The sequence below is a fragment of the Pan paniscus genome, chromosome 2, assembly GCF_029289425.2.
Source record: "Pan paniscus chromosome 2, NHGRI_mPanPan1-v2.0_pri, whole genome shotgun sequence".
NCBI lineage: Eukaryota > Metazoa > Chordata > Mammalia > Primates > Hominidae > Pan > Pan paniscus.
Genome location: NC_085926.1, coordinates 136842885 through 136914573, shown reverse-complemented (window position 1 = coordinate 136914573; position 71689 = coordinate 136842885). Strand labels below are relative to the sequence as shown.

The window sequence follows — 71689 nt, the reverse complement described above, 5'->3', positions numbered from 1 at the left end:
TGTAATCCCAGCACTTTGGGAGGCCGAGGCGGGTGGATCACCTGCAGTCAGGAGTTCGAGACTAGCCTGGCCAACATGGCGAAACTCCGTCTCTACTAAAAATACGAAAATTAGCCGGGCATGGTGGCGTGTGCCTGTAATCCCAGCTACTAGCAGGGATGAGGCAGGAGGAGTACTTGAACCTGAGAGGCAGAGGTTGCAATGAGCCGAGATCGTGCCATTGCACTCCAGCCTGGGCAACAGAGTGAGACTCCATCTCAAAAAAAAAAAGAAAGAAAACGAAAAAACAATTTAAAAATTAGTGAAAGCAATATTTAATGAGGGAAAGTAGGAAGTTGTGACACTTTCATTCCAGCAGCAGCTTGTACAATGACATATTCTATGTACTTTAACCAATGGGTATTCCTGAATTTCAGGGCAGTGTGGGCTTCATCTTGATTTCCTCTCAGGGGTACTCACTCACCTTCACCGCATGGACATTTGGTCTAATTTATTTTTGAGAGTTTTTTTCATGCTCTTGAGTCCATCACCCTGAATTGGCAGTCGTTATTTCTTAGCATTATTTCCTTAATGTCTTTTTAACTATAAAGGAAAGAAAATATTACAGATAATGTTGTCATATCCTTTGATCCCCACTCTTCTCCCCCATTCCCAGGGGATTCACATCATGACACAAAGTTGATGGATATCATTCTAGTCAATATATGAAAGCTACATATACATATATATATGTATAGATATAAATAAGCAATGTTTATGTTGTTTTCTGGACAATTAAATTTACATAACTACCTCATATTCTCCAGTTTTTTTCTCAACTTTATTTTCGAGATGACATAAATATGTGTAGTAAATTTCTTCTAAAGATTCCAGTATCCATCATATGATTGTGATATTTTATTTGTTCTTTATTTATTTCTTTGTTTATTTATTGGAGACAGGGTCTCATTCTCTCACCCTGGATGGAGTGCAGTGGCACGATCGAGTGGACTTAAACTCCTGGGCTCAAGAGATCCTTTGCCTCAGCCTCCCAAGTAACTGGGACTACAGGTGCGCACTCCCACACCCACCTAAATTTAAAAAAAAATTTTTTTTAGAGATGGAGTCTCACTATGTTGCCCAGGCTGGTTTCAAACTCCTGGCCTCAAGCAGTCCTCCTGACACAGCCTCCAAAAGTGCTGGAATTACAGGAGTGAGCTACCGCACCTGGCCTCAGATTTATTTTATTTCTTTTTTGTTTTGGGGTTTTTTTTTTAGACACCAGGTCTCTCTCTATCACCCAGGTTGGAGTGTAATGGCACAATCATAGCTCACAACAGCTTTGAACTCCTAGGCTTAAGCAGTCCTCTCACCTAAGCCTCCCAAGTGGCAGGGACTACAGGCACAAACCACGATACCCAAATAATTTTTTTAATTTTTTGTGGAGAAGGAGTCTTGCTCGGTTGCCCAGGCTTGTCTTGAACTCCTGGGCTCAAGTGATCCTCCTGCCTTCCAAAATGCTGGGATTACAGGCATGAGCCACAGCACCTAGCCTCAGATTTCTTAAATATGACACCGAAAGCACAATCCTTAAAGAAATAATGTGATGACAGGCCTCATCCAAATGAAGAACTTTTGTTCTCCAAAGACACTGTTAAAATGAAAAGATAAGCCACAGATGGAAAAAAACATATATTCACAAGGCAAATATCTAATAAAGGACTTGTGTGTCCAGAATAACACTTTCAAAATTGAGTAAGAAAACACTTTAAAAGAAGGCAATAAAATCAAGACACTCAAAAATACAACCTTCACAATGACTAGCATCAAATTAAAGATTATTAAATATATAAATGTGCAGCAAAATGTGACCCATAAACAGGAGTAAAAATAGTTGATAAAGTTCTTTATTTTTTTATATTAGCCCTTTATCAGATGTGTGGTTTGCACATCTTTTCTCCTAATCTGTGGGTTGTCTCCTCATTCTCTTGTTTCCTTTGCTGTGCAGAAGCTTTTTAGTTTGATTCAATCCCATTTGTTTATTTTTGCTTTTCTTGCCTGTGCTTTGGCGGTCATATCCAAGAAATCTTTGCCTACACCAATGTCATGGAGCTTCCCCCCCTGTTTTCTTCTAGCCGTTTTACAATCTGGGGTCTTATATTTAAGTCTTTAACCTATTTTGAGTTGATTTTTTTCTTTTATTAAAAAATCTAATCATATTTTCTATGCCAAATTTACTTCCCAATCTTTTTTTTTTTTTTTTTTGAGATGGAGTCTCACTCTGTCACCCAGGCTGGGGTGCAGTGATGCAATCTCAGCTCACTGCAACCTCTGCCTCCTGGGGTCAAGCAATCCTACCACCTCAGCCTCCCAAGTAGCTGAGATTACAGATGCAAGCCACCATGCCCAGCTAATTTTCATATTTTTTGTAGAGACAAGGTTTCACTCTGTTGCCCAGGCTGGTCTTGAACTCCTGAGCTCAAGCAATCCACTCACCTCAGCCTCCCAAAGTGCTGGGATTACAGACATGAGACACCATGCCCAGCCAAGTTAATTTTTTTATGTGGTGTGAAATAAGGATCCAATTTCATTCCTCTGCTTGTGTATAAACAGTTTTGTATCTGCACTCCCATGTTCACTGTAGCATTATTATGAGTAGCTAAGATATGGAGCCAACCTATGTGTTTATCATCATATAAATGGATAAAGAAAATGTGGTATATATACACAATGGAATACTATTCAGCCTTAAAGAAGAAGGAGATTCTGTCATTTGTGACATTAAGAACCTGAAGGACATTGTGATAAGTGAAATAAGCCAGGCCCAGAAGGACAAATACCATAAGATTCCACTTATGTGCAGAATCTAGAACAGTTGAACTCATAGAAGTAGAGTAGAACAATGATTACCAGAGGCTGGAGGAGGAGGGTGGATGGCAAAAAGAAAGATGTTGATCAAAGGGTACAAAGTTTCAGTTAGACAAGAGGAATAAGCTTTAGTGATCAATTGCACAGAAAGGTGACTATAATAAATAAAAATGCAATGTATTTTTCAAAATTGCTGAAAGAGTAGGTTTTTAATGTTTTCACCACAAAAAAAATAAGTATGTGAGGTGATAAATTTGTTAATTAGCTTGATTTAATCCTACAGTGTAAACATATATTAAAACATCACGTTGTACCCCATAAATATATACAATTATTATTTGTCAAAAATAAAACAAAAAATAGTTGATAGAAAGTGGTGTAGATTAACAGAAATGATAAAACTAGCAGGCAAGAACACTAACAGCTATTATAAAGATGCTCAGTATGTCCCAGGATTTTAAAGACAACCTAAGCATAATAAGGACAGAATTAAAGATATAAAAAAAGAACCTAATGGAACTTCTAGAGATAAAAAATATAATATATGAAATGAAAACTTTATTGGATGGTATTAAATACTGCAGAAGAAAAAAACTAAGAGAATGTAAGACTTCAAATCAAATCTATCAAAACTAAAGCACACAGGTGAATAAATAAGTAGCTTTTTCAATAATATCAAGCAATCTACCATACATGTAATTATAATCTCAGGAGGGAAAGAATGGGAGGCAGGGGCGATTTTGAAGTTCAGTGAAAGCTATAAACCTCCAGATATAAGAAGTTCAGTAAACCTCAAGAGGGTAATCATGCATAGACACAAACACAGACAGACAGACACACACACACACACACACAGACACACACACACATATCAAAGCAGATAGCCAATTTACTGAAAACCAGTGATAAAGATGAAATCTTTAAAAGTACCCAGAGGAGATGGCCAGGCGCGGTGGCTCAAGCCTGTAATCCCAGCACTTGGGAGGCTGAGGCGGGTGGATCACGAGGTCAGGAGATCGAGACCATCCTGGCTAACACGGTGAAACCACGTCTCTACTAAAAATACAAAAAAATTAGCCGGGCGTGGTGGCGGACGCCTGTAGTCCCAGCCACTCAGGAGGCTGAGGCAGGAGAATGGCGTGAACCTGGGAGGCGGAGCTTGCAGTGAGCCGAGATCGAGCCACTGCACTCCAGCCTGGGCAACAGAGCAAGACTCCGTCTCAAAAAAAATTAAATAAATAAATAAATAAATAAAAGTACCCAAAGGAGGCCAGGCACGGTGGCTCACGCCTGTAATCCCAGCACTTTGGGAGGCCCAGGCAGGCGGATCACCTGAGGTCGGGAGTTTGAGACCAGCCTGACCAACAGCCTGACCAACATGGAGAAACTTTGTCTCTACTAAAAATACAAAATAAGCCGAGTGTGGCAGTGCATGCCTGTAATCCCAGCTACTTGGGAGGCTGAGTCAGGAGAATCGCTTGAACCCGGGAGGCGGAGGTTGCAGTGAGCCGAGATCGTGCCATTGCACTCCAGCCTGGGCAATAAGAGTGAAATTCCATCTCAAAAAAAAAAAAAAAGTACCCAGAGGAAAAGAAAGACACATTAAATAGAAAGAAAGAAAGAGATAAGAAATATAACAGTTTAAATGTAACAGTTTTCTTATCAGTAACAATACAAACAATGTAATGACATATTTCAAGTGCTGAAAGAAATAAAAACTGTCAAACTGTATTTCTAAATACAGTAAAAATATCCTACATGAAGGCAAAATAAACTTTTCCAAGAAAAGAAAAGGCAAGAGTATTTTTCGTAAGTCAATGTGCACTATAAAGAATATTAATACAAATTATTCAGTTGAAAGGAAAATGATACCATATGGAAACCTAGATCTACACAAAGAATTGAAGACCAGAAAAGGTAAATTATGGATAAGCATAAAAAGATATTTTTCTCACTTTTAATTTCTTTAAAAGATAAATGACTTTATATAGCAAAAATAGCCAGAGCATATTCTAAAGACTGTAACATACATAGAAGTAAACTATGACAACTATAACTGGAAGAACATGAGGTAAAATGGAAGTGTGCTGGTGTAAGCTAGTACAATACTATTTGAGGGAAGACTGATAAGTTAAAGGTGCATATTGTAACGTCTAAAGCAATCACCAAAAACTAAAGCAGAGCTGTAGCTAATAAGTCAACAGAAGATAAAAATGAAATTCTAAAAATTACACAACTATTCAAATAAAGGCAGAAAAAGAGGAGAAAAGGAACAAAGAACTGATGGGAAAAAATAAAATAAATACCAATATGATAGGTTTAAAATCAAATCAACAATTATATTAAGTGTAGATTGTTCACAAAGTCCAAGTAAGAGGCAAAATCTGAAAAAGTTACATACTATATAATTCCATTTGTATAACATTTTTGAAATGACAAAATTGTAGCGAGAAGGATAGAGTAGTGGTTTTCTACTTCCACTCTTGGGCACAATGGAGAGGAGAGAGCTGGGTATCACAAACGGTACTTGTGATGGAGCTGTCCTGTATCTTTACTGCAATGGCGATCAGACGATTCTACACATAAAAGAACTACACAGAACTAAATGTGTGCACACACATACACACACACGAGTGCATGAAAAACTAGTGAAATTTAAATAAAACAGGTAAGTTATCAATGTCAACTCCCGAGTTAGTATATTGTGCTAGAGTTATGCAAAATTTTACTATTGATGAAAATTGGATGAAAAGCTTACAAGAGCTCTTTGTATTGTTTCTTACAGCTGCATGTAAATCTACAGTTGTCTCAAAAAATTGGAAAAAAGAAACTATATAAATTACAAACATATATTCAGCCTCTTTAATCATCAGGAAAATGCTAGCAATGTTTTATATTGATCTGGGTGTTCACCAGACGTGTGTGTTCACTTTGTGATAATTTATCATGATATACACTTATGATTCACGCACTCATAATTCATAGTTTAATTTGAAACTTTATTTTTTAAGTAGTTATAGTAACATCAGACAAAATAGACTTTAGAACAAGAACTATTACCAAGATTAAAGAGGAAGCTTTCATATGACTTAATTCATTAAGAAGACATAATCCTAAATTGAGTATGCAACTAATAACACAGCTTGAAGTAGATGAGTCACAAAAACTGATACAACTGAAAGAAGTAGAAAAATCCATGGAGCTGACGATTTCAACATTCCTCTCTCAGTTATGGATTAAACAAGTAGAAAAACAGTAAGAATTTAGAAAAGTAGAAAAACATTATCAATCAACATGACCTGTTTGACATTTATAGATAACTGCACCCAGGGGCAGAGAACACTATATTTTCAAATGCACCTGCAACATTCATGAAGATAGACCATATTCCAGGCATAAGACAAGTCTCAATAACTTTAAAGAAATTAAAACCAATCAAAGTATGTTCTCTGACAAAATTAAACTTGAAATTAATAACAGATCAATTACTATTAAATTTAAAAGAAAAAAGATAATTTTTCACAACCAATTGGCATTTATCTGAGCAATGCAGGCATGGCTTATCATTTAAAACTTAATACATAGAATTTACTATATCAATAGACAAACAGACCATATGATTTCCACAACAGATTCAGAAAAAAAAATTAACAAAATTCAATATCCATTTGTGATTTTTAAAACTCTAAGGAAACTAGGAATACAGGGGAACTTCCTCAGCCTGATAAAGGTCATCTGTGAAAAACCTACAGATAGGCTCATAATGAATGATAGACTGGGTGTTTTCCCCCTAAGATTGGGAACAAGGCAAACGAAGTTCTCAACAATTTTATTCAGCATTATACTAGAGGTCCTAGCAAGGGCAATAAAGCAAGAAAAAGAAATACATGTAAAAGCCATACAGATTGGAAGGGAGGAAGAAAACTGTCTTCTTCACAGATGACATGATCAAATATGTAGGAAATCCTAATGAATCAACAGAAAAAATTCTAGATATAATAAGTAAGTTTAGCAAGATTTCAGGTTAGAAGGTCAGTATTCAAAAATCAACTGTACTTTTATACACTAGCAATGAACAATTGGATACCAAAATTGAAAACTAACATCCAAATAGTATCAAAAATATTAAATACTTAGAAATAAATTTAACACAACATATGCAAACCTGTTCATTGAAAACTACAAAACACTGCTGAGACAAATTTTTAAAGTCTTAAATAAATTGAGAGATTTATTATGCCTGTGGATTGAAAAACAATATCCTTAAGATGTCAATTCTCTATCATGTCAGACTGATCTACACACTCAGCACAGTACAAGTCAAAATCCCAGTAAGTTTTAATATACATTACCCAGATGATTCTAAAATTTATATAAATTGCAGGGTACCTAGTATATCCAAAAATAATTTGAAAAAGAACATAGCTGGAGTACTTACAGTATCCAATTTCAAGATTTATTATAGAGCTATAGTAAGCAAACATAGTTATTGGTGTAGAGGCAGACATAGAAAATCAGTGGAACAGAACAAAAGAGTCAAGAAATAGACGCAGATATATACACAATCAGAGGATTTTTTTTTTAAGGGTACTAAGGTAATTTTTAGGGGAAAAGATAGTCTTCTCAACAAATGGTGCTAGAACAGTGAATATCTACACGGGAAAAAAATTAACCATGATCCTCACTTTACACCATACAAAAAAAATTTACTAAAAATAAATCATAGCCCTAAACATAAAATCTAAGACTATGAAACTTCTAGAATAAAATTTCTAAATAAAATCTTCATGACCTCAGAATAGGCATAAACATCTTAGATTAATACACAAAAAGCAAGGACTATCAAAAATGAATAGAAGGAAAAAAACTGATGAATTAGACAATCAAAATTTAAAATTTCTGCTGTTAGACACCATTAAAAAATTAAAAGGCAATACACAGACTAGGAGGAAAATATTTGCAATACATGTATCTGACAAACGACATGTATATAGAATATATATATTTAAAACTCTTGCAACTTATTAATGAAAAGACAAACTGATAAAAAATAAGAAGCAGAAAAGGTGAACAAAGAAGATATTCAAATGGTCAGTAAGCACATGAAAGGATGCTAAACATCATCAGTCATCAAAGAAATGCAAAATTAAGAACACAATAACAGACTGTTGCACCTCCAGCAGCTCCTGACTAGGTATTTACCCAACAGAATGAAACACACCTCCACAGTATGTGAGCATAAATATTCATCGCAGCATTATCCATAATAACCTAAAACTGGCATCAACCCAAAGGCCCATCAAGAGGTAAATGGGTAAACAAATTGTGATACGCTTATAGAATGGGATGCTGCTGTGCAATAAAAAGAAATGAACTACTGATACATGCAATAGCATGGATGAACCTCACAAACATTATTCTGAGTGAAAGAAGCCAGGCACAAAAGAATACACGTTTATATTATTCCATTTATATGAAATTCTAGGACAGGTAAAAGTCATCTATCATGACAGAATGTAAATCAGTAGTTGCCTATATTCAGCAGGTGGGAGGGATTAATTGGAATTACTTTTTGGGGCAATAGAAATAGTCTATGTCCTGCTTGGAATGGGATATCCGTGTGTGTGTACATTTGTCAAAATTTATCAAACTGTATAATTAAAATACACATTTTGTTTTATGTAAATTATATCCCAAAATTGATTTAAAAAGAAGAAAAAGTATTGCCAAGGTACTTTTGAGTAAGAATAAAGCTGAAGAGGAAGGAGGGGACAAAATAAAAAGAATAAAGCTGAAAGATTTACCTTACTGGATTTCAAGTTTCATTATAATGCTTCAGAAATTAAGGAATTATTTGATTTACCTAAGAACTGACAAACAGATCAATGGAATAGAATAAGAAGTCCATAATGAGACATACATATGTGCAATCACCTGATTTATGATGAAAACACTACTGCAATTCAGTGGGAGAAAGGAGGGTCTAGTCAATAAACTGTGCTGAGTCGGTGTTATCCAAATGGGAAATGAAAAAATCTATCCTGACCCTATACTTAAGCCACACAAAAATTCATTTCAGATGAATTGTAGATCTAAATGTGAAAGGTATAAAAATAAAGCCTCTAGAAAACAACACAGGAAACTATCATCATGACTCTAGGATAGGAAAATTTTTATTACACAAGACACATCCAAAAAGAGCACTAAAATAAAGGAAAATGTTAATATATTGGACTACATTAAAACTAAGATTTCTTTTCATCAGAGGACACTTAATAAGAGAGTGAAGCCGGGCATTGTGGCTCACACCTGTAATCCCAGCACTTTGGGAGGCCAAGGCGGGAGGATCACTTGAGCCCAGGAGTTTGAGACCAGTGGGGCAACTGAGTAAGACTCCATCTCTACAAAAAAAAAAAAAAAAAAAAAAAAAAAAAAAAAAAACTTTAAACATTAGCTGGGCATGGTGGCACACACCTGTAGTCCCAGCTACTCAGGAGGTAGAAGGATCGTTTGAACCTGGGAGGTTGAGACTGCAGTGAACTGTGATTGCACCACTGCACTCCACCCTAGGGGACAGAGGGAGACTCTCTCACAGAGAGAGAGGGGGAGAGAGACAAGTGCAAGAAGATATTTGCAACTTACACTGACAAAGGGCTAGTCTCAAGAATATATTAAGAACCACAAAACAATAAGAAAAAGATAGAAACCCGATAGAAAAAATGGTCAAGTGACTTGACAACAGCAACTTAACAAAGAAATTTATCTAAATGGCCAATAACTATATGAAAAGATGCTCAATGTCATTATTCACCAGGAAAATGCAAATTATAACACAAGGTGATATTACTACATACCTCCAAAGTGACTAAAATTATAAAGACTGGAAACATCAAGTATTGGCAAGGAAGTGGAGCAACAGGCAAACAGAAAAGCATGCCTTGCAGCCATTCATCAAGGGGAGAAAGGAGAAGGAATGTATCTGTCACCTCCTTCCTGTCTCCCATTTGTCTGAGTTTACCCCATGAAGAATTAATTTCCTCACACTTTTCAACTGCATCATCTGGCCCATTAGGCAGCCTCTTGGGAAGACAGACTCCACTTTAATGTGGTGTCTCATCTGAGTCTGGAAGTGACAGGAGGATCCAAACAGCCCACATGTGAGTCTGGTTGGCCTCAGTTCAAGGAACAATGCAGGATGGAATGACTTTGGTCACCCATAGCCATAGTGACAGCAAGGTAGAGAAAGAGTTTAAGCATCTAGGGGCAGATGAGCCTGAGGGAGTCTGAGGAGATCCATAAGACGAAATAATACAGTTATGATCTGTGTACTTTCTACCTGCACTTTCACAGAAGTTATATTTCTGTGAATACATTGTTTTAAAATGCAATAAATGTAGATACTGTGAAGTGATGCTAGTCAGAATATTTTAAAGGTAAAATAATTGTGGTTGAGTAGTCTTTACTCCTTCAGCAAGGTAAGGGTGATACGACCCAGCATCTCCTTCCCTATAACAATAAAATGGAGTTCATGAATCTTCTGCAAAGTACCCAACAATAGTTGTGTGCACCTTTATTTTCCTTTCTAATTGTGACAAATGTGACCTACTCATTACAAATTGTTATCAGATCTAATTTTTCCCAGCCTTAGACATCCAAGTCCTTCTCATAACTTTTGATCTCACTCATCCAGCAACACTGGAAGGGATAAAAAATTGCTGCATATCAGTTTCACCATGAGGTTCTTTAATGAGGAAACATTAAAGAACTGGATTGCTGCAGAGCTGAGAAATCTGCAGCTCTCCAGCAATCTAGCCATGAAACATCTGGCACATCACATTCAGAAAACAGCTGGATCCTATGGGACTACATTAAACTAAAAAGCTTCTGCACAGCAAAGGGAACAATCAACAAACTGAAGAGACAACCCATAGAATAGGAGAAAAATTTGCAAACTATTTATCCAATAAGGAACTAATACCCAGAATATAAAAGGAATTCAAACAACTCAACAGTAAGAATAAAACAATCTCATTAAAAAGTGGGCAAAGGACATGAATAGTCATTTCTCAAAAGAAGGCACATGCCACCACTCCTGGCTAATTTTTATGTTTTTATTTTCATTTTTGTAGAGATGGAATCTCACTATATTGCCCAAGCTAGTCTTGAACTCCTGGCCCCAAGTGATCCTCCTGCATCAGCCTCCCAAAGTGCTGGGATTACAGGTGTGCACCATCACACCCAGGAGGCTATAAACTTAATAGAAAGGCATGAAGTGGCAAAAGAATAATGCTGCAGCAGTGCTTTCCAACGTGTGGAACTGATGCCACTGGTGGCAATGGCAAAGATGATTTTAGGTTTTTAGAAGAACAAACCTAATGCTTTTGTATTGTAATGTCTATCAGAAAACGGATCACATCAAATCCCTTTTTGCACTACATATTATTGCTTTGGATAAGGTTGAAAAAGGCAGCATGTGAAAAAAGTCAATGGAACAAAATGTATCAAGTAAACATTTTAAAAACACAAATACAGTAAGTACAAATAATGCCTGGATATGAAAAATTGGTGAAGGTAGCACTGGCTGGGAAGACTAGAATCTGGGGAACATTGTGCTATAGAATAGAACCAGGTGTATATGCATGTGTGTGCTTTTGTGTCTGTGTGTGTGTGTGTCTATGTTTGTGTGTGTGTGAATGCATACATGCACATGCATTTGTCCACGCATACAGTGGAAGCTCAGGAAGATGATGAAAAGGTCACTGTCTTAGTCGTCCAATACCATACTGGATGTCTTAAACCACAGAAATTTATTTTCTCACAGTTCAGGAGGCTAAAATCATTCGTAAAAAGTTCGAGATCAAGGTGCCAACATGGTTGGTTTCTGATGAGGGTACTCTTTCTGGCTTGTAGACAGCTGCCCTTTCACTATGTCCTCACGTAGCTGGGAGAGACAGCATGCAAGCTCTCTACTATCTCTTCTTATGAGGGCACGAATCCTATCATAATGGCCCTACACTCATGACCTCATCTAAACCTGATTATTTCGCAAAGTCCCTCTCTCTAAATACCATCACATTGGGGGTTAGGGGCTCAACATACAAACTTAGGAGGTGGAAACAATTCAGCCATAGATGTCACAGTGGTCTGCAGAGGTCAGGAAATGCCAGGGAGGGGAACTGAGTTGGACTTATGAGGATGGGCTAGAAAGAAGGAGAGAAAGGGAGGAACATCCCCGGCCAGGGGGAACAGCCTGAAGGAAAAAGCACCTGTGCATGGTTCATGATGAAAAGCAGGAGCCTGTTCTGGCTAGGATTAGGTGTCTGCTCCCTCCCGAGGGCCCTCTACTAAGAAGGCAAGGGTAGGTCACTGGGGAAGGTCAGTAAGCAGAAGGTCAGAGGTGGGAAATCCTCATGAGCTGAGCAGTCAGAGGGGACAACAAAGAGGATCTTAACTCTCAAGTTTGGCCAGGATCTCACCAGAGGATGGAAAGTCCTGGCGGCAGAATGCCAGCTGAGGCAGAGTGGTAGGGTAGAAGAAAGCTGTCCTATGCAAGGGCAGGTGAGAAGCCTGAGCAAAGGTGATGTGGCTCCATCTGGGCCCAACCTGGCTGTCCAAAGGGCCTTGGATCCCAGGCCTGGATTGAGATATCATCCTGGACGTACCTTCTAACTTTCCCGTCACCCAGAGTTCCAAGGCTTGCCTCTGTCCTGGTTATTACACAGCCTCTGTACCTGAATCAGTAACTGGATTTCAACTCATAGAGGTCATGGAACAAGTCTAATAGCTCCTGGCTTTTAGCCAGGGCCTCAGTCAATGCCTTCCACATTGGTTTTCCCTGGACCACTCCCAGGGTTTCTGAAACTGATCTGGGGTTAGAGAATCCCCGAGGACAATACCTAACTGGTAAGCTGGTTCCTGTCCCTGTGGTGATCCCTGGACTACAAACAGGCACGGAATGCCCTGTGCCCCACAAGATCAGATAATTACCCACTAACACACTTCAGAAAAGAGGAGACCAGCAAACAGCCCACATCAAAATGGGCAAAGAATTTGAATAGACGTTGCTCCAAAGAAGATCTACAAATGACTGATAAGCTCATGAAAAGATGTTCAACATCCTTAGTTATTAGAGAAATGCAAACCATAACGAGATACCAGTTCACACCCATTAGAATGGCTAAAACTAAGAAGATAATGAATAAAAAGTGTTGGTTAGGATATAGAGAAATTGTAACTCTCACACATTGCTGGTTGAGTTGTAAAATGGTACAGCCACGTTAGAAAACAATTTGGAAGTTCCTCAAAATGTTAAACAGAGTTATCATACGACCCAAAAATTTCATTCCTAGGTATATACCCAAAAGAAGTCAAAATGTAAGTCCACATAAAAACCAGTACACAAATATTTATAACAGCCAAAAAGTGGAAACAACCCAAATGCCCATCAACTGATGAATGGATAAACAAAATGTGATATAGCCAGACAATAGAATATTATTAAGCAGTAAAAAGGAGTGAAGCAGTGATACATGCTGCAGCATGAACAAACCTTAAAAATGTTATGCTGTGTGAAAGAAGCCAGACAAAAGGCCACATATAATGGATTACATTTATATGAAATGTCCAGAATACACAAATCCAGAGAGACAGAAGGTAGATTCTGATTGCCAGGAGCTGGGGGAAAGGAGGAATGGGGAGTGGCTGCTAATGTTTATGGGTTTCCTTTTGAGGTGATAAAAATATTCTGGAATTAGATGGTGGTAATGGTTACACAACTCTGTGAATAAACTAAAAAATCACTGAATTATATACTTTTAAAAGGTAAATTTGTGGTATATAAATTATATCTCAATAAATCTAATTTTTTAAATATACATCAGATCATCTCAGCCAGGCGCAGTGGCTAACGCTTGGCAATCCCAGCACTTTGGGAGGCCGAGCTGTAGTCCCAGCTACTCGGGAGGCTGCAGCAGGAGAATGGCGTGAACCCAGGGGGCGGAGCTTGCAGTGAGCCAAGATCGCGCCACTGCACTCCAGCCTGGGCAACAGAGCAAGACTCCATCTGAAAAAAAAAAAATCAGATCATCTCACTTTCCTACTTACAATCATGCCTTCTCAGTGGTTTTAGAATAAAAATCAAATTATTTACCATAATCAAAAAGAGAGGGAGAAAAAGTAGGAAGAAAGGAGCTAAGGAATAGGTTATAGACACGGAATCACAAGATCTGGTCCTGGAAGAAGAAAGGTATGAACACTAAAAGACAAAACATAACACAGTTCAAAATGTGTTCTGAAATAGGAAAAATTTCTCAGGGTAAAACTACTATGAGAAAATATTACTTCACTTAAAACAGATTACAAATTTAAGTGAAACCTTCAAGATTAGGGCAGGAAAGCACTATTGTCTAGTTTAAAATGCAAATGTGGGTCTATATCAATGTACAATTTTGAATGCAAATAAAAATAATTTTTACTTCAAAAAAAAAAAAAGAAAGGGAGAAAACATTAGTTCACAAACTCAGATTCTTGTCCAAGATGCTCTGCTAAGAGACTGGGTGTCAATCAAGGTCTCTGTGCTTTAGTTTTCCCTGCTGTAGTGGGATAGTATATGGGAGCATGCTTCTCTGAGCAGGTTCATTAGCTGGTATGTGTGCCCAGAAACATCCAGCCAGAGAATCATTTTTCTCCTTGTTCATACAGAGTCCTGGCTCTAACAGGAACTCTCTTCTGAGCTGGATTCCTTTTAAATCCATTCATCAGACTGAGGCCTAGACTCTGCTGCCATCACAGGCTCAAAGCCCTGCAAGCTAAGCCTTCATGGACACAGATGTCCTGTCCACAAACAGACAGGACTGAATAACAAAACCATCTGTACATGTCATGCTTATTAGAAGGGGTCTTCAGGCCGGGAGCGGTAGCTCCTGCCTGTAATCCCAGCACTTTGGGAGGCCGAGGAGGGTGGATCATCTGAGGTCAGGAGTTTGAGACCGCCTGGCCAACATGGTGAAACCCTGTCCCTACTAAAAATACAAAAATTAGCCGAGCGTGGTGGTGCACACCTGTAACCCCACCTACTTGGGAGGCTGAGACAGGAGAATTGCTTGAACCTGGGAGGCAGAGGTTGCAGTGAGCCGAGATCACGCCACCGCACTCCAGCCTGGGTGACAGAGCGAGACTCTGTCTCAGAAAAAAAAAAAAAAAAGTGGGGGGAGGGAAGGGTCTTCAGACATTTACTGGCGTTTTTCTTCCTTTTCCTGTCAAATTGGCAAAGATTCCAGAAGATTATCGTTTATTAACCTGTGGCACTCCGCTCTATCCTCTACCAACCTATCCATCAAACTCTACTTCCCTAGAGGCCTGGCCCATCAGCATATTATGCCCCCTACCCTAGGCCTCTTGATGCAGCATTCCAGAAATTTTCATACCTCCCCAACCTCTGGCCATGACTATATGGGCAAGGGCTGAACAGAGAACTGCAATAACAGCATTTAATGATGGGCACCTGCTATGCAGCAGGCACTTCTCAAACATGATTTCATTCAAGCTGCTGCTAGCCCTATTCTTATCCTCATTGTGCAGATGATAAAACTGAGGTTCACAGGATATTAAAATGGGGTGCATGTCTCACAGCTCTTAACAGCGAAGCTACACTGTCTGCTATGGTCTGAATATTTGTGTGTCCCCCAAAATTCATATATTAAAATCCCAAGGACAACTCTCTTGAATAGGATTACTGCCCTCATAAATGAGGCTCCCAGACTGGGCACCTGTAATCCCAGCAATTTGGGAGGCCAAGGTGGGTGGATCACAAGGTCAGGAGATCGAGACCATCCTGGCTAACACAAAACGCCGTCTCTACTAAAAATACAAAAAATTAGCTGGACATGGTGGCAGGTGCCTGTAGTCCTAGCTACTCGGGAGGCTGAGGCAGGAGAATGGCGTGAACCTGGGAGGCAGAGCTTGCAGTGAGCCGAGATTGTGCCACTGCACTCCAGCCTGGGCGACAGTGCAAGACTCCATCTCAAATAAATTAATTTAATTTAATTTAATAAATGAGGCTCCAGAGAGCTTCCCTGACCCCTTCCACCCTGTGAGGACACAGCAAGAATGCATCAGCTATGAAGCAGGAAACACACTCAGACTTCCCAGCATTCAAAACTGTGAGAAATATATTTCTGTTGTTTATAAGCCACCTGGTCTCAGGTGTTAGGTTATAGCAGCCTGAATGGACTAAGACACTGTCTCTAGTGAGGCCCTAAGAGACAGAGCCCAAAGGGACTCTCCCTAGAGAGAGTCCCCTGAGTATCCTAATATATGTCCCTTCCAGGCTCCCTTGCCCAAGGGCAGGAAGGCATTATGACTCCCTGCAAAACCCTCCCTGGAGACCATGAGGCAATGCCAAGTGAAAGGGCAGGGAGAGGAAGAGTGGTCAGGAGGGTGCCAGGGGCCACACAGAGGAGAGAACTGATGTCAGGACTTTCTGGCTTTCTGGCTGGAGAAGAAGTAAGTCTTAGGCACACAGACTCTGGAACAATAGAAGTAACTAGCCATCGTGCTTCCTTTAGCTGCTTCACTCTGGGCAAATCCCTTCTCCTCCTGGGACCTCATTATCCCCATCTGTCAGATGGGCAGGTCAGACTGGAAGACTTCCAAGGGCCCTCTCAGCGCTATCTCTTGAAGCTGAAGCCCAGAAATGGGACAGGCTGGCATAGAGGGTAGAGAGGCATGGGAAAGGGTATGAGAAGTAGAAGTGAACAGAAGGGCAATGCACCTGGCTAACTCATCCTCAGCCTGAGGACTCTCCCAGGAGTCACCCCTTCCAGGAAGCCTTCCCTGACCCCGCTGTCTTGGTCCTCTTTCAGGCTCACCTTTACCACTCCGCCAGTGTCCAGAGCAGTGCCTGGCCCAGATTGAGGGAACATTAATGAAGGAGCTAACGTTTGAGGGAGAGCATGTATGAACAAAGCGAGCTGCAGCCCCTGTGAGGCCGGCAGGTGCCAGGAAAGCTCCATAGAATTGGGCTGACATGGTGTGTGAATCAATGATGTATGGGTACACATGGGAGTGAGTTGGTGAAAGAAGGACAGAGACAGGGAAGCCACCTCCCCAGGAGGGGGTTTGGGAGGGCCAGACCAGCTGGCTGGTTCTGGAAGTGGTGCCAGGGGCTGGGGCCCAGAGACAGGTTCTAGAAGTCGAGTCCTGAATGCATGCCAAGTGCCCTGAGGCCTGAGTCAGAAGCTAAGGATTGGAGGGAAACATGGAGAAGCCAAAAAGCCAAACAGAGTGAAGGAGTCTGGGAAGACTCCCTGCCCTGCAACTCTGCACCCTGCTAATGCCTACTTATCCTTCTAAGGTCAGCTTGCTTGCCTCTGACTGCTGGCACAAGGTTTGTTCCCCTATTCCAAAATCCCAAAACTCTGATGTGGCTCCTCCCCTCCTTCCATCTAATTTTAGTTGAATGACTTTATTTGGCATCTGATTTCTTTCCCCATAGGTTCTATGAGCTCTGTGATAGCCTGCTCGGCACTGAATAGCCCTTTCCCAGCCCTGGTCCCTGGGCCTAGTAGACACTCAGGAAATACTAGTTGAATACAAGAATGAATGAATGAAAGAGAGCAGAGATGGTGGTCTGGAAGACCTCCAGAGGCAAGGTGCTCCTTTCAGGGCCCAAGTGGAAGTCAGTCCGCTGAGGATGGGCACATGGGGAGAGGTGGCCAGGGTGCATTTGGCTAGCACATGCCTGCCACATTGGCCATGATCCACAGTGGTGGGAGGGCAAAACCGGCAGAAGGATGGCCATCTGAAGCTGCTCAGCACACTCCAAGCAGCAATGATTCTTTGTCAACGATCCTTTGCCCTGGCTTGAGGGCCAAGCTAGCATTCAAGGGAGCCTGGGAAATTGTTTCAACCAGCTTGCCTTGCCTAACATCATGCCAGCCCCATTTTCCTGCCCTCTCCTGTGGTTTTGTGATTAGGGAGCTTGCCTGTGGCTCGTTCCCCATCACACAAGCCCAAATGAGCTGCATTCTTCTCCAATTCACACATGGAACCAAAACATCCTGGGCCTGGTTTTACTTTCTCTTGTAAGCCCTTATGCTTTCCTGACTGAGGGTCCTTCTGAAATCCTAGAGGTTTGTTCCCAAGTGGTGTATTCCACACACAGCCTGAAGTGGGATTACAGCAGAGATAAATAAAAGATTAGTTTCCGAGTTTCAGGACTAAATAAAGGATCGAATTCTTGGTGATTGGGAGATAAAAGGAATTCTAGGGTTTGTTCATGGATGAACCGATTCAGAAGCACTTTGGGGCAGTGAGTGGGACCAGGAGCTCAGTTTTCTTTGGATCTTTTTTTTGGGTCTCCCTCACTGCCCACCCTGGCCATCTGGTTTCACTTGTGAGACATGCTGCACAAGCTAGGGCAGCAGGGACTCCAAGAAAGGAGGCCAGCTAGAGTGTCCCACCCAGCTGGGTACTGAACCAGGGATGGCTGAGCATAGGAGAGGCTTCCATGTCCCACTAGAATGCAATGTCCAGGTAACAGTTCATTTCTCTGAAAGGTATTTGCATGGCAATCTTCACTTTCCAGAACATCATTAACAGCCTAGGATTAAGGAAAAGCAGCCCTCTGCCCAGGATATACTGACTGTTGTTTTTCCTACAAGTTTAACAGTGTCTTGCTTGTCCCTAGGGCGTGATGGATTTGGTACAGCGACTTAGAAGGAAGAGTACAGAAGATTCTCTGAAGTGGAAATGATTGAGTCTCTGAATGGGAAGGGTGCACCATAAATAACACGGAGAAAAAGAACTCAAGAAGCACTGGCTCTGGGCCATGTAGTGGTCTGACAACCACCAGCTGGTGTTCTAAATTCTGACCCCAACAAAACCAAAGAAAAATTAGGCTGTGCCCGTCAAGCCCTGTTTCTGAAGACAGCAGAGTCCAGCATGGCCTCCATCCCACGTGGCTAAAGTGCACAAGTCTCCTCTCTTAAAGTAAAAGAGTTCAGTTGGCTGAGAATTTAATATCTGTAGGACAGATAATTCCCCCATTAGTTTGGGATAATTCAGGGGCTTGCTACAGTTGGATTTATGTTAACAGGTTTGTGCATGTAGTACTAGTAACAAAGAAGGATGGACTCATTATGGCACTATTGTAAGCAGAGTTCACATATTAACTCATTTAATCACATAAGAAGCCCATGAGGTTAACAGAACTTGGCTGTGGAAGAAAGGTCCTGGGAAAAAAGAAAAAGAAAAGAAGGAAAAATTTTTTAAATTTGGATTTATTTTGAATATTTAATGGGAATTCAAAAATCCAAATCTCTCTCAGTAATTCATGAAATTAAGTTGAGTAATGAGGATGACAATGACAATAATGATTATGAATGTAAAGCAAAATAACATCATTAAGAGTGTTTTTTTTTGAGACAGAGTCTCGCACTGTCAAAGAGTGTTTTTTTTTTTTTACCAATTGTCTACATATGCAAGATGCATTATCACATACTGAAACATAAAGATGAAACATTTCCATTTCCATCTATTACATGGGTGTTTGCGAAGATCTCCATGTTTATCAACATGCAGGAGAAAAATCCCAAACATTACATTTGTTTTTTGCTTTCTACTCAGTCGTTTTGTGAACCATGTAGACAGCCAAAATCACCAGAAAGCACTCTCTGTCTCTCTCCGTCTCTCTCTCTGTGTGTCTCTCTCTCACACACACACACTCTCCACCTGAGCTGGAGTACCCTGGCTGAGCCCAGGCCAGTGACCTCCTAGCTGCCCTTCCTAAAAAATCTCTGTCTCCAGCTTGTGGATGGAGTTGGGGAGAGCTGCACATGAGCCACACAGGATAGTTAAGGATGAACAGCATTGGCAGCCTACACCCCAACACTCCTATTTTACTTGGGATGAAAGGGGAAGTGCCACTAACCTGGTTGCTTGCTGTGTGGGCCACAAGGGTCAGAGCGCAGAAACCTAAGAGCATCAGTCACTGAGGACCGAAATCTCAGAGAAGCAGCCAATGAGGAGTAGAGGGGCAGGCACAGTCATCCTTCCTGGTGACTCCCTCACTGGTCCAGAGGCTCTGGGAACTCCAAAATGCCACTCTATACAACTCCTGGTGGAAAACTAGCAACAAATTGAGGCCTCTCCATTTATTTTAACTTCCATCCTGGGCCTCCCAACTCTGCAGCCCTGTTTGCCACACCGTGGTTTCTGGATTACCTTCAACAGAATTCCCAGGAAAGCCTGCTGAAATTGGGGATATCTGGGTCCCACCCCAGGCATCCTGGATCAGCTCCCTGAAGCGGAGCCCACGAATCTGCATGTTCAAAGGATTCTCAGAGCAGCACTGTGCTCTATAAAGACTGAAAACCACATCTCTAGAGACGTAATTGATTGGGTTATAGTTCCTTCCATTTTTACAGCTTTAATATTCTACCACACTTCAACTGAACAAAAATTCATGAAGGATCAGCTTCAGGCCAGGCCCTGTTCTAAGCACAGTGTGACAATGACAGGGACTCAGGTCTTGCCTTCAGGGAGGCTACAATGTTTTTGATCTCACAACAATGCAAATGGTCAGAGTCTATGTAAGGACTCCCCTTTTACAAATTAGAAAACAGGGCTCAGAGAGTGTAAACAACTTGCCCAAGGTCACAGAACTGCTAGATGTGGCTAGAGCTATAATCAACTCCCCTCATTTCAGACCCATGCTCTTTGCACTGTCCCACAAAGCAGTAAAGACCCAGATGGTAGAGTCAGAATAACAGAGATGGAAGGGTCCTTAGACCACAAATGGTTTCAGGAATACCCAAGAGGTTCTAATAGTCATTTCAACTCTAACCAGTTGGCAGTGATTGCCTCCATGTGTTGGGGAGGGCTCTGCAGCTACATCCAGTATCACCAACAAAGATGGTGCAATTGATTAATCACATCTTTAGTGGGTGCAGAGCCAGGGAGTGGCTGCACCTGTACCGCATATGCACATTGGTCCTGTATATGGACACATCCTCCATTTTATTGATGGGAAAGCTGAGACCCAGAGAAACAGAAGTTGTCCAAGCCTCAGAATTGGAATTGGACTAAAACCAAGGTTAGCCTCAATTCTGGTCAAGAGCTCTTTACACTAGCCAGTGCTGCCTTTCCCATGCAGCCAAGATGATTAAACTGAGAAATGGGTCATATTCTCAGGAACCAAGGACCTCCTGACACTGGTGCAAAGGATTCTGTAAAGCCCAGGGGAGGGAGACAATGCTGAAATAGTAGGAGGACCAACTAGAGAGATAGACCCTCCCATTTCTTCCCTCCCAAACTAAGAGGTGGGGCCAGGGAAAGAAACCTGTATTACTGAGCCCTCACCTGTGCCAGGCGCTGTGCTGAATATAATACATTGGTGATCTCATTTAATTTCCCTGTGTAGAAGCTCCATTTCACAGATAAGGAAACAGGGTGGGAGAGGTTAAGTGGCTGGGCCAAACTCTCATAATCCAAGTGGTTGACTCAGGACAGGTTCCCAGGTATTTGTGGCTCTGTGTCCCACCCAGGGCTGCACAAGGGTGTTTAGAGCATAAGCTTTGGGTCCCAACTGTATTACATACTAGCTCCATGACTTTGGAAAGTGCCTTAACCTCTCCTCTCCTCTTGGTTTCTTCATCTATATAACTGGGAAATAACAGCACTTAGCTCAGAAGGCTATTGTTACAATTAGATGAAATAATATACAGGAAGTATTTGGCCACATCTGGCACGTAGTAATTGCTCAATACATGGCTGCTTTTACTATTGTCCTGACACTACACTGCTCCAGACATATCACCTGGACCCCTGCGACCCAGTGCTGGCCTGAATGTCCCACCTGGAGAAGGCCCCATCCTGAGATCCTCTTAATTTGTTTCACTTTTCCTACAACTGGATTTTAGGACCCAGAGTCCCATATGCAAATGCAGGCAGGTACATGGACACAAAGAGGAACATACACATAATCAAGCAAGTGCACATAATCACAGCGGAGTGTATCTTTGGAGATATTGGGAGCCCCATCACCCACAGACAGACTCATCTCAGAACAACTGCCACAAGACGGCAGCCTAAGAAGTAACCATAAATCGACAGAGCTCTTCTGAGCCCGGCCACGCCCTGGGCTTCTCCATCACTGGGGTCTTTCCCAGTCTTGTGGCAGGGGGCCTGGCTGTGCACAAGAAGCTCTTGAGAACACATGCTGCTTTCGTGACCTCATTAGGGAATGTTGGCACATCAAAGCAGGGTGGCTGGGGTTTTAGCCTAGGAAAGTGAGGCATCTGTGCTTTTGTTTACTCTTTGGTGGCCAAGAACAATTGATGAGTTCCTTTTAAATGCCTCTTTGACAGATTCAGAGTCCCAAAAAATATACTTAGACAGGATGGGTTAGTAAAAGGGACAACAAATAAAACTACTTTATCTGTAAGATATATGCAATAAGGGGCTGCTGGCTGGGGACACTGCAATCTGTTTTATGTCTTCTGCTGGCATTTAACCTGTAAAATATGTGGGTTCTAAATCTGTGCCTTGCTTAACAAGATGGCAGTAAAGGGCAATGGTGTCTATTTTCCATTTTTGGAATTCAGATCCAAAGGAGTGGTGAACTTAGAAGAGCTGAGAATTCACCTCCAATGGGTTCCAGTGTATGCCAGCATCTCTCCTGACCCCCAATCCAGGAAGGAGGGCACTTCCACCCTCCATTCATTCCATAAACTGGCATTTATTATGTATTTCCTGTTTCCAGGCACTAAACTAAAAGCTTTATATGCATTATTTCATTGACTCCACCTCACAAAACCTTATGCAAGTAACATATAATAACTACTATTATGATCCCTGTTTTATAGATGAGGAAACTGAGGCTCAGCAATATTAAGTAATTTGCCCAAAGTTCTTAGCCAATAAGTGGCAGGTACAGAAAGTAGATTTATTCTCTCTGACTCCATTACTTAATTTCTAACTACTTCACAGCCATACCTCTGCCCCCTACCAGGGAAATCCTAAGAACCCATGAAGACCCAGATAGGTGTTGGTGGAGAATGGAAAGTTCCTGGTTTCTGCCCTCAAGGGCCTTTCCATCTACTTGAGGGCAGGAACAACAAGTCAGAGTCACCACTATGACACTGGGGTAGTTTTCTTGGAGAAGTGTCTAAGAAGAGAAGGTTCAAGAAAGGGCATGAAAAGCCCAGGGCCTGGGGCTTCTTCCCATGGCCCACTTTTGCCAGAATCCCACAGACACACCATTTTGGCCAGTATTTCACTGGAACACGTGATAGGGGAGAACTGAGCCATGTTCTGATGACATGGTGGCATGATATAATCTTGACTTGACCTTGCTGGCTACCCACGGATGCCCTGTTTCAGAGGTAACACAATATGTTACCTCAAGCAGGAGCTAATATCAAGAATGGCATCAGAATCATCGTGTGTCTCCCTGTGAACTGCTGTGACCAAGAGAAGCACTTTCAAAGGGCAGCTGATAAAATTGCTATTTTGGCCCACCTTTTAGCTGAAAACCAGACACCATCAAAATAGCTTTTCTTTTTATTAGCTGCATTATTGGAGAAATAGTGAGGGATTGATTTCACAATTGATTCTCCAAATAAAGATAATGTCTGTTGAGCAAGGAAGTAAGAGAAGGGCTGACCAAGGACGGTTGTGAGTGTGTGTGTGCACTCACCTGCCATGTCGTGTGTCCATGTCTCAGCTCACATCATGTGGTTCCCTCAGACCCCCCTTGATCAACCTCCATAGACAAAACCTCTATGCTCCCCGACTTCATGGAATGCAAAGTCATCTAAGCACGTTGTTCCGATTTCAGCTTCGTGATTTCATCGTCCTGAAAGCAGCAAGCCATAATGAAGCAGTGATTATATCAACAGCCCTCAAAATGAATAAAAAGTTTAAAACAGATTATTCACTCAACAACTATTTACTGAGGGGCCAAGTAAGATGTTGAGGATACAAAAAAAAGCTAGTCCCTGCCCTTACACAGTGTATAAGCTAGTGGGAGAGGCAGACATAATCAAATAATCATGTAAGCAAAAATAAACTACCAAAAAGTAAAAAATTAAAAGAATTAATTACCAAAGATGATGGTAGCTTGGCTAATGAGGCGGCAATGAAGATGAAGACAAGAGGCCAAGATGAACAGGTCCTTAAAAGGTACTAAAAGCTAAGAAGACAGGTAGAGGAAGAGGTGTTGGAGTCAAGTATGATTCCTGGTCCCCAGGCCTGGGAATCTGCAGAAGGACCAGGTTGGGGGTAAAGGCAGTACATGAGTTTAGTCTTGGCCATGTGAAGCCCTAGATGCCTTGGCATGATCCAAGTGGAAATGTCAAGTGAGTCACTGCATATATGGGTTTGAGGGTCCAAGGACCAGCCATGACTGGAAACAAAAATTTGAGAGTCAGGTGGTGATGAAAGCCCTGGGTGTGAACAAAGTTCAAAACTTCATTGAGTGAGAAGATGGGTTGGGAAGAGAATCAGGTGCAGAACTGGGTCTTGGAAAACTCCACCACTGAGCTTGGGGTCTCCCCAGTAACAAAGATCCCAGTCATTTTGGCACCACTTCAATGTGATGACTCCCAGTTCTGCCACTGACCCTGTGTGCACTCCGAATCCGGTACTTAATCTGTCTGAGCTTCCATGTCGCACACCCCACACATTCTTTGTCAGTCTTTAATCTCTCCCCTTTTACTAACCCATGCACAATTCCTGCCTCGAAACTCCTCCTTCACTCCCAGCCCCCACCCCAGCCCGTCGGTGAAAGGGAATGAGAGCTCCAGAACCAGCTGTTTCCTTTCTGAGAGGTCCTCAGGCCTGAATGCTCTTTGGAATCACCAGGGAATTTAACAAGATACTAATGTTCTGGCCCCACCAGGAGATGCTGATGTCATTGGTCTGGGTGGCCTGGGTGGCCTGGGTGGCCTGGGTGGTGTGAGTTTTTCAAAGCTCCCCAGGTGGCGCTAGTGTGCAGCCAGAGTTTAGAATCCGGGCTTAGAACCAGAAAAGCTGGGATCACCCAAACTGGCCAAATCATTCCCTGGCTTTGTACACAACACTGTGACAGGAAGGATTTCTCCAGCACTGCAACTGGCAGCTGTAGCAGGCTCCCCCCAGCACAAGATGTGGATCTCCAGATCGAGGCCATCTTTGACTCAGAAGGAGGGCACTCTTCACCTCAGATTTGGGGACATGTGACCCTTAGGGGCTGAGAGCCTAGACTTTGACATCAGACAGCTGAGTCCTAGGTCCTCTTACAGGCCTGGAGATTTGGACAATCGCCAAGGCTTTCTGAGCTTCAGTTTTCACCCTGTAAGAAAAGGAACACAGGGCCAGGCGCCGTGGCTCATGTCTTTAATCCCAGCACTTTGGGAGGCCAAGGCGGGCGGATCACAAGGTCAGGAGATCGAGACCATCCTGGTTAACATGGTGAAACCCCATCTCTGCTAAAAATACAAAAAATTAGCCGGGCATGGTGGCACGCACCTGTAGTCCCAGCTACTCAGGAGGCTGAGGTAGGAGAATCTCTTGAACCCGGGAGGCGGAGGTTTCAATGAGCCGAAACTGCACCACTGCACTATAGCCTGGGCAACAAAGCAAGACTCCATCTCAAAAAAAAAAAAAAGAAAAAAGAAAAGGAACACAGTAGCCAGCAGTGTGGGAGTGTTGCAAGAGGGACTTGCTATAATCTCCATACACAGTACCAGCTCATAGACACTCTCAATAAATTGTTATGGGTGTGATTTTTATCAACAGCAAAGTTCCTCCTTCCTCCCAAGAGTACCCTCTCTTCTCCCTCCTCTCCTTTATTCTCTAGTCACCCCTTTGACTCCCCAAAATGTTGAACAGGCTAATGTCATAGGGCATATCCAACAATAAAAATATAATAATTATTACTTTTTTTAACTTTTATTTTAGGTTCAAGGGTACATGTGCAAGTCTGTTATATAGGTAAACTTATGTCACGGGGGTTTGTTGTACATATTATTTCATCACCCAGGTACTAAGTGTCATACCCAACAGCTATTTTTTTCTTCTCCCTCCTTCTACCCTCCACCCTCAAGTGGGCCCCAATGTCTGTTGTTCCCCTCTTTGTGTCCATGAGTTCTCATCATTTTTCTCCCACTTATAAGTGAGAGCCTGCAGTATTTGGTTTTCTGTTCCTGCGTTAGTTTGCTAAAGATGATGGCCTCCAGCTTCATTCATGTTCCTGCAAAGGACATGATCTCATTCTTTCTTAAGGCTGTGTAGTATTCCATGGTGTATATGTATCACATTTTCTTTATCCAGTCAGCCACTGATGGGCATTTAGGTTGATTCTATGTCTTTGCTATTGTGAATGGTGCTGCAATGAACATATGCGTGTATGTGCCTTTATGGTAGAACAATTTATGTTCTTTTGGATATATACCCAGCAATGGGATTGCTGAATCAAATGAGCTACCACTTATTAAGTATTGACTCTGTGTCAGTCTTTACTGATGATTTAGACTTTAGCACAGATGCTCACACCAATGGCATGAGGCAGTAATGACCCCATCTTCATGAGGTTCTGGAAGTTTAAGCATGAAGTTGTGACACAGTAGGCAGTAGCAACTTAGGCCTGTCTGACTCTAAAGACAGAGCTATTCCTACCCCTTGTAGTAATTCTGGTTCACAACTTGCTTATTGGTCCACTTGTCATACTTAGATTATTTTAAAATTATAGAATCTTAGTTTAAACTCTGGAATGGGTAGTATTAAACTGTGCTCCACAGGGCCCTAGGGATCCACAAGGATAAGGATAAGGAGTTTGCTGTCCCCTCAAGAAACCACTGGAAAAGAGCATCAGGTTGGCATATTCCTACATGCTTTGGGAAACATGTGAAGCCAGGCTTTGATGCCTGCAACCTCCACTCCAACCAGAGCAACTCTACTTCCATCTATTGGGAAAACCACCAATTTTACAGATGAGGAAATTTTCAGTTAGCTCGAGGCAGGGCCCTTTCCTCCTCCCAGAATGCAGAAGACGCATGACTTTCCCACTCCAGAGCTTGCTCCATGGTACCAACCCGCCATTTTTGCAACCACAGGGGCCCTTCCTCTGCCTGGTGGGCTGCCATTAGGACACAAAGAGGGGCACCCCCCCAAAAGGGCCAGAGGCTTCACTGCCCTGTTTGTACTCGATTCCCAGGTCATTCCTATCAACCCCACTGGCTGTGGTGTCAGAAAGTGCAGACTTGTACTAAGCGCTGGGTCACCCTGAGCCCCCTGTTTATTTTCCTTCCTGGATACATTGGTGACTCGGTGTTTGAAAAGCTCCAACAAGGCTGAAACAAGAGTTCGCAGGAGAATGGACATTCACCTCGAGGAAGCCTGCTGGTGATTTGGAATGTCCCTTTGGAAGGCTTTTTAATAAACTTTGTTTGTATCTGCCTTGATGAGGAACACATTTGCCGGGGACTTTGCAGGGATGTTTGGTTTCGAGGCTTCCCTTTCTTGGCCTTAGAAGTTCTTGGTGGCAGTGGCTGCCTGCAGGCCCTTGGGACTCCCCTGTGGAGCGCTGACCTGCCTCCAGCTTTGTCCCAGTAACTTTAGTCGTGCTACACTCCTGGCCCCTGGTGTCCCTGATAAACTCCAGGGCAGAAATTACAGGGTCAGAAGGTTTGAAAGTTCAACAGGAAAAAAGGTCCCATTACCTTTTTAAGAAGCTTCCAGGCCTAGCACTGACATTTGTTTTCTCAATGCATCCAGCAATGTCTTTGACTCCTGCCTCTCCTAGTTCTCCACTTTTCCACCCTACAACAATTATGAGAATTAATTTTAGTCTTTTGTGCATGCGCGCGCATGCACACACACACACACACGCACACACACACAGCAGCAGCAGCAGCAGCAGCTCCTGACCGAACAGCAGCTCCTGGCCCATTATAAAGAGGAAAACATTTTTGCTCTTCACAACAATATCCTATTTGGCCAAGAAGAGATGAACGTTCAGCCCCAAATGCTCAGTGGCTTGGGGTATGTGCACGTTGACCAGTCACAATCTAGGGGAGTGGTGGCAATGCCACCCTTGCTGGCAGTTGTTTGCATTTGGCTCTGGATGCAGAAAGCAGAAAGTGGTCTAACTAAAGCTGTTAGGTTGGCTGTGATTCCAGGTCAGGGAGAAGGGCAGAGGCAGCAGAGCAGAGGATGACTTCCATGTGGCCCAACTGTATTGAGTGCCCACCCTGACTGACCGATTTGGCAAAAATCGTAACAACATGGAGAGGTGGCAAGAAGGAGACACAAGTAAGAAATGCACTACAATTCATTAAGACCAGTAAAAAAAATTAGCCAGCCATGGTGTTGCATACCTGTAGTCCCAGGACTTGAGAGGTTGAGATGATAGGATCGCTTGAGCCTGGGAGATAAAGGCTGCAGTGAGCTATGCTCACACCACTGCACTCCATCCTGGGTGACAGAGTGAGATCCTGTCTCAAAAAAAAAATGCCAAACTCTGGAACCTGCTGTGGTCAAGGTAGTGCCAGAGGGACAAGGCTTGCCCAGCAGTCTCTGTAGTCACTCAGGCCTGATTTCAACCCAGCTCTCCTCCTTGCTGGCTATGAGACCTTGGACAAGTTACTTAGCCTTTCTTTGCCTCAGTTTTCTCATCTGCAAAATGGGAATATTAATATCTTCCTTGAATAACTGCTTTTAGGATTAGAAATAATATATGATATACATGAATATAAATGCACAGAAAATAATCTGAACAAACATATACCAATGTTGAGAGGGGCTGGAGAGAGTAAGGAGGGGATTGAATGGGGGGACTTCCACTTTCACCAGGCAGATAAGGATAGCGGGTATGGGGGAGAGAGAGAGAAGAAACCGTGTGTGTGTGTGTGTGTGTGTGTGTGTGTGTGTGTGTGTGTGTGTGATTTATCATATCATGTGCTTAGCACAGTTTACATAGCAAATGCTCACCATTAAATAGCAATTTTCATCCCTAAGAAGTCTGAGAAAAGAAAAAAATAAATAGTAACTATTACTGATTTTTTTCTCAAAAAGTCCTGAGTACTATAGATGTGGTAAAGGGTTTGTCACCATCAAAAGCCCCTTGTAGAAGTCTCTTTTGATTCTGATGGGGAAGAAAGGAAGGAGTTTTGGTCAAGGGCCCCTAATCCCTTTATTTTTATTCAAAAACACCAATGGGAGAGGAAGCTGGATATGTGGACACTCAGTGGGTCACTTTCTTGTTATGAAATCTGAGAGTGTACAGGTCTCCGCCTGGCTGGCCAACCTGTGGCCTCCCTTCCGGCCTCTTCTGGAGCTGCTCTCAGGCTGAGCTCTTGCCGGCCTGGACGGCCTGCAGCGCCTTGCTCCTGATGCCATCCTGGAGGGGCAGCCCAGATATGCGGTACAAAAACACACCAGCAGCAGCCCATTTCATAACATCACGTGTCCAAATAAATGGAGCTGTTGACTCAGGCTAATTAGATGAGAGGTCTTTCCTAAAAAGCAATCTGTGTGAGGCTAAGAAAAACAGGATTCTCGGTGGAATTAGGCCCCTAATCCCTGGCTTCCCCAGCAGAGCTGTGGTCTGAAGGAGCCGGGGGGCCTCCCAGAGATGCCCTGTCAAGAGCTGGAGAGAAGGCTGCATTCCTGTCCTGCCGCCTGCCTCCAGGCTGGCTCATCCTGCCTAGGCAGGAGGATGGGAGACTCAAGGCCTCAGTGGGACCAGGATCCCTGAGCTGTGGACAGCTGGAGTTGGTGAAGCATCCCCAGGCTCCCTGCATCACCCAAGTTGGGCTTATTTTGACCTCCAGAAAATGGGCACCTCCTCAAACTGTGGCCACCTTGGCTTCCCTTCCTAGTGGAAATTAATGAAAGACAGGGCTGAGTTTACAGAAGCACACACACCATTACCAGCAAACAAAAGAAATAACAGAAAAAGAGAAGGGGGTGTGTTGCAAGGCATCTGCGAAGAGGCCAGCCATCTCACTGGGCCCTCACATCTCTTACCATGTGTACCTGTGAGCAGGGGCCTCGTTTGAGCCAGCTCTATACCTGGGCTAGTCCAGATCCAAAACTTACGCCGGCTTCATGGGTGCTCCAGGCAAGAAGAGGGGTCAAGAGAGTGGGCTCCAGAGTCAGATCAAGTCAAGGATGGTCTCCACATCCAGGCAGGCTACTCAGCCTCTCTCTGAGTCTCTAGTTGCTTCATCTTTAAAAGTTAATAGTTGACTCATTGCTATATCATAGGGTTTGCTGCCAGGGCGAAATCAGGAAATGTGTGTGAAGGGCTTGGCCCCTTGCCCAGCCCATAGGAAATGCCCCCATCAGTGGCCTACCACTGCCCATAATGCTTGTGGAGCTTGTGGAGAGTGGGTAATATTGTGCCCCCTGCCTGAACATGGGGAGCTTATAAACTGGGGAGATAAGGTGGACTTTAGAAAGAGGCCTACACATCCTCAATGAAGAACCAGGGCAACTGGAGTAGTCAAGAAGGGCTTTCAGGAGGAGCAAAAATGTCCAGGGAACCATAAAGAAGTGGGCGGGATTTAGGCCAGGTGTGGTAGCTCACACCAGTAATCCTAGCACTTTGGAAGGCCAAGGCCAAAGGATTGTTTGAGTCCAGGAGTTCAAGACCAGCCCAGGAAACATAGTGAGACCTCATTTCTACAAAAAAAAAAAAAAAAAATAGCCAGACATGGTAGTACACAACTATGGTCCCAGCTAGTTGGGGGGCTAAGGCTGGAGGATGGCCTGAGCCCTGGAGGTCAAGGCTGTAGTGAGCCATGATCGTGCCACTGCACTCCCACTTGGGCAACACAGTGAGACCCTGTCTCAAAAAAAAAAAAAAAAGGAAAGGAAAAGGCAGGATTTGGATAAGTAGAGAGGATAGGGGATAATGAGGATAGGAGGATGATGACATTCAGGTGGGAGAAACAGCAAAAGATGAGGTGGGGAGCCAGAAAAGAGCCTGAAAAGGCTAGCGTGGCAGAAAGGCAGCACATGGGGCCAGCTGGAGGAGTTTGGCGTGCTGGGAAAGATGGGCAGATCAGACAGCTGCTGAGCCCTTGAGTGGGCCCAGCAAGACCCTTGACAAAGTAATGGGACCTGAGCAGGAAGTTCTGCATCAATCAAACCTCCACCTCGCATCAACACCTTGGTCCTGCCACCTGCCTTTGCCTATACAGTTCCTACCATCTCCAATTCCTCCTAAGGCTTATACTCTCATCTGCTTCATATGTACCCAAAACTTACCTTCCCCCAGGAGCTTTCTGTATGGGAAAAACATGGGTTTTGGAGTCAGACTGGGCTTGAGCAAGTCATTCAACTTCAAAATATTTCATGTCTATATTTATACTTGCACAGCTGTAAAACAAGAAAAATACCTCCGTGGCTGTAATAAGGACGAAATTAGATACAGTGTGTAGGTTGCCTAGCTGGTGTCTGACACAAAAAGGTCCTCAGTAAACAGTATGAATGGATTCAAAGCCATTTAACCTCTAAACTTCCCTCCACTCTATGCAGAAAGGCCTTCTCTCCAGCCCATGAAACCCTAATTGCCTTCTTTTCTCCCCACACTTGCTATTGTGGGCTCCCTACTGGAAGGCTCTCCTTTCACTCAGCCTAACCAAATCCCCCACAAAAGCCTGACTCAGGTCCCCACTCAGCAGCCTCAGGCCTGGCATCACATGGCCTCTCGATGGTGGACCCAGCATTGCGGGTTGCTCTCTCGGCAGGCATGTCTGGCCATCCACACCTGGGGGCAGAGAACACTCCATCTTCCCCTGTGCCCTCCACAACACCCAAGACAAAGCTGGGCACATGCAGCATGCTCGATGGGGGCTGCTACTCAAATACCTTCAAAAGCCAAGCAGGTAATGTAAACGAAGGATGATAGCTTGGTGGGGTGGGCTGGGTGTGGTAGCTCAAGCCTGCATTCCAGCACTTTGGGAGGCCAAGGTGGGAGAGAGAATAGCTTGAGCTCAAGGAGTTCAAGACCAGCCTGGGCAACATAGCAAGATCCTCATCTCTACAAAACATTTAAAATAAAAATTAGTTGGGTGTGGTGGTGCACACCTGTAGGCCTAGCTATTCAGGAGGCTGAGGCAGGAAGATCTCTTGATCTCAGGCATTTAAGGTTACCGTGAGCTATGATTGTGCCAGTGTACTCCAGCCTGGGTGACAGAGAGAGACCTTGTCTCAAAAAAAAAAAAAAACAAAAAGAAAAAATGAAAAACCTTGGTGGGATACAACAAGGCATTGTGGGGCCTGTGGCAAGGGCAAGAGCCTTGTTGTATGTTGATTGGTTGATCAAGTGGTACGAGGAAGAGGCTATATAGAAACAGGAGTCCTGGATTACTTACTCACCTGGTGACTGTAGCCAGCTGGCTTCTCCTGTCTCTGGATGGCAGGGTCACTATGCAAAGAAGCCAATAAAACCTATCCCAGCAACTCCCAAGCTGTGAAAAAGATGAAATGAGTTGGCACTTATGAGAACACTTTGAAAGCCTGAGGTTCCATGAAGACCTGAGGGACCATGTTCAGAAGTCCTAATATTTCCCCCAAATCCCAGATGATCAAGAACAGGTGTATGGTTGAGAGAGCTTTAAAGGCCCCTCCTGCCCTGCTGGGAGCCACCTCCTATCTCCTTGGGATCTCTGCTGGCCCTAGCTCCAAAAGAGGGTGGTAATTGGGTCCCTCTGGAAAACAGCAGAGACAGCTTAGGGCAGCTGGAGGCGGCAGAAACCCTATCCCCTCCAGAGCCCTGACATTCTCATCAGCTCCCTTCCTGCCCGCCAGCCGAGACTGCGGTTTCCCGGGACCACCTGGCTCCCTGCCCTCCCCTGTTCCCATGGCTCCCCGCTGCTTCCTTCCACTACCCTGGCAGAGGTCAGTGACTGGAGGTGCTCCAGGGCTGTCTTCCCTTCAAGGTTTTGGTGGCAGCTGCCAAAATGGCACAATGACCTCCTCAACCGCCAGCTCCAGCGTCACCCTTACCTCCTGGGGCAGGGGAACACTGGCCCAGCCTGACCCCAGACAGTGAGGCCAGCTGTCACCAGTCACTAGCAGCACAAGCTGTCCATGAACAAGTGTGTCCACTGGCTTCACATCAAAAATGATACCCTGATAGTTACCAGGGCTCAGGCACCTGATTTTTGCCCAGCACTTTCCATATGCACGCAGCAGCTCCAGGAGGCAGTATTATTATACCCGTTTTTCAGATGGGGAAACTGCAGCTTAAAGAGGTTAGGTAACTTTCTAAAAGGCAGAAAGAGAATTCACTCCCAATTCTGACTACAAGGTACATGCTTTTGCTGTCAAAATGCCTCATGCGTTAACTTCACAAACATTAATTGAGCACCTACTATGTGTCAATCTCTGTTAGAACACAGGATATAACAGTGCACAAAACAGATAGGATTCTTGCTCGTATGACATTTATGGGGTAAGAGGAGAAACAGACACAAAGGGTGAAATCAGAGAAATATATAAGTAAAAATCATGCAAACACTGTAGGAGAACTGTGCCAGAAAGCTCCTTCCCATGTGGGGCTCAGGGAAGGCCTCCCAGGGAAGTGTCGTTTGAGTTGAGTCCTGAAGCCAGGGTGCTGAAGGTGGGGTGGGCATGAGGGAGTGTTTCCAGTTGCAGAGAACAGCCTGAGGGAGGAAGGAGAATGACAGGAGCTGAAACACCCGTGTGGCTAGAGTGCAGGAACCAGGGAGAGCTCCTCAGAAAAGGCTGCAGGGACAGACTACTTAGGCTTTATAGGCCAAGATAAGGAGTTTGCTGTCCCCTCAAGAAACCACTGGAAAAGAGCATCAGGTTGGCATATTTCAAAGCCCACACCAGCTGTTATTTGGAAATGGATTGTTCTCACACATACACACACACACTCACACACACACACACGCACACACATACCTCGTGTCCATGCCAATCTAGTCACTCCCCCTGAGAGCATCAGGGCACCCAAGGGCTGAGCTCCTCCTCAGACCCACATCCAGGGCTAGAGTCTTTGCCCTGTTCAGCACAGGTCAGGAACTCAATAAGCTGCTCTGAACACAAATATCCTAAACCCCAAACCCCATCTGTGTGCTAAGAGGCAAATGACAGCAACAGGTCCCATGCTTTCAGACCATGTGACTGAAAGCAGGTTCACTGGAGTTTCAGCGTGGAGTTGAAAACCTTGTGTGTGCAAAGTGACTATTTTACTGGTTTACCTTTTTCCGCAGACTTAAATGTCTCTATCCTCTCCAAAACAGTCAACTTTCATCACCATCAAAAGACTATATTATGGAAGTGTTCATTATCCTATCCTTTCAACTTTTCTCTATTTTGAAATTTTTCAAAAAAAAATAATTTTCAGTTGGGGAGACCTGTTTTACCTCTAAGGGGGCAATTAGGCAATATCTGCCAAAATCACATGTTCATTAATCCTTTAATCCAGCAAGTCCACTTCTAGGATTATATTGAAACACATGCAAAATTAGATATATTTTCTGAAGTACTGGAGGAAGATCCAACACACATATCTAATTCAAACTGCACAGAAGGAATCACAAGAAGCTGATAATATATGATGCTTGTGAGGAAAAACAAAGTGGCTAGGAAATGAGGTGGGCAAGACTCATGTATTTTTAAAATTTTGAACCATGTGTCGATATTACCCATTCAGTACATTGGATATATGTATCCAATGGAATACTACCTGAAAATCAACAGGAATGAACTATGGATGTGCTCAACAACATGGATGAATATACAGAATACTGTGCTGTGCAAAAGAAGCCAGATACAAAAGACAACATACAGGACAATTCCACTCATGTGAAATTCTAGAAAGACAAATCTAATCTATAGTGACAGAAAGCAAATCAGTGGTTTTCTGGGGCTGAAGTAGAGTGAGGGACTGACTAGGACGTGGCATGGTGGCGGGCGCCTGTAGTCCCAGCTACTCGGGAGGCTGAGGCAGGAGAAAGGCGTGAACCCAGGAGGTGGAGCTTGCAGTGAGCCGAGATCGCGCCACTGCACTCCAGCCTCGGCAACAGAGCAAGACTCCATCTCAAAAAAAAAAGAACTTTCGGGGGTGATGAAAGTGTTCTATCTTGAGCAAGGTGTTCATCACATGGGTGTTTAAATGTGTCAAACCTTGCTGAAATGTAAACTTAAAACAGGAACATTTTATTGTATGAAAATTATATCAGAAAAGTTAATTTTTAAAAGGAAAATATGTGTATGTAATATAAATCAACAAATAAAGAGTTTTAAAGCAACAAAAATCCTTATTGAGAGCCTAGTCAGAAAGGCACTGCATAACAAGCCTGACCTCACTTAGAAAGGGATAGTTAGAAGATAATCAGGCTAGGCACTGTGGCTCACACCTGTAATCCCAATGCTTTAGGAAGCCAAGGCAGGAGGAATGTTTGAGGCTGAGAGTTCAAGACCAGCCTGGGCAACATAGCAAGACCCCATCTCTACAAAAAAATAAGTAAAATTATCTGGACATAGTGGTACACACCTGTAGTCCTAGCTACTTGGGAGGCTGAGATGGGAGGATTGCTTGAGCCCAGGATTTCGAGATTGCACCACTGCACTCCAGCATGGGGTACAGAGTAAGAACCTGTCTCTTAAAAAAGAAGACTCACAAGGATTCACAGGTCAATTCTGCCTGCCTGCACCCAATCAAGCCCAAATTATTTTAAACATCAGACTTTCATTGATTCAACAAATAATTTTAAGAACCAAACTTGGACAGCAGCAAATCCATGGGCTGGCCTCTGCTCCTGACTTGCTGTACATGTTTGTCAGCAAATGATCTCTGGCCTAACAGCTCAAACCAGCAACTGCTGCCCTCAAGGGAGTAACTAGCCAGTTTCCCAAGTCAATTTCCTTAACCCTGAAAGGATTCTCAGAGCTTCTCCCATGGTGAGGTCCATGTAATCATCACCATGAGTGGTGGCCCAATTATTCTGAGCAGGTTCTTACCCACCACCCAGGGGAAGCCACAACCCCATCTCTCACAGTGGATGTTTGCTGTCCTCTCTAGAGCATCAACAGCCTGAGCAGAGAGCGAAGAAAGAATTCTGCTCTCTCTTCTATTGTCAGAATGGCTAATCCCAACCTAGACATCAAACTGGCAGAGGAAACGATTCAGGACCAGGACTCTGCCAGTAGAAACAAGGGAGCAGCCGCAGGGACCTCAGGTTCTGCCAGGGTCTGAGACACAGCCTATGGCTGCCCACAGAGGCCAAGATTCTTGTCCCCTCCCTCCTCTCCCTCTCCTTCCATAAACATGTCCAGTTTATTCTCATTAAATATGTATATTATATGTATATGTTATATATATGCATATATAAAATCCCTAAACACCCCTCCAGCTACTACTCTTTCTCTCCCCACTTTTCATCTAGTCATCTTAAGAAACTTGTCTGTGTTCGCTCTCTGCACTTTCTCAAATCCCTCAACTAACTGCAATCTGGCTGCTGTGCTACTCTCTTCGTTCCAATGTAATAAAAACTATTAATGTTCTTTATAAAAATGTTTATAGTAGCTTTAATTAGTAATATGTATCAAAAAACTGAATACAACTCAGGCATCTAACAATAGGAGAATGGATAAACTAACTGTGTTATAGCCCAACAATGGAATACCACTCAGCAATAAAAACAAACTACAGATACACACACAACATGAATTAATCTCAAAATCATTATGCTGAAAGAAAGAAACCATATCCAAGAGAGTATACCTGGCAAAAATCTATCTACATGAATTTCTAGAATAGGCAAAACTAGTCTATGGGGGAAAATATCAAAAGAGTGACCAGGCACAGTGGCTCACGCCTGTAATCCCAGTATTTCGGGAGGCCGAGGCAGGTGGATCACCTGAGGTCAGGAGTTCAAGACCAGTCTGGCCAACATGGTGAAACCTCGTCTCTACTAAAAATACAAAAATTAGCTGGGCATGGTGGTGCATGCCTGTAATCCCGGCTACTCAGGAGGCTGACTGAGGCAGGAGAATCGCTTGAACCCAGAAGGCGGAAGTTGCAGTGAGCCGAGATCGTGCCACTGCTTGAACTCAGAAGGCGGAGGTTGCAGTGAGCCGAGATCGCACCACTGCACTCCAGCCTGTGTGACAGAGAGAGATTCCATTTCAAAAATTCATATATATAATATTATATATATATTTATATATATACATATATATTACATACATACATATATTATATATATGTTTATATATTATATATTACATATGTATGTGTTTTTTTTTTTTGAGACGGAGTCTCGCTCTATCGCCCAGGCTGGAGTGCAGTGGCGTGATCTCGGCTCACTGCAAGCTCCGCCTCCCGAGTTCATGCCATCCTCCTGCCTCAACCTCCCGAGTAGCTGGGACTACAGGTGCCCGCCACCACGCCTGGCTAATTTTTTGTATTTTTAGTAGAGACGGGGTTTCACCGTGTTAGCCAGGATGGTCTCGATCTCCTGACCTTGTGATCAGCCAGCCTCGGCCTCCCAAAGTGCTGGGATTACAGGTGTGAGCCACTGCGCCCGGCAGTATGTATATAGTGTGTGTGTGTGTGTGTGTGTGTGTGTGTGTGTATCAAAAGAGTGGTTGCTTCTGAGCAGGTGCAGGGATTGCCCAGGAGGGGACAGGAGCAAACTGCCTGCAGAGATGACAATATTCTATACCTTGACAGAGATTTACATTACACAGGTGTATGCTTTAGTCAAAACTCACGGAATGGTAGAGTTGAGATTAATTCATTTGTACCCAGGGAAAGAAACTTTAAAGAAATATTTAACTGTAGTTAATGATATGGACACTAAACTGTTTAGGAGTATAGTAGACTACCATCTGCAACTTATATTGAAATACATCACAAAACAAGATAGACAAATAAATAGAAGGATGGGTAAATGGATAGTTATATAATAAAGAAAATATGGCAAAATGATAATTAGAATCTGGGTGGTTAGAAATGTAATGTCTGAAAATTTTTAAAAGAAAAGGTGTGGGGATGCTGTTATCAATAATTTCCTAAATGCTACATTAAGTGGAATCAGAGAAACCTGGATTCAAATCTGGACAAGGCCATTTCCTCCCTATCTCATCTGGGACAAGATTTAAACTTGCCAAGCTTCAATATCTAAATGCATGAAAGGAAGTTGATTTAAAAATGTTTGTGTTGTGGGGTTCTCATGAGAATAATATGAGAGAACATATGCAAAAGGTTTAGAAAGGTTCATTGCGACCTGAAGCTCTTTTTTTTAAACAAAAAGAGTCTCCCATTACAAATTTATAAAAATTCTAGATTATAAAATAACTAATAAAAATGTTCTTTTTTTTTCCATTTCCTAGATACTAGAAGTGGAGGGAAATGAAAACCAGAAGAGTGGCACATGAGCTGGCACAGAAGAAACCCTAGATGGGGATAGGGAGGTTATAAATTGGAAAATACCCACTAAAGATGAGAAGCTTCAGTTCTAACCTTTCCACAGGAACAAGATACAGGTGTTAGGATCACTCAGGGTAAGGTAAGAGTAAGAATTCTGCATAAAGTCAGGACTTTTGAAAGGCTGCACCCTTAAAAGGACTAGAAAAACTTCCCCACCAGTGCAGAGACATAACAATAGGACTTGTCTTTTCCTGGTCTCCCATGAGAAGCACTAAGTTTGCACCAGGGGATGGTTTGGAGTTGGAGTTATACCATCCACATTGTACAGTAATCTCTACTCAAAAAATTAACAAATAAACAAAAAACAGATCCCAGGCTGGTTAAAACTCCAGGGCACCTGGTAAAACCAAATAAAACCTCTCTGTAGGGCCATTCTTACAATTCGGGCAGCACGACATTCTCACAGGGAAAGAAATCATCAATGAAAATGGCAAACTGAGCCAGGCATGGTGGCTTACGCCTGTAATCCCAGCACTTTGGGAATCCAAGGCAGGTGGATCACGAGGTCAGGAGATCGAGGCCATCCTGGCTAACACGGTGAAACCCTATCTCTACTAAAAATACAAAAAATTAGCTGAGCGTGGTGGCGGGCTCCTGTAGTCCCAGCTACTTGGAAGGCTGAGGCAGGAGAATGGTGTGAACCCGGGGGAGGCGGAGCTTTCAGTGAGCCAAGATTGCACCACTGCACTCCAGCCTGGGCGACAGAGTGAGACTCTGTCTCAAAAAAGAAAATCGCAAACTGTTTCAAGAAAAGTTTGTCATGAACAAGAGTTTGCAGACACAACAAACAAGAGAAAGGACAATGCAAGAGTTTCTGATAGTTGAACATTCTGAAAGACTATAAAATACATATGTTTAAAATGATTAAAGGGAAAAAGAGGGCCGGGCACAGTGGCTCACGCCTGTAATCTCAGGACTTCAGGAGGCTGAGGCAGACAGATCACTTGAGACCAGGAGTTTGAGACCAGCCTTGTCAACATGGCGAAACCCCATCTCTACTAAAAATACAAAAATTAACCAGGCATGGTGGTGCACACCTGTAATCCCAGTTACTTGGGAAGCTGAGGCACAAGAATCACTTGAACTTCGGAAGTGGAGGTTGCAGTAAGCTGAGATCGCACCACTGCACTCCAGCCTGAGTGATAGAGAAAGACTCTGTCTCAAAAAAAAAAAAAAAGAGAGAAGAAATAGAAATCATAATGAAACACTAGGCAGGTTTTTTTAAAAACCAAATACAACTCTGGAAATGAAAAAATATATAGTCATCACAATTATAATGTTAATGAATAGATAAAATTGTGATTAGATGGAGCTAAAAAGAGAATTCATGAATTAGAAAATATATATAAGGAAATCATCCATAAGCATGCACAGAAAGATAAAGCAATGGGAAATATGAAAGATAAGAGAAATGGAAGAGGAAATAATAAGGGTCATCAAATTTGTAATAGGAAGGAGCAAACAGAATTAGAAAGTGGTAATACTAAAAGATAAAACCATCCAGAATTTTCAATTTGTGAGTGCAAAAGGCTTATTGGGGAAAAAAAGAATTTTCAATAACAGTGAAAAAGATAAATCCTCCCAAGGAAGAATAATCCAATCCCCAAGCAGATTAAATATAAATAATTCCATGCCTAGACACATCATAGTAAAATTGCAGAATATCAAAACAAAATCTTAAAATCCACTAGAGACAAGAGCTACATCACCTACAAAGGAAAAATTAGACTTACCACAGACTTCTCAATAGTGACCACAGAGCTAGAAAATAATGGGATATTCCAAGTATCTTCCAGCATGCTGAGGAAAAATAACTGTCAACTTCAGTGCTCTATACTCTGCGATATTATCAGTGAAGAGGAAGAATGAAATTTAAAAATTTTAATCAAAGACTTACTACTCACAGACCTTTGAAGAAAGCACTATGAACGCTGTACTGCAGTAAGAAGGAAATTGAACTCTGAAGGAAGGAATGAGTGAGCAAACATCTGAGTAACTCTAAACAAGCATTGACTGTAAAAATATACAGATAATAGTGACAAAGGCTTAGCACATAAGTGCTTGACAAATGTTTATTGATTGGTGATTCTTGATTGTGTATGCCTCTTCTGAGACAATTCTGCACATGTTTTGGGCATGCAACTCAGAAGCCCTTCAGCTTATGGCTGTCACGTTCCATTTACTTATTTATTTCAGGAACGTTTCACCATTTCCGTTCTAACAAGAATATTCCTTCATAATTTAAGTGCAACTTTGTGCTTATTATTTTATCTTTTTAATTTTTGCCATCTTTTGTTGGTAAGGGAGGGAATTCCAGTTTGCATTCAGCCTACTATTTCAAAATCCCATTCAACAAATTTTATTGAACTGGAAAAAACTACTCCCACCCCTCTGGTCATGCTTCAAGAAGAACAATCCTCATTGCCTGCCAAATTTGAGTAGTTAGATTCTTATACGGTGGCTCCAGGCTCCAAGTATAAATGTTCTAGCAACCAAAACAAAGTCTGGAATTAATACAGTGTCACTCCTGTTGTACCACATTGGTCAAGGTAGTTATAAGCCCACCCAGATTCAAGGGAAGAGGGCATTGGCCCCGCCTCTCAAGGGGAGGAGTGTCACAGAATTTGGAGGTCATAGTTTAAACTATCACCAGCATTTGGAGTGCAGCTAAAATTGGGTGCAACTAAACATAAGAGGTAAATAACAACTGTGAGATGTGTAATTTATTGAGCATATACTATGTTCCAAGCACTTTACTTCCATATTTTGTTTATCCTTACAAAAAAACCTGTGAGATAGGTAGGCATAATACTCCTCATCTTACAGAGGAGGAATCTGCGTTCATACCATTGGCATGAATACCCAAAGTGCTTCAGTTAATGAGTGGCCAAGTTCAGATCCAAGGCAGTCACACTGCAAGACCATGCTTTTACCCACTCTGCTTTACTAATTTTTAAAGTCACTGAGCAGTGATAACTTACTCTAGCCCTCGCTCACTGAAGCTGCCTGTGAGGAATTCAAGCTTGGGGCCAGCCGTCAGGAGAGGGAGGTGGCATCCCAGAGCAGGGCTTCCTGTGTAAACAGGAGGCGCATGGGAAGCGGCACTGTGGTGCTGGGACAATGGGCAGTGAGCAGGCAGGGCCTCCTGTCTCCGGTGGGTGCTCAGGGCTGCAGGCGGCTGGGCAGGAACAGCTGGGGCCCTGACTCCCTGACGCCTGGCCCAGGAGAGGAACTGCCCCTCTCATGGCTTTCCCAGGAGGAAGTTCCCCACTGATTCCCGGGAAGCCCTTCCCATCACAGGCCTTGGCTGTGCCTGGGCCTCCTCTTTCTTCTTAAGGAGCATGTTGTCTTTGGGGCTAATCTGGGATACAGGCCTCTTCTGAAGTCCCCATGGCCTGGAGGCTTGGAGGATGTGGGCAAGCAGGCCAGGCCCAGATGCCAATGCAGGAGGCAGCCACTGCTGAATATGCACTAAAGAAAAAATGCATAAGGCATTTAAAAAAAAACAAACAAACAAAACTTGAGGCATGTAAAGCAAGAATACTTGACTCCACATCCCAGCTCCAGCTCTAACTAGCTATATAGTCTTGGGCAAGACACTTAACCTCTCTGAGCCACAATTTCCTCATTTGTAAAGTGAGAAAATAATATCTATCTGAAAAGAGTTGTTTGAAGGTTGAATGAGATAATGTTTGTAAAGTAACTGACAACTAGTAAGAATAATTATAACTAAGAGCATTTAAAGCACATAAGTAGACTCCCATCTTTGACAAGCAACTAGTCTACAGTGTATCACCTAAATTTTCACCATCACAGAGACGGAGTCTCTCTGTACCAATCACCACATAGGGGGGCAAAGCACCCAACTCCTGGGAAGCCAGAGAAGGTGGGTCTTGGAGAGGGTTCTGAGTGGACCCTAACCACTATCTTCCCAAGGCTTCCGTGGCACTACACACTTGGCCACCTCTGCTTCTTCAGCTACTCCTGCTCCATCATTTTAGTTTCCCCCAACTCTACGTATCTCTTTTCTTTAATGTTCTCCTCCTCTCTGTCTCTCCACACCCTCCTTGAGTGACTTCATCTTGTCTCATCTGTAGACTAAGAACTCCCAAACCTCCCTCCTGAGTCCAGACCCGCATGTCCAACTGCCTCCAAGACATTTCCCCCTGGATGTCCCTCAGGCACTCAAATGCAATGTGTTCCACACAGAGATCATCATGTTCCCAAGAAACCTGTGCCTCAAGCCTTCCTTGTCTCAGGGTAGCCACAACCTATGCCTAGTAGACCAAGTCAGAAAACTGGGAGGTGCTCAGTCCTCCCTCACCCTCACACCTAATCAGCCGTCAAGACTCATAGATCCCATCTCCTAAATGTCTCTCCAGGTGGACCCTTGTCTCCATCTGCCTGCCCCTTCCTTAGTGCAGGCCCATCTTCTCTCACCTGGACTCTGCTTCAGGTTTAGCACCCTCCCTCCATCCTCCACACTGCAGCCACCTTCATCTTCTTAACATATAAAACCTCTCTTTCACTCCCATTTTACACCCCTCATGTTCTCAAGATAAAGTCCAAGCCCCTCAAGGAGGCACCCTAGGCCCTCAGTGATATAGACCTTGTCAGCCTGTCCGAGCTCATGACCCGCTGCCTGACACACCTCTCCTACACTGGGTACTGCCAACCCCAGCCACAGGTGCTCTCCCTATGAGGGAAGGAACCTCAGGTCTGGGCCTTCACACACATGCTTCCTCTTACTGGAATGCCTTCCCCACACCTTCTTTGGCTCTTACGCATCCCTCAGGACACAGCCCCAGTATCACCTCCTCCAGGAAGACTTCCCATGTTTCCACAGCCTCAACCTTCCCCCATCACAGTATTTATCAAAGTAAACTGCTTTTGTCTGTTTACTTATCCAACTCCCCACTAAACTGTACCTCCCCAAGGGCAAGAACAAGACCTTCCCCTTCTCCAAATCCTCACGCCTAGCACAGGGCGTATAAAGAGGAGGTGCCCTGGATACATATGTTCACTCAAATGCATGAATGACAACTTCTACCAACCAGGGGGTGGTGCTAAAGGCAGTCCTTGGGAGATAGTCAATCTCAAGTAAACCCACTTACGTTGTAGAAGCTTCCTCCTCCCAGAAGGCAGATATAGTTTAAAGTTTGCAAGAATCCTGCTACAAAGCCCTCAGAGCCAAAAAAAAAAAAAAAAAATCTAGTGGGATCCTAACAGAAATCCCCTCCCAGGCATGTTGGGGGGCCAAAGTGGGTGGATCCCTTGAGCCTAGGAGTTCGCGACCAGCCTGAGCAACATGGCAAAACCCAGTCTCTACAAAAAAAATACAAAAAATTAGCCAGGTGTAATGGTGCATGCCTGTAGTCTCAACTATCCCGGAAGCTGAGGCTGGGGTCAGAGGATCACCTGAGCCCAGGGGGCCAAGGCTGCGGTGAGCCATGATCACACAACTGCACGCCAGCCTGGGCAACAGAGGGAGACCCTGTCTCAAAAAAGAAAAAAGAAAAAGAAGTCCCCTTCCAGGCAGGAAAAATGGAGAAATATCAGTAAAACATTTGGTTTTACTGGACTTGGCCAGGACTTGGCTGAAAGTGACAATGGGAGCTTGCAGCGTGGGAGAGCCAGCGGGCATCAAGAAGACAGGAGGAAGGCGAGGTGACCAGTGTGCAGGACCCCAGCTCTCGGGAGCTGCTCTGGGCTCGCGCGTCTGTGCCCGTGCACCTGAGGCCCGAGCGGCGAAGCCGGGGCTCCCCGCGGGCTTCCTGCATCGCTGCCTCCAGGAAAGACATCACCCGCCTGTCCCGGGCCCTGGTCCCCACCGCCGGCTGCCGCTTCCAGCGGGCCTCTGCGGGGAAGGAGCGCGGTACGAAAGTGAGGAAGCCCCCCGTCGCTGGGGCGAGCCCCGCTTCCGGTCCGGAGGGACGCGCCACGCTCGTCCTACACCCTGAATCCTACACCCTGAACACCCGTCAGGCCTGGAACAACACCGGGAAACGTGCCTTCCTTCCTCCACCCAGGAACCCGGCCGGACTGCCCGCAGTCTTTGTCCTGCAGCCCTCTCCCATCCTGAATTTCCCGCCTCTTCATGCTACTGCCTCACTATCCATGAACACATACGAGGACCCCTAACATTTGTCCTAGATTCTTCCCCACCCCAAGTTTCCACAATAACTAATAACAATTGCATGTCTAATCCCTTACCAGACTAAATCTTGATCTAAAAGAAAGAAGCTCTAAATGCGAAGTCCCCGGCATTCGCTCAACAAACATTTTCTGTCAGAGGTATTACACACCAGGCACTACTTAAACCAAAATGAATCAGAACACAGCCCTGCTCTCAGGGAGTTCTGTCTAGTGGCGGGAGATAGACAAATTAACAAATAAATTACAGCATAAAGTAATATCTGCTGAGATAAAAGCAAGCACAAAATTAGCTGGGTGTGGTGGCCGGCACCTGTAATCCCAGCTACTCAAGAGGCTGAAGCAGGAGAATCGCTTGAACCCGGGAGGCGGAGGTTGCAGTGAGCCGAGATCATGCCACTGCACTCCAGCCTGGGCAACAGAGCTAGACTCTGTCTCAAAAAAAAAAAAAAAAAAAAAAAAAGCAAGCACAGACAAGGTGCCATAGGAGCTCAAACACCAAGCCCAGCCTACTGATATATACGATTGGGCCAAGAAGACCTCCAAGTCCTCTAAGAGGAGGCGACCCTTGAGCGGACTTGAAGGATGGACAGCAAGCAGCTGAGAAGACACTAATGGGCAACTCCCCTTCACTATGCCCAGTGGGGCAACCCGAAGGCCCAGATGGCCAAGGCTGCACCTGGTTCAGTGTGAAAAGAGGGGTGTGCAGGGACAGAGCACCCAGAACGTGGATATGCTGAGATGACCAAATGGCCTGCTGAGGGTAGGGGCCAGGCCCAACTCCCCTTCAGAGCCCTGCTTCTGGCTACAGTAAACACTTAAGGAATATTTGTTAAATTACAGCCAATGCTTAATGATCTCTGTGGGCCATATGTGTGTTTTCTTCCAAACCAGACTAAAGAAAACTCTTCAAGGGCAGAAACTACCCTATATCTTTTCTTATGCTTGCCAGAGCACTTGGCACATACCGGGGCACCTGTCAGGTAAGCAGCTGAAATTTTCCCTTGATTAAAGCAATGGCAGTCTATCCTCTGGTCCCCAGCACCTGCAATGGCATGGTGGCCAGCTCAGCCCTACTGTGGCGTCTCCTAGGAGACTTGGCCCTTACCAACAAGGCCTTCCCATATTGCCCAGCTTGAAATCCCTCCTTTCTTCCTCTTCCCTACTGTAGCACCTGTGCCTTGGGCTGAGAGAGCTGTGGAGAGGCTTGTACCTGTCACCTGGGGCTTCCTGTGGGCAGAAATCATGCATTGCTCCTCTCCACTTCCCCACCCATAACAGTCATTGCACAGAAAAGGGGTTCAACAAATGTATGAAGAAACAAATGACGTGGTGGGGAGTTGGTGCTTTGTCATTCATTCTTTCTTTTCTTCTTTTCTTCTTCTGGGTGGAAGACATTGCCTAATATCGTTTAAGAGCCCACAAATTCAGCTATTTCCTAAATGACCCCTGGAGTTCCATCATCATTATCATCAGATATAAGAAGAATCCATCCTTCATCCTGCCTGTCCTTCATGGGCCCGACCTAAGGGCAATCAAATGGTTGATAAGGAAAAATGTTCCTTTATGGAAGAGTTTGGTTAATTCCTGAAGATGGAATGCTAGAATTAAAATATCACTGTTTTGCAAACCCTAATGAATAATGGCTCTAGGTGGTGATCATCAATGACTGTTAAAAATCAAAATACAAACAACCCAGGCACTAGTGTTCTGATGGAACCACACAACACTATCTAGGAAGTGTTCTTGCCAGAACAGCAAACTTGAATCTAACCAAGCTTCTAGATCTACCAATGTACAGGAAATAAAGAGGACAGAGGAGCATGTTAAAGGATGTCACAGGGATGCGGTCAGCAAAATCCAGGTTGTGAGAAACTCTATAGGACAAGTGGCCCAGTGTCTTTAAAAGATATATTGCAAGAAGGAAAAAAAGAAAACAATGAGAGATATCTATAGATTAAAAGTGACACGAGACATATTAACCAAATGTCGTGTATAGTATAGATCTTGTTTGCATATTGATTCAAGCAAACCAACTGTAAAATCTCTTTGAGACAGTTGAGAAAATGTGAGCATTGAATACCATGAGCTGAGGATTCACTACACTAAAAAATCACTCTGTTTTTAGGTATGATGATAATATGATAGCTACAGTAGTTTTGGGGTTTTTTAAAGTATTTATATTTTAGGGATGTAAACTAAAATATTTACAAATGAAGTAATAGATATGATGTCTGTGCCTGGCTTCAAAATAATCCAGTGGGGGAGGGGTGAGGAAATGGATGGGGCTATAGAAGGAAGTGGATGGGGGTTCAGTGTACTATTCTCTCTCCCATTTTGTAGGTTCAAAATGTGCCACAATAACAGGTTAAAAAGAGATCAAAGGTACAATATAATAATGTTAATAAGAACAAATTAACATATTCATAATATTAATACTATGAATACATTACTAATCATTGTTAGGGTCTTTTTGTGTTTCCTCTGTCCCAGACCCTATACTAAATCTTTTCATACAATATCTCATTTATCTCTCAGGAACCCTGCAACATAGATACTATCATCACCATTTTGCAGATGAGGGAAATGAGGCAAAGAAAGGCTGGATATTGGGCCCAAAGTCACACAGCAAATAAATCACAGAGCCAGGATTTAAGTTGAGACCTGCTGAAACCTGAGCCCACCTTTGTTCCCACTCCACCATCCCACTTATGGGCATGGACTCCCTGAGGTATAGGCATCACTCTCTTTTTCACAGATGTAGAAGATGAGGCTCTGCTCAACAGTAACTGGTGAAGTTGAAAATCCCTGTGACCTTTCATCCAGCGGCCCCACTTCTTGGTAAACTGTAGCACATGAGCACTAGCAGACATGCCTAAGAATATCCATAGCAAGACTATTGGTAATAGTAAAGAATAGGAAATAACCCGATGTCTCTTAACAGGAACATGGATAAATAAACCACGATGTATTCATACAATGGAATGGTGCAACACAGGGAAAATGAATGGAGCTTGTGTTTGTGTGGCAACCAGGAACTTTTTCACAAACATAGGTTGAATGAAAAAGCAAGCACGTGTCTTTCTGCAACAGCAGGATACCATTTATATAAAGTTAGGAAATACAAAACTATATGAAGTATTGCCTAAGAATGGGTACACACATAGTACAAGTGCAAAAACAGGTATGGGAATCTTAAGCACCAAATTTACCATGGTGATCACCTCAAGAGGGAAAAGGACAGAGAGGAATCGAAGAAGCCAGGGTCCTCAATTATATCTGTAAGATTCCTTTCTTTTTTTTTTTTTTGAGACGGAGTCTCGCTCTGTCGCCCAGGCTGGAGTGCATTGTAAGTCAGCCAAGCGCACTGGCTCATGCCTGTAATCCCAGCACTTTGGGAGGCCGAGGTGGGCGGATCATGAGGTCAGGAGATCAAGACCATCCTGGCTAACATGGTGAAACCCCGTCTCTACTAAAAAAATACAAAAAATTAGCCGGGCTGGTGGTGGGCGCCTGTAGTCCCAGCTACTCTGGAGGCTGAGGCAGGAGAATGGCGTGAACCCGAGAGGCAGAGCTTCCAGTGAGCCGAGACTGAACTTCAGCCTGGGCCACAGACCGAGACTCCGTCTCAAAAAAAAAAAAAAAAAAAATTAGCTGGGTATGGTGGCATGTGGCTGTAATCCCAGCTACTCGGGAAGCTGAGGCAGGAGAATCGTTTGAACTAGGGAGTCAGAGGTTGTAGTGAGCCAAGATCGCACCACTACACTCCAGCTTGGTGACAGAATGAGACTCCGTCTCAAAAAAAAAAAAAAAGATTTGTGTTAGTGTGGCTATGAGGAAACAGGAATGCCACACACTGTTGGCAAGAGTGTATTCTGGCTCAATCTATAAGGAATTTGGCATAATCTATCAAAGTTATAGGTGCATATATCCATTACCCAATCTTACACTTTCAGAAATCTTTTTATAAATATATATATACCTACAAAATGAGATATATGCAAGTTTATACAGTACTGTATTGCTTGTAAAAGCAAAGGATCAGAAACAACATAGATAGCATGCAGCTCTAAAAAGAGAATGCATTGATGTGGAAAGATCTAAGGTGCAGAACACTGTGCATTCAATGCTGCCATAGGCAAAAATTGAGGGAGTGCAGAAGAATGTATGTGGGTATGCTTGTATGTGCATAAACTATGTCTGGAAGGATATATGTGAAACCAGGGTCACTGGCTGCCTGTGAGAAGGGTGACTTGGGGGACAGAAGTGGGAGAGAAACTTTTCACTGCAAGCCTTCTATATTTTTAAATTTTGGTCCATGTGAATACATTGCCTACTCAAAAAATGATTTTAAAAAATTTAAAACTCTGAAGCAAGGTGAGCATCCATCATTTCCAAGGCTGATATCAGTAGGAATTGGAACAGAGGTCTGTTAGCCACCCAACGGCAGTGCCTCTCAGCCTGTCAGCGGTGTGCATAGATGACAGTGCCAGGCATCAGGACCTCTGCTGCAGCTGCACTACCTCCTTCCGTGTGCCTCTGGATCTGAGTTCCCAGCACCTGCATGAGGAGGTCCCTTCCTGTTCAGATATGCTATGAGTCCCTGGTCCTCAGGAGTACTGCCTCCAAGCAAACGGCCAGGGACAAGAGCTTCCTGGAATAGGGAACATCGGGATCCTGGACTGTCCCCACCCAAAGCCCCCAAATCCTGACTACTGCTTCCCCAACAAAAACCTGCTTGTACCACCACAACAGCCTGTCAGCAATTACCCCCAATTACAAACCCAGAGCCCAGCAAGACCTCAATTAGTCTAGAAAGGGGCCTGAGGAGGGGCCACCTGCAAAGCATAGAAAACCCACATATGGCCTCTACCCACAGAGTAGCAACACTCCTCTCAGTCAAGCTTAGGGGCTTAGAGACTTGGAAATTTGGTAACCCATGGCCCCGAGGAGGAGGCTGCTGGTTCTCCCTCCTGCAGTGACCATTCCATGCAGGGCCTAGTCAAGCACTGTGCCTAGAGGGGCAGTTCCCCAGACTTCCTGCTCTCTCCCTGCTCAGACCACACTCATCCTCCCCACTCACCACCTTCCAAGGCAAACTGCAACATCTGTCGACAAACCTTGCAGAGGGATGCCCTAGGCATCAGCCTCTGAAGCCCACCATGGGCTTGGCTCAGCATACTGGGAGGAGGACCAAATTCCCATCTCTTTCCAGGGAAAGAAAGCCTCTGAATTATCCTCTGTAGCATCCAGAAACAGGCTGGTGGTCCCTAGTCCAATCTTAGTCCAATCTTCTGCAAATTCCGAGAGGGACCCCATTAGGTTGCTGAGCCCGGGACTTGGCAAGCTCTGAAGTCTTCACTAAATTGGCCCCCACCCTCTTCTTCTTCACAGTGAGTGTGCGTGGCTGTGGGAGAGAAACTGTGTGCATATGGGTGTGTACACAGATCTCAAATCTAGGTGTGAGAAGGTATGCAGAGAGGACTACAGGTTGATAGGAAATGAGTCTCTTACCCAGCAGGTAGATTTGCTCAGATGGAAGGGAGAACTTCCTGACCTCACGGGAACAAACAGAGGTACATGTACGGAAGTGAAATTCAGAGCCCACAGTCAAGTAGTCACTTATCAGCCAGGGGCCTTTGGCAAGTTACTCACCCTCTCTGAGCCTCAGGTTCCTCAAGTGTAAAATGGGAATAGTACCAATCCCTTAGGTTTCTCATAAAAATGAAATGAGATAATGCATGTAATGTTCCTGGCACAAAATAACTGCTTAATAAAGGATGGCTATTTTTTTGGCCAGGTGTGGTAGCTCATGCCTGTAATCCCAGTATTTTGGGAGGCTGAGATGGGAGGACTGTCTGAACCCAGGAGTTCGAGACCAGCCTGGGCAACACAGCGAAACCCTATCTCTACAAAAAATACATAAATTAGTTGGGGGCGGCAGTGAGCACCTGTAGTCCCAGCTACTCAGGAGGCGGAGCCCAGGAGGTCAAGGCTGCAGTGAGCCACGATCACGCCACTGCACTCCATCCTGGGTGACAGAGTGAGACCTTGTGCAACAAAAACCAAAAAACAAAAAAGCTGTTTTTTCCATTTATAACAACAGTAATAATAAGTGCAGCTAAATAGTGGTTTTTAGAGAATGCTATCTATAAGGGAAAGGCCCTGTTAAAGTATGTCTGTCTATCTGTATATCACTGTATTTGGTTTTATCACTTTGGAAACTGTTTGACTGAATCTATTGAAACTAAATATATGCCTACTCCTACAGTTCACTCAAGAGTAGTAAAATACCCTTCACAAAAAGACATGTACAACAATGTGCACAGCAGCTTTATTTATGATATCCAAAAACTGGAAACAAATGTCCCTCAACATATGGATGGATAAGCAAATACTAGAATATTACACAGCAATAAAAAGAAATAAATGTCTGACACATGCAACAAGACCAGTGAATATTAAAAATATGTTGCACAGAAAAAAACTAGACATAAAGGCATACATGCTATATGCTCCATTTATACGAGGCTCAAGGCAGGCAAAGGTTATTTATGGTGATAGAAATCCAAATATGGTTTCCCTTTTGAGGCAATATTGATTGGAAAAAGATATGAAGGAACCTTATGAAGTGCCAGAAATGCTCCATATCTTGATCCAGGTGGTGGTTACATACTGCATTACATGTCAGAATACATCAAGCTGTATATTGTTTACCATCTGTAAGTTATACTGCATACAAAAATATGGAACAAGGCTAAATGCCCATCAACCAATGAGTGGATAAAGAAAATGTGATATATATACACCATGGAATACTACTCAGCCATAAAAAGGAACAAAATAATGGCATTCACAGTAACCTGGATGGAGCTGGAGACCATTATACTAAGTGAAGTAACTCAAGTATGGAAAACCAAATATCCTGTGTTTTCATTTATAAGTGGGAGCTAAGCTATGAAGATGCAAAGGCATAAGAATGACATAATGGACCAGGCGCAGTGGCTCACGCCTGTAATCCCAACACTTTGGGAGGCCAAAATAGGCAGATCACTTGAGGTTAGGAGTTCAAGACTAGCCTGGCCAACATGGTGAAACCCCATCTCTACAAAAAATACAAAAATTAGCTGAGCATGGTGGTGCATGCCTGTAGTCCCAGCTACACAGGAGGTTGAGGCAGGAGAATCACTTGAACTCAGGAGGCTGCAGTGAGCCAAGTTCATGCCACTGCACTCCAGCCTGGGCAACAGAGTGAGACTCTGTCTCAAAAAGAAGAAAAAAAGAATTATATAATGGGGACTCAGGGGGGGAAGCGTAGGAGGGGGATGAGGGATAAAAGATTACGCACTGGGTACCGTGTACAATGCTCGGGTGACAAGTGCACCAAAATCTCAGAAATTACCATTAAAGAACTTATCCATGTAAGCAAAAACCACCTGTTCCCCCAAAACTGTTTAAATAAAAAATAAAAAACTGACTGGGCATGGTGGCTCACACCTGTAATCCCAACACTTTGGGAAGTTGAAGCAGGCAAATCACCCTGAGCTCAGGAGTTCAAGACCAGTTGGGCCCACATGGTAAAACCCTGTCTCTACCAAAAATACCCAAAAAAACAAAACAAAACAAAAAAAAAAAACAAATTAGCTGAGTGTGTTGGCTCACACCCATAGTCCCAGCTACTTGGGAGGCTGAGGCTGAGATGGGAGGATCACTTGAGCCTGGGAGGTGGAGACTGCAGTAAGCCAAGATTGCACCACTGCACTCCAGCTTGGGCAACAGAGTGAGACCCTGACTCAAAAAAAAAAAAAAAAAAGTGTTTCATAAAGTTATAGTGCACACATACACACACACATACACACACACACCCCCCCTATCTTGGCATGAGGAAAATCTCCAAAGGTAGAACAGTAATACAAAACTCAGCCCTTCTCCCTCCCTTCCTCTGGACTTTGTGCCAGCTAGGCATCTAAAACTGCCTTCCTCCATGGCAGTTGCCTATCATCTTTAGGCAGTGCCCGCTTTGTGGGAGAAAATTGAGCCAGGAATGAGGACCAAGGGGGAAGGGTTCTCTCTGGCATCCCCTCATGGGTTAGCGTGGGGGTGGAGACTGCAGGCCTTACCTTGCAAGCCAGCTGCCCTGAATGCAGAGACTTCTCTGTTTCCAGTAAAGTCTAGTTTGAATGTTTCAGACAGGTCCTCACCATGACTGGGAACTAGGGAGGTGTCCTTGTCCTTGCCTAAGGTTCAGCACCATGGCCATGCAGCTATAATAACCCCAAATGGCAAAGAACTCTCAGATCCTGAGCTGGCTGTCAATGATCAAACCGCTTTTCCTCAGCTACAGTCCCTTTCTTGGAAATTCTAACTTCATTATAAGGAAAGTGGCATTTCCCAATTCTGTCCAGCAGAACCATTTTCTAATTCTATTAAAAGGCATTAAGCCCATCCTGGTGGGGAGCACTGAGTGAGAAGTGGAGGGCAGAGTCTCTGCCCATCAGTGCTTACAGTCTGGGTGTGGAGAAAGGCAACAAGGCAACTTTTAAGAACACATCATGTTCCCCAGCAAGCCTGAGGCCTACTGGCAAGGCACTCACTGTTCAGAGCTGAACAAAATGGCTTTGGGCCATAGATGTCATGAGGGATATCAGAGGAAACTTGTCAGCAGCTCCCACCACCCTAGAATCCGCCTCTGAGAGCATCCCACGGGTCTTTGGAGGGAAGAGGGCCTCACTTGGCCCAGGACCCAGACCCTTCTGCCTTTTTCCCAGTTGGCCTCCACCACGAAAAAGGCCGACAACTGCCCTGCATTCTGCCTGATTGACGGTGGGGCACATACTCCTTGGGACAAAATGGTGTTGGAGGACTCATACCCCAACATCAGCAAGGTAAAGAGGAGCCCAGAGCTCTGGTCTACTGCCTCTCAAGCCCTTCCTGGGGGAGAAAGAGGGGAGCTCAGTGAGACACTTAACAACAGGAAACAGCTCTCATGTGTGAGCTCTTCCCAGAGTAGGAGGTCGCTTCTCTTTCCTCTTCCTCAATATCTCTCTCTCTCTCTCCACTCCCCTATTCTCTCCCAAGCACATATGTGGGTAACTGACTTTGCTAATCCCAACCAGGCAGACTAATACCCACTGGCTTCAGACCTGGTGCTATGTGGGTGTCTGCTGCTGCACCTTGTTGGTCTGAGCAGCAAGCTCAGCAGAGTTTCGAGACAGAGATAAAGCCTGTGTGAGTGGCCTGTGCATGTTAAAGTGTATCTGGAACGTGCTCAGTACCTGAGCTTCTCTGTGGTCTGTGCGGCAGTCCCACCATGAAAACACCCAGGTGGCAGCCCAGTCACCCGAATCACAGGCCAAGGACATCAGAGAATCAACAGGCTTCTCGGAGTCAGGCTTGTAAACCTGGAGCCCAGCGGTCCTTCTGCACCGTGAGATGCGAAAGTGAGCAGCGTGTGAAAAGCCTTAGGGTCTGCACATTGGCTTGACATGTTTTCCACCAACATGGGCAAAATCTGAATTAGTATGTGTAGCTGGTGAGTGTGAGAGAAGTAGGAGGGGAGGGAGAACTAGAGGGGATTTGGAGTTGACAGAGGGAGAAGGAGAGAGAAGTGGATGGAGTAACGTGACCTGAGTGGAGGGACACCGAGTCCCTGAGGTGTGGGTGCAAAGGGCCCTGTGAGGGGCCGGGAGGGAGTGAGTGCTGACAGTTGTTGAGGCGTGGAGTGTATGGGGATGTACTAATAGACACAGTGAAGCTTCCCTTTGCTAGCCAAGCACCGCAGAGGCCATCCCTCCAAGCAGACGGTTGCAGCAAGCTCTATTCTCTCCCGCTCAGGAGCGGGAAGCCGGCGGGTGTTTCGGGGTCCCGCTAGGAAAGGGGACAGCGGAACCTGGTTCAGGCAGCCGGCGGCGGCGCGGGACGAGCTGAGCGGTTCTAGCGAAGCGCTGCCTGCCTCAGAGCAGCCGCGACGCTCCCCTAGTAGAGCTGGGCCGCCGGAAGCCCGAGGCGCGGGCCGCTTCTGCCGCTGTTGCAGGATTCCCGGCCCTGGGGAGAAAAGCGTCTCTATCAGAGCCATGTAGATTGCTCGCGCCGGCTGTCGGGACCTCCGAGGCGCGGGGCCAGGCTGCGAGGAGGCGCGGGAGCTGAGACTGCGCTCAATCGGCGTTTCACTGGAACCGTATCCGCAGGCGGCGCTACGGTGGGACCACGGTCAGGAGGCGCCGGTGGCTGCTGAATTGCAGCTGCGGGACCCTGGAAAACTGGGGCAAAGAGGCAGTGAGTTCTGCCCAGCCCACCACCCTGGCCTTTGGAGGTGAGCGCCGCCCCAAGGTCACTAAGCCGGGGGCCCTGCGTCGCCCCAATGCCGCGGGGAGAAAAGGAACCGGCCCTGGCGTCCACAAAACCTAGGCACAGTATGCCCTGTTCAGAGAGGATCCCGACCTCGCCAGCAAGCAGCCTGCCTCCGAAGGTTGAGAAGTAAATCAAGGCGCCCCGCACCGTTTCCTGGAGCGCCCGGTTCACCCACCTCTGGCTGGGCCGGCAAGGAGAGGATTCTATTCTCACCCTAGGTTCCTCTATCTCCAGTCCGAAGCCCCTGGCTTTTCCGCAGAAGCCTGGAGGGGACCTGAAAGTAATCATTCTGCCAGGTTTCCCGCCCGCATTTTCTTGCCTGTTTTCTGAGCCTTCGAATGCCGGACAGCCATGTGAAGGCACATCTTGGGGAGACCGATTCCAGCCCTTCCCAGGGTGCACGCATCAGGCATCCTCTTCTTCACCAGGGCTGGGGATTCTGTTCCTCTACGGGACAGTCAGAAATCAGTATTTTCAGAGCAGAACTCCTTTCTATTCTGAAAATCCTTCAGAGGAACTCCTTCATTTGCCCCCAACCCCTACACACACACACACACACGCACACGCACACACACACAGGCTCTTTAAAGGCTGAAAAGGGAGCCGAGTGTGGAATTCAGGGAAGTGATGACACACACAACAATGCTGTTACACCTGGCTGCTGCAGGGCTGAGCAGCGGAAATGCCTGTGAGAAGAAGAAAGAAAGACAGAGAGACGCAGAGAGCCAGCCTGGGTGGTCAAGAAAAAAAAAAGGAGAGAAAAGGAGAGAGGAGCCCCCACTAGGATGGGGCCAGACCCAGCTGTTTTTCCCCCTGCCCAGGCCCTGGCTGGGGGAGGATAGGCACTGAGGCCAATCTGCAGCAGCCCCAAACCGGACTCACCACTCCCACCCAAAGCCTGGGCAAGGATGGGGGTAAGGAAGAAGAAAAACATCTGCACTCCTGCTCAGAAAGCAGCAGCAGGGATTCTGCGGAAGTGCTGCTTCCCCCATGTCTGTTGGGTGCAGTGGGAGACCGCCCATAAAAAAACCAAGCTACTTTGGGGATAGCCTTGCTCCCTCTCATCCTTGTGACCAGGCAAGGGCTGCCCTGCTGACCTCTCTGGTGTCATCTTCAAGATGCTGAATTCCAAAGAGCCCTACCACCCTTGTCCTCCCTCCCTTTCATCTCAGAATGCAGATCAGAGGCCTGAGTGAGCAGCAGACAACACTTGTAGATGGCCTGTGGATGCTGGAACCACAGGCCACTGAAGGCTCCTTGGGCTTCAGGAGAACCCTCAGAGTCTAAACAGCCTGGGAGGAAGAGGCAGTGACAGGCATTGAGTCAGCCACTCCAGACATGCCAATCACTAACGCACAGCTATATGACATCCATTCAGTCCACGTTCCTCCATAAGGCGGCCTTGCCCCCCTCCTCAGCACCAAGGAGTTTGGGGCTTGAGGATTCAAAACACTGGCCATCTCTCTCATACTTTATGACTGCAGACTTTTTGTTTAGGCCAAGTTAAAAGGCACTGTTAAGGAGCACACTGTTAAAAGGCACACCTGATTTTCCCTGAAACAATCTCTGTACATGCTGAAATAATTGGATTCCCATCAGAATTCTGCTCAAGGTAGGTGACAACTAACTCCTGATTCTTTGGAGAAAGATCAGAACAAATGTCTCATCAGGAGAGAGATTTGAACAAGTCCCTCCCTCAGCCTGATGTTTGTCTTCCCAGTCTGTGGCAAAATACATACACTGGGAGGGAAAGAGGCATCGAAGAATTGTGAAAGAAAGGAAGAAAGGGGGGAAGGAAAGAAGTAAGAAAGGAGAAAAAGAGAAGATGCTATATCCACCAGCTACATTTACTCTAATACTTGATGAACATATTACATAACTATCAGTATAAGTGTGTTTTACCTCGTAAATACAAATCTCACACCTTGTACATGTGCATACCTGTGTTTCTGAGCAGCACACATGCACCTGGTATCTCACCCATCTCAAGGACAGCTCCTCTCCATGACTTCCATATGTGACCCCTGCGCACACACATACACAGTCCCGCAAAGTCCCGGGCAACAGCCCCGCCTGTGTTAGTGCAATAGCTGAGGGGCATCTACTTGGTGTTGTTAAAGCACACATCCAACTTTCACTCCAACCCCGTAGGATTAGTACACGGATTCCAAGGAGGAGCCTGGTTCCTAGATCCACTGGCAACGCAGGGAGAGGCAGAGGTGATTCAGGCGGCGCCCCTGACGACTATTTCCAGAGATCCTCTCCCCAGCCCCATTCCAGCCCAGTCACTCTGAGAGCGCGAGGGACAGGCCAGGCCGAGGCTTCTTCGTACAGTCACACCCGTTTCTGGGCTGACTTTCCCAAAGCCTCAGAGCAGCTCTCCCCACCCTACCCCGTCCGGCCCCTTCGCCGTCTCGCCCCTCCCCAGCCCCGAGCTAGAAGTTCAGCCTCAAGACGGCAGCAAACGGCAGAGCAAAGGAGTCGTTTTCTTTCACCTGAAAGCCGCGAGGAGGCTTGGAGCGCCTTTCCTCGCTGGGGCCCGAGCTTCCTGGGCTTTGGCCGGGTGCGGGCAGACCCCACCGGGGTCCTCGTCATCTCCCAGCCCAGCCCGCAGAGCGAGTACCGGCAGATTTCAAGGGCGCGTGAGCCTGGCTGTCGGCTGGGCCCCCGAGGCTCGCTGGGCGGGGGCAGGCCGGTCCAGGCTGTGCGGGGCGTTTACAAAAAGTGACTTGGAGATGAACTCGCCCGTGCGCGGCTGGCCGCCCCGCTATAGGGGCGAAGGCGCCTGACGCAAGCGGAACTCGGTGGAGCCCATACGAATCAGAACAGAGCGAGGCTCCTGGCGCTCTAGGGACTCCAGGAGGCAGCTCCGCCAGAGACGCGGGTCGTGCTTCGGGAAACCGGGGGGCGGGGGGAGGGGAAGAGCGCAGAAAAGAAAACCCACCAAGGCGGGGACTGGCCTGAGCGGGGAGGGGCGGCGAGGCCGGAGCCCCTCTCTGTTGGGCGGACTCCCCATGGCCAGAGGCTGAGCTCCACTCCCGCCGGCCGCTCCCTAGGAGAAGGAGAGGGGAGAGCAGCGACAGGCCTCCAGCAAGCAAGCGCGGGCGGCATCCGCAGTCTCCAGAAGTTTGAGACTCGGCCGTAAGCGGACTCGTGCGCCCCAACTCTTTGCCGCGCCAGCGCCTGGAGCGGAGAGCAGAGGCGGCCCGGCCGCGGCGCGCCGGCTTTGTCATGATGGCCAGCTACCCCGAGCCCGAGGACGCGGCGGGGGCCCTGCTGGCCCCAGAGACCGGTCGCACAGTCAAGGAGCCAGAAGGGCCGCCGCCGAGCCCAGGCAAGGGCGGTGGGGGTGGCGGCGGGACAGCCCCGGAGAAGCCGGACCCGGCGCAGAAGCCCCCGTACTCGTACGTGGCGCTCATCGCCATGGCGATCCGCGAGAGCGCGGAGAAGAGGCTCACGCTGTCCGGCATCTACCAGTACATCATCGCCAAGTTCCCGTTCTACGAGAAGAATAAGAAGGGCTGGCAAAATAGCATCCGCCACAACCTCAGCCTCAACGAGTGCTTCATCAAGGTGCCGCGCGAGGGCGGCGGCGAGCGCAAGGGCAACTACTGGACGCTGGACCCGGCCTGCGAAGACATGTTCGAGAAGGGCAACTACCGGCGCCGCCGCCGCATGAAGAGGCCCTTCCGGCCGCCGCCCGCGCACTTCCAGCCCGGCAAGGGGCTCTTCGGGGCCGGAGGCGCCGCAGGCGGGTGCGGCGTGGCGGGCGCCGCGGCCGACGGCTACGGCTACCTGGCGCCCCCCAAGTACCTGCAGTCTGGCTTCCTCAACAACTCGTGGCCGCTACCGCAGCCTCCCTCACCCATGCCCTATGCCTCCTGCCAGATGGCGGCGGCCGCAGCGGCTGCAGCAGCTGCGGCTGCAGCCGCGGGCCCCGGTAGCCCTGGCGCGGCCGCTGTGGTCAAGGGGCTGGCGGGCCCGGCCGCCTCGTACGGGCCGTACACACGCGTGCAGAGCATGGCGCTGCCCCCCGGCGTAGTGAACTCGTACAACGGCCTGGGAGGCCCGCCGGCCGCACCCCCGCCTCCGCCGCACCCCCACCCGCATCCGCACGCACACCATCTGCACGCGGCCGCCGCACCGCCGCCTGCCCCACCGCACCACGGGGCCGCCGCGCCGCCGCCGGGCCAGCTCAGCCCTGCCAGCCCAGCCACCGCCGCGCCCCCGGCGCCCGCGCCCACCAGTGCGCCGGGCCTGCAGTTCGCTTGTGCCCGGCAGCCCGAGCTCGCCATGATGCATTGCTCTTACTGGGACCACGACAGCAAGACCGGCGCGCTGCATTCGCGCCTCGATCTCTGAGAGCCCACCGCATGCCGGTGCAGACGGATGCGAGGATGCAGGGACGCGCGACGCCGGCCCCGGTCGCAGCCGACGACGCCGCCGCCAGCCTGACCTCACACCCTCTGGGCCCGCCTCTGGAGCCAGCGCCCAGGGTCCCTCTGTGCTTTTTCGCTTTCCTAAGCTCCTGTCGCTCCTCTTTGTCCCCTCAGTTTATGTCCTCCTGTGCTCACCTCCCTGACCTCTGTGACCTTGCACTCCCCTGGCCTGAAGCTGCCTCTCTGCGCGCTTTCTACTGGGCTCGTCTCTTTCCGGAGCCCCAGCGTCTCCTGCCCAGATTCACCGCGGAAAGGGCCCGGGGCCGAGGTGCGACCGGGCGTCGGCAGCGCAGACCTCTTGGCCTTCTCTCACAGGTCGGTGCGCTCGCTCTCCGCGTTCCCCGCCCGACTGCCGTGCAGTCCATGGCTAGACGGGCCGGACAGGACTGATGGCGGGACCGCGCTGCCCGAGAAAGGGACGGACCAATACGTGTGTTTGCTCCGCGAACCCTCTTGAAGCTGTTCAGAAGCCGCTTGCCGCGGGGCCCACTAGGCGGGGCGGGGGTTGGGATCCAGCGGGAGCCGGGGCAGCCTGGCTCCACGGCCTGTACTCGGTTTACACCGCGGGCCGGCGCGGAGGGAGGCTGCGTTTCCTCCGCTATCAGTCCCGTCGCTTCGGGCACCTCCGGGCCCCGGCGGCTGGCTAATGTTTTGTTTGAAAGATCGGTGGAACTTTTTAAGAGAGTATTTAAAAAAAAAAAAAAAAAAAAAGGAAAAAAAATTCACCGGGCAACCGGGGAAGTATTGTGGCCTTGGAGTTTGCTAAATCCAAATATGAAAATCAAAAGCTTTAGTATTCCTCATCTTCTCTTCTGGAAGATTTGCGTTAGAGTTTTTGTTGGGCCTTCAAAAAGCTGTGTTCAGAGTTAGGAGAATATATCCAATAAAAGATGGTTTCGTCTACCAATTGGGGAAGTTTCACCCTCTCCCTATCTGAAGAAAAAAATCAAAAACAAATGTCCCCGGATCTTTCGATGCAAGTCCTGGAGGCAGGGAGATCACTGCCTGCCTGGCCCACGCTGCTGGGACGGCTCGTCCTCCCTGCTTTTTGTTTTTCAAACCTCCTGCTTCTCCCACCTTGGGAAGGAGAAATGTGAAACCCGGCAGCGGCCGACCTAGGCGGTCTTGTGGCCCGGAGCCGGCCCGGCCCGAAAACCATAGACCTGGTTGTACTGTAGCTTGTTGTCTGGGGGACCAAATTTTCTAGACAGAACTAGAGCACTTTTGTTGTGTTTTTTTGTTTTGTTTTTGTTTTTTGCCTTGTCGATTCCCGAATAAATTTTGTGTTCTTTCTTTTAACACGGACTTCTTTATTTCTGTCGCTCCTTAGTTCAGCAGCTAGTTAAAAGAGGAAGATTTTCAGCAAAATTTTATCTTTTTCAGAATGAGTTAAACAAAGATTGAGAGCAACCGGGGTGGCAGGCGTTTGTGGCTGTCGCTGCTGCTTTGTTTTCCTGGGGATTGTTTGTTTTCTGTGTCATCACTGGCCCGTTGCGGCTGTTTAACGTCAGCAGAAAGACTTTTTCTGCCGTGGTTCGTTCACAAGGCGCGACTGTAGGTAGGACTTGGTTTATTTTTGTACCTATTCAAGTTTGTATTCTACCGCATACACAGTTGTACTAGGTGTATGGGCTGGCTGTGTTTTTATTATTGTTCTCAAACTTTTCGATTTTGAGTCAACTATAACAGCCAAGAGTTTGTTCCAAACATTAATAGATAAAATTCTGGTTGTGGAAATGCGCTGCAAACTGCTAACCTCTGTACAAATGTGAGAAGTGACTGCTTTATTATTTTTAATAGTCAGAATTCATTTACCTTGAGATATGGGTAGAAGATTTGGAGGTTTCAGTAAGGATTGAACATACTTCGCGGCTGCAGAAATTTAGTCTTTTTTCTTTCTCTCTCTTCCTGTACTGAGATCCCCAAATAACGAATTAAGATCCATGCTTCCGCGCAGGCACACAGGCGTTTGACCTGGTTGCAGTCTGGTTCTCCCAGGCGGATTAGGGGGTGGTCGGCTTTCACTCTTCTGATGGGATAGATGACTTCCGACTTCTGATAGGATAGATCCGCCGGTTCTTGCGGGCTGCTGCTCAGCTGAGACCAGACCCCGCACCCAGCCGTGTGTCCCTCACTGCCCCCCCCCCCCCCCCCCCCGTCTATCTCGGGGCCTGGCCAGCAATGTGGCGGCAGGTCCAGGCCGGCTGGTGGGCCAGGAGCGGTTTTGCGCCACGGGAATGAGCCTGCAGGCCTCTCACTTCAGCCCTCCAGTGGTCAGGCGGTAGGAACCTCAGGGTGGTATCCTGTTACGTATAGTTGGGCCCAAGTGGCTTCTGCTCAGAATGCCCCCCGCCCCCCACGGGCATCCTGCGAGAGGCTACAAGGCAGGAGACTAAGCCACGGGGATTCTCAGGGGGCATCACCTCAAGACTGGGACTGGAGCTTACCAGGAACCGGCAGGAGCAGGATGGAGAGGGAGGCTCAGCTGGAGCAGGAAGCCCTAGAGGCTGGTCAGGCCTGGTGTCTGGGTGCCTTTGGTGCCCGGCTGCTCCACTATCTGGCTAAGGGGAGTTGCAGAACAGAAAGCAGCCTGCTGTGTGCATGTCTGTTTGTGCTTTGTCTAGCGTGAAAATTTAGCCCATGGGCAAGTAATTGTGTAGTCTGTATCTGCTGCAAATGTGTGTGTACAGTGTCAGTTGTGTATTGGTGACAGGGTGGGAGGTGTGTGTGTCTGTCATTTGCCTGCAGAGTGGGCATATATTTTTGGCATTGTAATAATCATATGGCTAACACTTAGGAAGTGCTTACTGGGACCACAGTGTGTGTGGCATTCATACCTCATTGGTGATGTGTGCATTTGTGGGTGTGTATTCCTGGCTTGCTGAAAAATAAAGTAATATGGACAGAGCCTTTGCTTCATCAGGCAGAGGCTCCCTGTTCTGAAGCTGGCTGTCAGCACTCCCCCAACTGCCGTCTCAAGCAGAGAAAGCAAGGGAGGGAAGCTTCCAGGACCAAGCCCTGGTGGGCAGGTAGCAGCCCACCTCCAGTGAGACGGAGAAGTTGGCCGGGGCCAGCAATGAAGGACCAGCCTGTCTCCTCCCCGAGAACTGAAAGGCAAAAGGCACCCAAGGCTGGGAAGAGAGCAGCAGCCTCACCAAGTAAGGAAGACAAAATGAAGCAATCAGTGAGGGTTTCCTGGGTCTACACAGGGATTGAAGGAGGTGAGAGAAGGGAGCCAAATCATACCCCACTTCCCCATGGATGCCCACAGGAAAAATCTGTCTAACTCCAGCCCTCGGGATTTCTCCAAAGCTCTTAAGTTTGGTCATTTTCCCCCGGGCCGAAAGTTTAGTTCAATGGCAGGCTTTCTTCATCTCTCATGTCCTTTTTCTTCTCTCCCTCTTCGCACTTTTGAGTTTCTATTATAGAAGCTGATCTAAGCAATTCCTGAGGGCAAAAGTATTTGAGTTATATAGCAATTATGCCTTAGCATATACAGTCTGGCCTAGATGGCTGGGCCGTGTGAGTGTGTGTATATATATTGGCCAGTGTATAAATACAATGTAAATAGAGTTTAATACAAATACCCAGCCAATTTCTGAATGTCCTGGGTAATGAGTCGTTCTTGCATGAAGATTATGTGTGTGGTGGGTGTAAACATCTCACACACTGCTGACAGTATGAGCCCTCTCCTCACATTTACACAGAAATTCTTAGAGTCACCTCCACCTCACTAAAATTGCCCAGTCAGAGTAAGTGGGTTGGTTTGGAGAAAGCAGGGGGAGGTGGGGAGGTGTCCAGTTCTCAAGAGGGACCTGGAGAAATCTTCGCCATTGAAGTACATGCACCAAGGGACTGTGGGAAAGGGACCTACGGAGTTCTGGAGATGATCCTGTACCCTACTCCAGAGGGTATTGACGGCCTGTTTCCAGCTTGCATCAGTAAATAGTTCACTGCTCCAGATCTGAGGCTTAGATGAGCAAGAGGCCCTGGACCTTTCATCCGAGGTTAGGTGCATCCAGCCTTTGCCAGGGTTTCCCAGAAGCCAAGGCTGGAGATGGGGCTGCAAGGAGCCCCCTGGCGGCGGGTGGAAATTGGGGCCAGACCCAGGCTTCATGCAGCCGGACAAGCAGAATATGGGCCAGGAATCTGAGTCTGGCCCAAGATAGTTTGCTCTCAACTGAGCTCTTCCCTTTATGAAGGTCTGGGCCAGGCTTCATGGACAGGATCACCGGACCAGACTCCTGGCTTCTGGGTGGGGGTCTAAGTCCAGGAAACATCTTGATCAGGCTCAGCATCCCTGCAGTGTCCCCATTCTGCAGATCTAACCTGGTGGTGACCCTAGGGCCCTGCCCGTCAGGCCTACCACCACTGTGTGGCAGCCCCTACTCCTTGGAGTAGACTGTGGGACCCATAGAAAAGATGGGGAAAGGATGGGACTAAGAGCCCCATGCCTTCGGGACAACCAGGAATTAAGGATTTTTAAAACCGAGCAGTCTTAGCAACTTTCCACTTTCTGGAGAGAGGACTCCCAGCTGTCATAAAAAGAGTGTCTTGGGTCTAGGAACCCAAAATTACATTACATTTGAGGAATCTCAGGTCCTAAGAAGAGAAGAGACCAACCAGAGGTCTTCCAGGTATCTGTGAGGCAAATGGCCTCCGAAATTTTTAAAGGAGACTTGACAGCAGCTGAGCCTAGCTGCCACTGATGCTCAAGGGAGCTGCGTAGTAAGGGAGAGCCTCCCAGGAGTAGTAAGGGAGAGCCTCCCGGGAGAAGAAGGAAGCACAGTCTGAGCTGTGCCTTTTGCCTTTTTTGTTTGTTTGTTTCTGTACCACAGAAACTGCTGCTGCACAGGCTGTTTGCTGCACAGGCTTGGTGCTGAGCTGTGAAAAGCATGTTCTGGGATCTTGTCACTTCGCGGAGGTGGCCTGTGCAGCATGAGGCAAAGACCTGGCCTGTTTAGTCAGGAAGAACTGGGTTGGAGCCTGGTGTCCTCTTTAACAACTATGTAACCTTGGGCAAAATACCCATTCAAATTTCAGTGTTCTCCTCTATAAAATAGAAATACGTGCGTGTATCAGAATTATTAAAATAATTAAATTTTCTAATTTTTAAGTGCCCAGTTTATAGTAGATGTTCAATAATGTTTTTTCCCTTCCCCTATTAAAAAAAAAAAAAAGGAAGGAAGGAAGCAAAAAAGGAAAGAAGAAAGGAAGGGGGAAAAAAAAACCTTTGGTAATAACTTTCTAGGATTTGACTTCCTAACCCAGCTGGCCACAGGCACCCCCTGCGAGCACCTTCCGGGGCCAGGCGCACGCGATTGCATCCACCCTGCCCTAGCCCCTTGGCCGTGGGAGTGAGGCTCACGCGGTTGCCGTTGCAGCGAACACCCAAGCCCTGAAGGCACAGCTGGTGGGCGCTGAGACCCTGCCCGGGGCTCCTCCAACCTCCCTCTCGCTTCCCCCAAAGCGGTCTTCACACGTTTAGGAGGTTTTCTCTGAGAAAGGCCGTGCTGACCCGCGAAGCGGCACCGACCCAGGGACCCACTCATAGGCTGTCCGGCTGGCGCCTCCAGTCCTCACGCGCTTCCCTCGACTGGTTGATTTTTTTCTTTTTTTTTTTTTTCTTTTCTTTTTTTTTTTTTTTTCCTTTTCTTTTTCAGAAAAGCAGAAGGTAGCCACCGGGCCAGAGGTTGCAGGGTCAGCCTGTGGGCGAGGCTCCCCTAGGCCTTTGTGGAGAAACGGGAAACCTGAGGGGCAAACGCAGGAAGCGGGTTGGGTCAATTGCGGGCGACCGAGGCGCCGCCAGCGGGTGGGGAGCGAGAGGGGCCAGCAGCCGGGAAGACCCCGGCCTGGAGCGCCTCGTGTCCCCGGGCCTGTTGGCGGCGCTGCAAGCCCAGGTCTTGGGGCGCGAGCTAAGTCCCCCTTGCCAGCTCTAAACAAAATTCGGGGGAGAATGAGTCGGCCAGTCTGGGCACAGGGTGCTCTCGACTGCCGGGCGGCGGGCGGAAGCGCAGGGGCCCCGATCGCCCCCAGAGGTGCTGAGCGCACAGGGCAGTGGCTGCAGAGCCCCGGCGCGAGGCCAACTCGGATCATCCACGTTGGGACCTCAGCCTGCCCGGTTGTCCTTATTAATAATAATAGTATGAAACCGAGTTTTAAAAAACCTTTCCCCGCATTTTCCTCTACGTACAAGGGAGAACAAGTATTTCTAGGCAGTCAAAGAAAAAAAAAGGGCAGGATCCCAGGAAACTTTAATCTCTATGGACGAGGAGTGAAGGGGAATTCGCCTTTTGCCTTTTTTGTTTGTTTGTTTCTAGAAGAGAAAAAAAGGAAATTCGACACATATTTTTAAAAATCTTCCCCCAACAACCGCTAAAGGCTGTGAGTGTGAGCAGAGAGCCAGGAAACCGAGCCCCCGCCCGCAGTGACACCGGGCCTTTGTCCTCCTTCCTGAAGCCCCCGCGACTGCTGACCGTGCAGAGATAAAGGCCGGGTCAGGGCCCTGTGGAATCCCGAGGGAGGGGCGGCGGGGCCGTCCCATTGGCCCCTTTCAACCCCATGTAGGGAGGTTAGGTGGGCCCAGCTGATCCCCGGAACAGGGGCTACAAGGCCAGGGGCTGTCCCCACCCCCAGGCTCAGACGAGGCATGGATCTGCCTTTCCCCACCCCCCCGAAAGGCTTCTGCCGCTAAATTCCTTGCACCTTGCTCCTACCAGCATTATATTGTCCTACTTAAAGTCTCTGGAGGCGTTAGGGACAGTGGCTCCCCACCGGACCCGATCCCCAGAAATGGAATCGTGCTCAACCTCTGTGGCGACTCTGGTTTTCGCGACCGCTGGGCTCGGTTGGCCGGCCAGATCCGAACCCGTGCATCGCCTGTTCCAGCTGCGCCTCTCAGGGGCGCCTCTGTGCCTTCTCCGGGCCGCGGAGACTCCTCCAGCGCCCGGCCTCGAATTTTCTGCGCAACGCTCTCCTGTCAGCCGCACGGGTCTGCAGAGAAGGCGGGAGAGTGTTTGTGACCCTGCCCTGTCGCTTTCGGTGACTTAAAAACCCAGGTCGCTGTGGAACCCAGTCTCCACGGCATTGCCTTTGCAGGCAGCAGCCTTGGGCTTACACCTGAGGTCGTTTTCTCCACAGACACTTCTGGGTGATGCGAGTGCTGCGCAGCTCAGAACCCTTGGAAGGATGAGAGGAGGACGAGCCCGGCGGCCTGCCGGTGCGGTGATGGAGGGCTCTTCGGTAGCCACACTGCGCGCCTCCCACACACACCTTAACAGTCTTGGGGCCCCGGGCCAGCGCTGCAGCCCAAAGAGACCCTGCAGCCGCATTTTCTCCCAGGCCGTGGCAAACCCTGGCTTCGCCTCCCTTCACCATGGCTTGTGAGGGCAGGAGGCTCCCGGGGGCCGACTTCCCTGACCTGAATGAGTCAGGCACCCTTCTTTATTTTAAGTGGGGGTGTGACCTGAGGAGATAAAGGAAGGACGACAGACCTGGGGAGTGGGGCCCTGCAGCCTCTTGGGCCCGGAGCGCACTCCTTCTCCGCTCCCTCCCCTCACCGGCAGGATCGGGGGTCTTGAAACTGGAGCCGCTCACCGGTCAGCGGATGAGAGATAAAGGAGCCCGGCGGCGCCGAAGCGCTGACCAGCAGACCCGGATCCGGACTTTCCCGCGCTCCAGAGCAGCACCCGAAACCCTACTTCCCAGGTGGCACCGACCCAGCTCGGAAGAAATGGGTCGGCTGAGCAGCTCCTCCGGTGCCATACGGTGTCTCCAGGCACAGACAGTCGTGCTCGCGTGTGTACTGTGCACGCACAAGACTGCAGGATGATGTCCTGTATGAGCCCTGTATTAGCCCCTTTGCTCTCAGCCAGAGGTACACGCATACGTGTGTGCATTTGTCATGTGTCTAGGGACAGGTGTGCACCTTCACACATACGTGATGTGTATGTGCACACATTTGTAGAACGTTCTAGCATCTATCCTACAGGCACGTACAGGGCTGGCTGCTTCTAATAAGTCATCATTACACCTCGCATTTACACAGGCCTTTTCAGTTCTGGCATGATTTTCAGAATCACCCCGGGAAATACTCTCCTTTCAAAGTTTACAGATGAGGAAACAAGCCAAAAGAATCTAATGGGTACCCGTTTGCACACACTGTGAGAGAGATCGAGGCCAGCCAAAGATCCCGCCCACTGTTGAACTTGGGTGTGTTGGCCGAATGTGCTCATAGATGGGTCTGTTTAGCGCCCCAGGCGACCTCAGGTCCGGCGGGCCTTGGCTCTTCGCCAGGCTTCCTGGGAGACCCACTGCGCCGGGTGTGGGGTCTCAATTCCTGTGCTGATAAGCACTATCTTCTGGAGCTGGGTGACCCTAGTGCCCAGGGCGGGAAGTCGGGAGCTGGCCGGAGTGCCGCTGAGGCGATCCCGGCGGTTCCACGGCCATGGCTGCCCACGCGCAACTGGGTTTCAAAGCCTGGCGGGCCTCGGTCTCTAAAGCAGCCACGCCAGGCAAACGTGCGATGAAAGGATCCTTTCAGCCCACCTACAAACCCAGGAACCCAGGGTTGCTGGAGCAGTGAGGAAGTTCCTGCTGTCTCGAATCCCTAGCGCCCTTACGAGACTCGGAGCCCACAATGCCCATTTTACAGAAGTGATTAGTCGGAGGCTAGAGCGGTATAGTGAGTTGCTCAAGTTCAACGCCAGTTGAGTGGCCACAGTCGGGACTGGAATCCCCAATTAAGTGTGTCTGGATCCTTGGTCCACAGTCCCTCTGCCCCCAGCAAGGATCGCTGGTCCCTGTGTCTCCCGCGCGCCCAGGAGCCATCCCGCTACTAGCCTCCGACTTTCCTCGCCAAGAATGCGAAAACTATCATAGCTCTCACCAGCATCATTTAAAAGGTTTCCACATGCTTGCAATCTGTTGCTTGAAAACAAATTCCCTGTGTGCGTTGGCTTTCTAACCCCTCCTAAGGCATCTGGTCCCCCTTCACCCTCTAAGCCCTTGCCGTCGCAGAGTGAGGCTGCCTAAGGGCTGTAGCTTGACCACATCTCGGGGGTGCCCTTGGGCCTCTGCGCCGGGCTCCTGCAGACTGAGGTCGCTGGTCTCTGGGCTCCAAGGCCGCCTCTACCCCGCAGAATCCGGGAGCTGGAAGGGAGCCCGCGGTTTGGCGAGGTCGCCGTTCGGGCTCACGGCCTCGAGGCTGCCCTCTGCTGGCACTGGGTGACATTACCACCGCCTCCCTCGGCGGCTCAGGAGCTGCACCCACGTGAGGGGTTCGCGCAGAGCCAGGCGACCCCATTCTCGCTGGGTCCCCAGAGTGGCTGCCGCACCTGCAGCCACTGACGAGACCCTCCCATATTTCTCAATCCGAGACTTCTCCCCGCAGACACCAGAGGCTCCGGTGCTCGGACCCAGGCACAAGGCAGAGAGCCGGAGCTCTGCGCTGGCAATCCCGCCGCTTTGCGGCGCCCGCCGGGATCCGCGGCCAACCAGGCACGGCCACAGGCGGACGCTGGGGGACTCCGGGGATGGCCCCAGGCTGTGTTCGTCCCCTTTACTCTCCGCCACCATAGCATTGATTGGCGCCCACGGGTCCCGATCTACCTGCCCTCCCCTTTTCAACCTTACTTGATGGTGGCCCAGGCGCTTGGCTGCCTCTATTTCTTGTAGTGCACTTGTCTCTCCAACCAAATTAAGAGCGCCTCGACGACCGGAAGGGGCTGCTCCCTACCCGCACGGCACAGGCCTAGCTCAGGTTCTGCCGAGACAGAACTGATTCCAGAGGCCCCCATTCTTGCCCTTGAAATAAACCTTAGGCAGTGAGGCGAAGAGACACTTCTGCCTGCTGCATCCATTCTAGACAGGGTGGGGTAAAAATTACTCAGTCATCATATCTATGCATTTCCAGTGCTATGTATTAGGACTTTAACATTTTCACTTTTCCCCTCACAAAGATAATTGAAACTGAAGAAAATTGGGAAAATAAAACATTAAAATGCACAAAAAACACCAACGCTACAATAATCCCATCCCTCCTCCCACAAGGTAACCATGGTTAACATTTCGATGGCATCTTTCCAGTCTTTTATTTATATATTTCAATTAAAATAAGTCTAATTTCCATAATTAACAAATATACATAAAATTTGCAGTTTTGTGTCCTGCTTGTTTAAACCTTTCGCCATAGGGTTTTTCTCCATATCTTATTCTTTGAAAAATGATTTTCAATTATTGCTTAATAATCCATCCTTTGGATGAACCATAATTTTGTTATACACCAGCACCAATTATCTGTTTTAGGCCCATGAAAGTCTCCTTAAGCCACACTCTCTGGATCCGTCTGGATCAGTTAATATATAATCATATAATCAGTAGTTGATCAATAAATGTTGAGCCTTTCTTTTTAATTTTTTGTTGTTGTTGTCCTTTTCTTGTTCGTTTTGAGATGAAGTCTCATTCTGTCGTCCAGCTTGGAGTGCAGTGGCACCAGCTCAGCTCACTGCAACTTCTGCCTCCCAGGTTCAAGCAATTCTCCTGCCTCATCCTCCCGGGTAGCTGGGATTACAGGCGCCCGCCACTACGCCTAGCTAATTTTTGTGTTTCTAGTAGAGACGAGGTTTCACTATGTTGGCCAGGCTGGTCTCAAACTCCTAACCTCAAGAGATCCACCCACCTCAGCCTAGCAAAGTGCTGGGATTACAGACATGAGCCACTATGCCTGGCCAATGTTGAGTCTTTTGCTAGCCTAACAAAGAGAGTCATGGTCCCATTCTCAGGACACAAAAAATCCACCCAGATATTAGGGACTGCCTTGACCTAGAAGAGGGCCTTCTAGCCCCTGCTGCCAGCCATCTCCCTCTGCTGGAGACCAGTGTAGCTGGGGTGGTGAGAGGGACATCTTGAAAGAAAGCAGGAACCAGCAATGTGTCTGAAGAGCTGTCCTAGCCTGCTTCTAGGACCAAAGCCCTGTATCCCCAACTGGCACACAAGATGATGTTTGTGACCTGGGCTACTGTGTACAGTGTCTTGTAATGGTTAGGAGTCAAACATGCCTTCATGTAATCCTGGGTCTTCCCCTTAAAAGCTGTGTGACCTCAGAAAAGCTGCTCAACTTCCCTGAACCTCATTCTAAAAATTGGAATAATAATGCCTACCACATCAAGCTTTTGTAAGTATTCAAACAAATGACACACTTAGCCTGTACAGATAAATTATCAATACACCATAGCTACTGCTTCTTTTGGCTCTGCAGCTGCTATTGCTGTTGTTCTGGCATTAGCTGTGGTCTTGGGGACCACTGCAATTGCCCTCTCCCTCAACTTCTGACCTCATTGCTACTGTTAAACACAAGCCCAAATCCTGGCACTAAGCCGGATCCAGGTCCTCAGGGCTGAAGGAGTCATTTCCAGCATTCTGGTTGGGCTGCTCAGGACCTTCTGACAATCAGGCCTGGGCTTGGGCTGTTTATACTAGAACCGTTAAAACAGGAAAATATGCAAACCCTTCATTCACAGGGATCCGGCTATTGTTGGGTCAGAAATGATATTTTTGTTTCTAGAGTAAAAGGTATATTTGCTGCCTTACACACACACACACACACACTTTTTTTATTCTTTTGGTTGTGTCTACAGAGCTCAGAAGGCAAAGTAAATGATCTGGTTCATTTGACCAGCTCAAGCAGCCAACCTGGAAAAGTCCCTTTGGCCTGATTGATGTTTACATGTACTCCAACGAGCCTGAACCTCACTGGGCTCTGTTTAGTTCATCCACAGACTAGGCCCTTATCCATCTCCCAGACAAAACGCCTCCAAAATCCATCTCCCAGAAATGATAGGTTGATAGCAACACCACCTCCATCTAGGAGGCAGTTAAAGAGGAATTTAATTTTTTAAAAAATTAACCCAACCAGCCTGATCCCAGTAGAATCAACTGCACATCAAAATTTCATGGAAAAAAGTTTTTAAAACACAGATTTCAAGATCATCTTCAAACTAAACAGCTTCTGCCTCTGGAGATGGCGCTTGGCAATCTGTGTGTATCTGCAGTTCCTCCAGGTGATTCTGAAGAAGCCTGTGGAGCCACATTAGGGAATCACTGCAGTTCTCAATTGAATTGAAAACAGGTTTCTCCAGGTGGACTCCAGAAAATGCAGATTCCAAACAGTCTTCCATTGGGACCACATGGAATGAGAAAGAGCTTGGGTGTAACTGTGGTGGGGGAAGTGAATACATATTTGTTTTTGTGTGCTTTTGATGGGCTGTTGTCTGTGCACACGGCAGGCCTCTTTGGTCACAAGTAACATAAACCCACTAGAGCTGGCTTTAAACCAAACAGGTGGCTGGGGTGGGGGGTGTTTTTATAAGGATTCATGAGTGACTCCTGGAGCCCCAGGCAGGGTGGTAGCCAGACTCCCTGAAGGGCTATGCTGCAACAGGAG

At 46.6% G+C, this 71689-nt stretch overlaps 3 protein-coding genes across 4 annotated transcripts in view; 2 read left to right on the top strand and 1 right to left on the bottom strand.

Moving 5' to 3' along the window:
- The window catches only part of LOC103782955 (proline-rich protein 23A), a 2607-nt gene extending 1811 nt beyond the window's left edge, over positions 1–796 (top strand). Inside the window, exon 1 of the mRNA XM_008951942.4 lies at positions 1–796. This exon is cut by the window's left edge and continues 1811 nt beyond it. The gene's annotated coding sequence lies outside the window, so the exon portion shown is untranslated.
- Positions 797–50768: 49972 nt separating this feature from the next.
- On the bottom strand, positions 50769–57537 carry FOXL2NB (FOXL2 neighbor). 2 transcript variants are annotated; one of them, XM_003826543.7, is made up of 3 exons: positions 57304–57537; positions 55128–55247; positions 50769–54502 (listed from the first exon to the last, which is right to left on the bottom strand). In XM_003826543.7, exons 1-3 carry the CDS (start codon positions 57401–57403, stop codon positions 54195–54197), a joined length of 528 nt encoding a protein of 175 aa, XP_003826591.1. In that variant the 5' UTR covers positions 57404–57537; the 3' UTR covers positions 50769–54194. The 2 variants fall into 2 exon arrangements, with proteins under 2 accessions (XP_003826591.1, XP_034813392.1); XM_034957501.4 differs by having other exon boundaries at positions 54348–55255.
- Positions 57537–60546, top strand: FOXL2 (forkhead box L2). Its single transcript, XM_057301922.2, has one exon. It carries the CDS (start codon positions 58040–58042, stop codon positions 59168–59170), a length of 1131 nt encoding a protein of 376 aa, XP_057157905.1. The 5' UTR covers positions 57537–58039; the 3' UTR covers positions 59171–60546.
- Positions 60547–71689: the final 11143 nt, after the last annotated feature.

Coding starts and splice junctions, on each gene's coding strand:
- FOXL2NB (XM_034957501.4), bottom strand. CDS start 55,096: ATGATTACTTTCAGGTCCCCTCCAGGCTTCTGCGGAAAAGCCAGGGGC.
- FOXL2 (XM_057301922.2), top strand. CDS start 58,040: ATGATGGCCAGCTACCCCGAGCCCGAGGACGCGGCGGGGGCCCTGCTG.